Consider the following 72,089-nt stretch of genomic DNA (forward strand, 5'->3'; position numbering starts at 1 on the left):
CCTACTCATCGTCCGATTCCTCACCCCTTTCACTGTGTACATCCCCCTCCTCACAGATTATTAATTCGCCCCCACTGGAATCCACCATCTCAGGTCCCTGTGTACTTTCTGGAGGCAATTGCTGGTGAATGTCTCCACGGAGGAATTGATTATAATTCATTTTGATGAACATCATCTTCTCCACATTTTCTGGAAGTAACCTCGTACGCCGATTGCTGACAAGGTGAGCAGCTGCACTAAACACTCTTTCGGAGTACACACTGGAGGGGGGGCAACTTAGGTAAAATAAAGCCAGTTTCTGCAAGGGCCTTCAAATTGCCTCTTTTTTCCTGCCAGTATACGTATGGACTGTCTGACGTGCCTACTTGGATGCGGTCACTCATATAATCCTCCGCCATTCTTTCAATGGTGAGAGAATCATATGCAGTGACAGTAGACGACATGTCACTAATCATTGGCAGGTCTTTCAGTCCGGACCAGATTTCAGCACTCGCTCCAGACTGCCCTGCATCACAGCAAGCGGGTGGGCTCGGAATTTTTAGCCTTTTCCTCGCAGCCCCAGTTGTGGGAGAATGTGAAGGAGGAGCTGTTGACGGGTTACGTTCCGCTTGACTTGACAATTTTCTCACCAGCAGGTCTTTGAACCTCTGCAGACTTGTGTCTGCCGGAAAGAGAGATACAACGTAGGTTTTAATTCTAGGATCGAGCACGGTGGCCAAAATGTAGTGCTCTGATTTCAACAGATTGACCACCCGTGAATCCTGGTTAAGCGAATTAAGGGAACATCCACAAGTCCCACATGCCTAGCGGAATCGCTCTGTTTTAGCTCCTCCTTCAATGTCTCCAGCTTCTTCTGCAAAAGCCTGATTGTCACGATCCGGGTATCTGGACGCCATTTCTTACCCATCAGATGCCTCCTAAGGCTGGCTCAGCGCTCCAGGACCGGATCCCATCTGTTATCCTGATGTGTACATTCCTGTATCCTCTCCTGTCACTCTGGGACGCTGTCACAGTAAACGCCATATTACACCTGGCATGGCGTCTCCCGCGGCCTCCGCCGCCGTCCCTGAACTTCTGCATGCAGAGTGTCTGAGTGGCGATTACGTCAGCCGCGGCCTCCGCTGTGTCCGCGTGGCTGGATGTGCATCTGTCAGCCTGGCGCCTCCTGTCTCCGGTGGCCGGCGCCGGAGACAGTTTTCATTACCACATGGATTACAAACCAAACTTCCCTCCAAGTGTCTGCATGGGCGCAGCCATCTTGGATTCTGTCAGCTGATCATTTCCACCAATCTGTTCTCAGTATTGATAATCTGCATAATTGCCTAGCCAATCCCTTCCTTGCTGCAGGTATAAATACACTGTGCCTGAGCAAGGAAGGCGTCAGTGCTTTGGTTGTCAAACCTAGTTCCTGTTTGTCTCTCTCCTGTGATTGTCTTCCAGGTTCCAGCTCCTGTCTCAAGACTTCCACCATAGAGACCCGCACCAGCATTCCACCTGCGGTGTAGCCTGACTCTCCAATCCATTGTGGATTCATCTGTTTCCAGCTACAACATTACCTGCTTCCAGCTCAGCTTCCAGCAGAGTACAGCTTCCCTTAAAGGGCCGGTGTCCTTTCTACACTTTACCACTCTCCACCGGTATTATTATTTCTCCGCTCTCAAGTTCTACATTTCAGTTCATATTTCATCGCTCCCAAAGTTCATTTATTATTTAACTGGTTCCAGCCAGTATCCACTCCGTGCTAACAACAGTCTGGTTCCAGCCAGTATCCACAGCAGCTGTTTTATCTTCAGCAACCCAGCTTTTCCTGGAACACCAGCTGGCACAATCCTGGGTTATCTCCATTGCTACAGTCGGGCCTGGTAAGGACTTTCCATCTAGAAGATCATAAGAACTATCTCACACTACCAGTGCCCTGTGGCTCCTGCCATCCTGTAGTACCCAGGAACTGTATTTATTCTTTGCTGACTTTTACGTTTTCTTTTACTGCTGCTGTGTTGCGGAGTTGTCATAATAAACATCATTGACTTTTATCCAAGTTGTCGTGGTCACGCCTTCGGGCAGTTATTATTCATGTTACTTACATGTCCAGGGGTCTGATACAACCTCCCAGGTTCCGGTACATCTCAGCCCCTACAACTGAGGCTGCCTCCCGTCAGCTCAGGCCCTTAGTTGTGACAGTAAGCACTGACCTAATGAATCCAGCCGGAGACCAGGATCAAGCGGCCAGGCCGATGCAAGAACTGGCAGCCCGACTAGAACATCAGGAGGCTGCACAGGGCCACATCATCCGCTGTCTCCAGGATCTCTCTACTCGGCTGGATGGGATTCAGACAACTCTCCGTGGATCAGGCGCGTCTGGTGCGTCAACCACAGTGACTCCAGCTATAACCCCACCCACCTTACCCATTTCTGCTCCACGTCTTCATCTTCCAACGCCAGCAAAATTTGACGGATCTCCAAGATTCTGCAGGGGATTTCTCAACCAGTGTGAGATTCAGTTTGAGCTACAACCTGGCAATTTTCCCAGTGACCGTCCAAAAATTGCCTACATTATTTCTCTTCTCAGTGGCTCAGCCCTTGATTGGGCATCACCGTTATGGGAGAGGTCCGACACCCTGCTATCTTCCTACACTGCCTTCGTGTCAACATTCAGGCGCATCTTCGACGAGCCAGGCCGGGTAACCTCAGCTTCATCCGAGATTCTCCGTTTACGCCAGGGGTCACGTACTGTAGGACAATATCTGATACAGTTCCAGATCCTGGCATCCGAACTGGCATGGAACGACGAGGCCCTGTATGCTGCATTCTGGCATGGCTTATCTGAGCGTATTAAAGATGAGTTAGCTACCAGAGACTTACCTTCTAAGTTAGATGAGCTAATCTCACTCTGCACGAAAGTTGATTTACGTTTCAGAGAGAGAGCAACTGAGCGTGGAAGATCATCTGCTCCAAAATCTTCTGCTCCTCCTCCTCGTCAACTGTCACCATCTAAAGATGAGCCCATGCAACTTGGCCGTTCCCGTTTAACTCCTGCTGAGCGCCGAAGACGTCTCTCCGAGTTTCTCTGTCTCTATTGTGCAGCTCCGTCTCACACCATTAATGCCTGTCCCAAACGTCCGGGAAACTCCAAATCCTAGCTCGCCAAGGAGAGGGCCGGCTAGGAGTAATGATCTCCTCTCCATCTCCTCAAGATTGTAATCTCCCAGTCTCGCTTCAAGTTGCTCAACGTTATCGGAACGTCATTGCCCTCCTTGATTCCGGAGCAGCTGGGAACTTTATTACCGAAGCCTATGTTAAACGGTGGTCCCTACCCACCGAGAGACTTCCTTCGTCCATTTCTTTAACTGCCGTGGATGGCAGCAAAATTTTTGATGCAGTCATTTCTTTAAGGACTCTACCAGTTCGTCTGAGAGTGGGAGTTCTTCATTCCGAACTTATTTCTTTTTTAGTGATTCCAAGAGCCACACATCCTGTGGTCCTGGGCCTTCCATGGCTCCGTCTTCACAATCCTACAATTGATTGGACGACTACGCAAATCCTGGCATGGGGTTCCTCCTGTGCTGAGACATGTTTGTTTAAAGTATTGCCTGTCTGTTCTTCCTCCCCCAGGTCGTCTGATGTTCCACCTCCTCCATATCAAGATTTCACGGATGTGTTCAGTAAAGCTTCTGCTGATATCCTTCCTCCTCATAGAGAATGGGACTGTCCGATTGATCTCGTTCCAGGGAAGGTTCCACCTCGAGGCCGAACTTATCCGTTGTCTCTGCCTGAGACGCATTCTATGGAGGAATATATTAAAGAGAACCTAGCAAAGGGGTTCATTCGACCTTCTTCTTCTCCAGCCGGCGCAGGCTTCTTTTTTGTAAAAAAGAAAGATGGTGGTCTGCGGCCGTGCATCGACTACAGAGGTTTGAACGACATTACCATCAAGAACCGTTATCCTTTACCCCTGATTACTGAGCTCTTTGACAGAGTTAGCGGAGCTACCATCTTTACAAAGCTGGACTTGCGAGGTGCATACAATCTCATCCGGATCCGTGAGGGTGACGAGTGGAAGACCGCCTTTAACACCCGTGACGGACATTATGAGTACCTCGTCATGCCCTTCGGATTGAGCAATGCTCCAGCTGTCTTCCAGCATTTTGTCAATGATATCTTCAGAGACATTCTATACCGTCATGTCGTGGTCTATCTAGACGATATCCTAATTTTTGCCAACGATTTAGAGGAACATCGTTTTTGGGTTAAAGAGGTTCTGTCCCGTCTCCGTGTCAATCATCTCTATTGCAAATTAGAAAAATGCGTCTTTGAAGTCAAGTCCATTCCGTTTCTAGGGTACATTGTGTCCGGTTCCGGACTAGAGATGGATCCTGAGAAACTACAAGCAATCCAAAATTGGCCGGTACCCTTAACCCTCAAAGGGGTCCAGAGGTTCTTAGGGTTCGCCAACTATTACCGAAAGTTTATACGAGACTTTTCCACCATTGTGGCGCCTATTACTGCTTTCACTAAGAAGGGTGCTAACCCGTCCAAGTGGTCTGAAGAAGCCATGCAAGCATTTCATCTTTTAAAACAAAGGTTCATCTCTGCGCCTGTTCTGAAACAGCCTGACATCGACTCTCCTTTCATCTTAGAGGTGGATGCCTCCTCCGTTGGAGTAGGAGCGGTGTTATCTCAGAGGGCTAAAGATGGCCATTTACACCCTTGCAGTTTCTTCTCCCGGAAGTTCTCCCCAGCTGAGCGCAACTATGCCATTGGCGACCAGGAGTTGCTAGCCATCAAGCTCGCTCTAGAAGAGTGGAGGTATCTGTTGGAGGGAGCTTCTCATTCAATCACCATACTTACAGACCACAAGAACCTTTTATACCTGAAGGGCGCACAATGTCTCAACCCTCGTCAGGCCAGATGGGCACTTTTCTTTTCCAGGTTCGACTTTAAACTCCAGTTCTGTCCGGGCTCTCAGAATCGCAAGGCCGATGCCCTTTCCCGCTCATGGGAGCAAGAAAATGAGTCAGAGTCTTCAGACAAGCATCCTATTATAAATCCGTTGGCATTCTCCATGGTAGGGATGGACTCTACGCCCCCATCAGGGAAAAGTTTTGTGAAGCCGATGCTAAGGAAGAAGCTCATGCATTGGGCCCATGCTTCCCGTTTTGCCGGACATACAGGTATCCAAAAAACCCTGGAGTTTATCTCTAGGTCCTATTGGTGGCCAACTCTGAAAAAGGACGTCATGGAGTTTATTGCATCTTGCCCAAAGTGTGCCCAACATAAAGTATCCCGCCAGTCGCCTGCGGGGCAACTGGTTCCACTATCCGTTCCCCGTCGACCATGGACCCACTTGTCGATGGATTTTATTACAGATTTACCCATGTGCAACAAGTTCAATACCATCTGGGTGGTAGTTGACCGGTTCACCAAGATGGCACACTTCATTCCTCTCACCGGTCTTCCGTCAGCTTCCAAGTTGGCTCAAGTATTCATACAAGAGATCTTCCGACTCCACGGTCTTCCTGAAGAAATTATCTCAGATCGAGGAGTTCAATTCACAGCCAAATTCTGGCGAAGTTTATGTCAAGTCCTCCAAGTCAAGCTAAAGTTTTCCACGGCTTACCATCCTCAGACCAATGGTCAAACCGAGAGGGTGAATCAGGACTTGGAGGCCTTCCTCCGCTTCTATGTGTCCTCCTCTCAAGATGACTGGGTTCAATTACTTCCCTGGGCCGAGTTCTGTCATAACAACCAGTATCATTCTTCATCTGCTTCAACACCATTCTTCACTAACTTTGGATTCCACCCTAAAGTCCCTGAGTTCCAACCGCTTCCAGCAACTTCTGTTCCCGCAGTGGATATCACCTTGCATCAGTTTGCCAATATCTGGAAGAGCGTACGATCAGCTCTGCTCAAGGCATCGTTCAGGTACAAGAAGTTTGCGGATAAGAAGCGTCGAGCAGTTCCTGCTCTCAAGGTAGATGATCGGGTATGGTTATCCACGAAGAATTTGAGGTTAAGAGTTCCCAGTATGAAGTTTGCACCTCGCTATATCGGTCCTTTCAAGATTGAACAAGTCATCAATCCTGTTGCTTACAGACTCCAGTTGCCTCCCTTCTTAAAAATACCCAGGACATTCCATGTTTCCCTGTTGAAACCGCTGATCTTGAATCGGTTTCATTCCTCACTTCCTCCAACTCCGAAAGTCCAAACTCAACGAGGCGTTGAGTACGAAGTGGCCAAGATCCTGGACTCACGTCACCGTTACGGTCAACTACAATATCTTATTGACTGGAAGGGTTATGGTCCTGAGGAACAATCATGGACCAATGCTTCTGATGTCCATGCTCCTGCCTTGGTCCGGAGATTCCATTCCAAGTTTCCTCAAAAGCCAAAGAAGTGTCCTGGGGCCACTCCTAAAGGGGGGGGTGCTGTCACGATCCGGGTTTCTGGACGCCATTTCTTACCCATCAGATGCCTCCTAAGGCTGGCTCAGCGCTCCAGGACCGGATCCCATCTGTTATCCTGATGTGTACATTCCTGTATCCTCTCCTGTCACTCTGGGACGCTGTCACAGTAAACGCCATATTACACCTGGCATGGCGTCTCCCGCGGCCTCCGCCGCCGTCCCTGAACTTCTGCATGCAGAGTGTCTGAGTGGCGATTACGTCAGCCGCGGCCTCCGCTGTGTCCGCGTGGCTGGATGTGCATCTGTCAGCCTGGCGCCTCCTGTCTCCGGTGGCCGGCGCCGCCATTACTGTTTTCATTACCACATGGATTACAAACCAAACTTCCCTCCAAGTGTCTGCATGGGCGCAGCCATCTTGGATTCTGTCAGCTGATCATTTCCACCAATCTGTTCTCAGTATTGATAATCTGCATAATTGCCTAGCCAATCCCTTCCTTGCTGCAGGTATAAATACACTGTGCCTGAGCAAGGAAGGCGTCAGTGCTTTGGTTGTCAAACCTAGTTCCTGTTTGTCTCTCTCCTGTGATTGTCTTCCAGGTTCCAGCTCCTGTCTCAAGACTTCCACCATAGAGACCCGCACCAGCATTCCACCTGCGGTGTAGCCTGACTCTCCAATCCATTGTGGATTCATCTGTTTCCAGCTACAACATTACCTGCTTCCAGCTCAGCTTCCAGCAGAGTACAGCTTCCCTTAAAGGGCCGGTGTCCTTTCTACACTTTACCACTCTCCACCGGTATTATTATTTCTCCGCTCTCAAGTTCTACATTTCAGTTCATATTTCATCGCTCCCAAAGTTCATTTATTATTTAACTGGTTCCAGCCAGTATCCACTCCGTGCTAACAACAGTCTGGTTCCAGCCAGTATCCACAGCAGCTGTTTTATCTTCAGCAACCCAGCTTTTCCTGGAACACCAGCTGGCACAATCCTGGGTTATCTCCATTGCTACAGTCGGGCCTGGTAAGGACTTTCCATCTAGAAGATCATAAGAACTATCTCACACTACCAGTGCCCTGTGGCTCCTGCCATCCTGTAGTACCCAGGAACTGTATTTATTCTTTGCTGACTTTTACGTTTTCTTTTACTGCTGCTGTGTTGCGGAGTTGTCATAATAAACATCATTGACTTTTATCCAAGTTGTCGTGGTCACGCCTTCGGGCAGTTATTATTCATGTTACTTACATGTCCAGGGGTCTGATACAACCTCCCAGGTTCCGGTACATCTCAGCCCCTACAACTGAGGCTGCCTCCCGTCAGCTCAGGCCCTCAGTTGTGACACTGATGAGGGGAATGACCTGACTCAGGCTGGCAGTGTCTGAACTGACTTCACGTGTGGTAAGTTCAAAGGGTTGCAGAACCTTGCACAACGTTGAAATCATTTTCTACTGCGCTTGAGTCAGGTGCATTCCCCCTCCTTTGCCTATATTGTAGGTAGCTGTATAGGCTTGAATGGCCTTTTGCTGCTCCTCCATCCTCTGAAGCATATAGGAGGGTTGAATTCCACCTCGTTACTACCTCTTGCTTCAGATGATGGCAGGGCAGGTTCAGGAGTGTTTGCTGGTGCACCAGTCTTCGGCACGCGGTGGCTGAATGCCGAAAGTGGCCCGCAATTCTTCGGGCCACCGACAGCATCTCTTGCACGCCCCTGTCGTTTTTTAAATAATTCTGCACCACCAAATTCAATGTATGTGCAAAACATGGGACGTGCTGGAATTTGCCCAGATGTAATGCATGCACAATATTGCTGGCGTTGTCCGATGTCACAAATCCCCAGAAGAGTCCAATTGGGGTAAGCCATTCTGCGATGATGTTCCTCAATTTCCGTAAGAGGTTGTCAGCTGTGTGCCTCTTATGGAAAGCGGTGATACAAAGCGTAGCCTGCCTAGGAACGAGTTGGCCGCCGCCGCTGCTGTTCTTGCTGCGGGAGGCAATACATCTACCCAGTGGGCTGTCACAGTCATATAGTCCTGAGTTTGCCCTGCTCCACTTGTCCACATGTCCGTGGTTAAGTGGACATTGGGTACAACTGCATTTTTTAGGACACTGGTGACTCTTTTTCTGACGTCTGTGTACATTTTCGGTATCGCCTGCCTAGAGAAATGGAACCTAGATGGTATTTGGTACCGGGGACACAGTACCTCAATCAATTCTCTAGTTCCCTGTGAATTAACGGTGGATACCGGAAACACGTTTTTCACCACCCAGGCTGCCAAGGCCTGAGTTATCCGCTTTGCAGCAGGATGACTGCTGTGATATTTCATCTTCCTCGCAAAGTACTGTTGGACAGTCAATTGCTTACTGGAAGTAGTACAAGTGGTCTTTCGACTTCCCCTCTGGGATGACAATCGACTCCCAGCAGCAACAATAGCAGCGCCAGCAGCAGTAGGCATTACACTCAAGGATGCATCAGAGGAATCCCAGGCAGAAGAGGACTCGTCAGACTTGACAGTGACATGGCCTGCAGGACTATTGGCTTTCCTGTCTAAGGAGGAAATTGACACTGAGGGAGTTGGTGGTGTGGTTTGCAGGAGCTTGCTTACAAGAGGAAGGGATTTAGTTGGCAGTGGACTGCTTCTGCTGTCACCCAAAGTTTTTTAACTTGTCAATGACTTCTGATGAATGCGCTCCAGGTGACGTATAAGGGAGGATGTTCCTAGGTGGTTACCCCTACTTATTACAGCTTGACAAAGGCAACACACGGCTTGACACCGGTTGTCCGCATTTCTGTTGAAATAATTCCACACCAAAGAGGTGATTTTTTTGTAATTTGACCAGGCATGTCAATGGCCATATTCGTCCCACGGACAACAGGTGTCTCCCCGGGTGCCTGACTTAAACAAACCATCTCACCATCAGAATCCTCCTTGTCAATTTCCTCCCCAGCGCCAGCAACACCCATATCCTCATCCTGGTGTACTTCAACAGTGACATCTTCAATTTGACTATCAGGAACTGGACTGCGGGTGCTCCTTCCAGCACTTGCAGGGGGCGTGCAAATGGTGGAAGGCGCCACCTCTTCCCAAAAGTGTTGGGAAGGTCAGGCATCGCAACCGACACAATTGGACTCTCCTTGGGGATTTGTGATTTAGAAGAACACACAGTTCTTTGCTGTGCTTTTGCCACCTTGAGTCTTTTCATTTTTCTAGCAGGAGGATAAGTGCTTCCATGCTCATGTGAACCAGACCCACTAGTCAAGAGGAACATAGGAGAGGGCCTCAGCCGTTCCTTGCCACTCCATGTCGTAAATGGCATATTGGCAAGTTTAAGCTTCTCCTCAGACGCTTTTAATTTAGATTTTTGGGTCATTTTACTGAACTTTTGTTTTTTTTATTTTACATGCTCTCTACTATGACATTGGGCATCGGCCTTGGCAGACGACGTTGATGGCATTTCATCGTCTCAGCCATGACTAGTGGCAGCATCTTCAGCATGAGGTGGAAGTGGATCTTGTTCTTTCCCTATTTTACCCTCCACATTTTTGTTCTCCATTTTTTAATGTGTGGAATTATATGCCAGTAATATATCAATAGCAATGGCCTACTGTACTGTACTGCTATATATTATATACTGGTGGTCAGCAAAATTATGCACTGTCCTTCTACTACTGCGCACAACAACTAAAATGCACCACAGGTATGGATGGATAGTATACTTGACAACACAGAGGTAGGTAGAGCAGTGGACTACTGTACCGTACTGCTATATATTATAAACTGGTGGTCAGCAAAATTATGCACTGTCCTCCTACTACTGCGCACAACAACTAAAATGCACCACAGGTATGGATGGATAGTATACTTGACGACACAGAGGTAGGTAGAGCAGTGGACTACTGTACCATACTGCTATATATTATATACTGGTGATCAGCAAAATTATGCACTGTCCTCCTACTACTGCGCACAACAACTAAAATGCACCACAGGTATGGATGGATAGTATACTTGACGACACAGAGGTAGGTAGAGCAGTGGACTACTGTACCGTACTGCTATATATTATATACTGGTGGTCAGCAAAATTATGCACTGTCCTCCTACTACTGCACACAACAACTAAAATGCACCACAGGTATGGATGGCTAGTATACTTGACGACGCAGAGGTAGGTAGAGCAGTGGACTACTGTACCGTACTGCTATATATTATATACTGGTGGTCAGCAAAATTATGCACTGTCCTACTATATATATATATACTGCGCACAAAACTTAAATGCACCACAGGTATGGATGGATAGTATACTTGATGACACAGAGGTAGGTAGAGCAGTGGCCTACTGTACCGTACTGCTATATATTATATACTGGTGGTCAGCAAAATTATGCACTGTCCTACTACTATATATATACTGCGCACAAAAACTTAAATGCACCACAGGTATGGATGGATAGTATACTTGACGACACAGAGGTAGGTAGAGTAGTGGCCTACTGTACCGTACTGCTATATATTATATACTGGTGGTCAGCAAAATTATGCACTGTCCTACTACTATATATATACTGCGCACAAAAACTTAAATGCACCACAGGTATGGATGGATAGTATACTTGACGACACAGAGGTAGGTAGAGCAGTGGACTACTGTACCGTACTGATATAATACTGGTGGTCACTGGTCAGCAAAATTCTGCACTGTCCTCCTACTATATACTACAATGCAGCACATATATGGAGCGTTTTTCAGGCAGAGAACGTATAATACTGGTGGTCAATGGTCAGCAAAACTCTGCACTGTCCTCCTACTATATAATACTGGTGGTCCCCAGTCCCCACAATAAAGCAAACTGAGCACAGATATTTGCAGCACACTGAGCACAGATATGGAGCATTTATCAGGCAGAGAACATAGATATTTGCAGCACACTGAGCACAGATATTTGCAGCACACTGAGCACAGATATTTGCAGCACACTGAGCACAGATATTTGCAGCACACTGAGCACAGATATTTGCAGCACACTGAACACAGAAACTGAGAGAATGCCAGCCACGTTCTCTCACTATCATCTCCAATGCACGAGTGAAAAATGGCGGCGACGCGTGGCTCCTTGTATAGAATACGAATCTCGCGAGAATCCGACAGCGGGATGATGATGTTCTGGCGCGCTCGGGTTAACCGAGCAAGGCGGGAGGATCCGAGGCTGCTCGGACCCGTGCAAAAATGGGTGAAGTTCGGGGGGGTTCGGATCCCGAGGAACCGAACCCGCTCATCACTAGTTTCAGTGCAGGTCAAATACAATGTGGGTCGGATACAGTGTTGGTCAGATACAGAATGGGTTACAGTGCAGGTCAGATACAGTGCAGGTTAGATACACCAACAGTGCACTTGCTGTGACAGAGGGTTCTCAGTGCGGGGTTGTCAGCTGTGTTTTCAGTGTGGTGGTGCCAGCAGTGTCGGCACTGCAGGAATGCCTACAGTGTTGGCAATTGCGGAAGTGCTAGAGGTGTCCTCAGTGCAGGAGTGCCGGCAGTGTCCTCAGTACAGGGGTGCCGGCAGTGTCAGCAATGCGGGAGTGCTGGAGTTGTCCACAGTGCAGGAGTGCTGTCAGAGTCCTCAGTGCAGGTGTGCCAGCAGTGTTCACAATGCGGGAGTGCTGGAGGTGTCCTCAGTGCAGGAATTCAGGGGTGCAGTGTCTTTGGTGTGGAAGTGCCAGAAGTGTTCTCGGTGCAGCAGTGCCTGCAGTGTCGGCAGTGTGGGAGGTGTCCTCAGTGCAGGAGTGCTGGCAGTGTTCCCAGTGTAGGGTGCCGGCAGTGTCGGCAGCGTGGGAGTGCTGGCAGTGTCCTCAGTGCAGGGGTGCCGGCAGTGTTGGCAATGCGGGAGTGCCGGAGGAGTCCTCAGTGCAGGAGTGCTGGCAGAGTCCTCAGTGCAGGGGTGCCAGCAGAGTCAGCAATGTGGGAGTGCTGGAGGTGTCCTCAGTGCAGGAGTTCAGGGGTGTGGCAGTGTGGGAGTGCCGGAAGTGTCCTCAGTGCAGGGGTACCGACAGTGTCGGCAGTGTGGAAGTGCCAGAAGTGTCCTCAGTGCAGGGGTACCGGCAGTGTCAGCAATGCGGGAGTGCTGGAAGTGTCCTCAGTGCAGGAGTTCAGGGGTGCCGGCAGTTTCAGCAGTATGGGAGTGCTGGAAGTGTCCTCAGTGCGGGAGTGTCGGCAGTGCGGGCGGCGGTGTCTGCAGTGCAGGCGGTGGTGTCGGCAGTGCGGGCGGCTGCGCTATTAGCGCTGTGGGGGCATTCATCTTGGGGCTATTGTAGCCTATGGGGAAACGCTGATTGGCTGAGAGCCGTGACAGACAGCTCTCTCAGTGGCCTTCCATAGGTTACTATAGAGACCAGCGTCCGAGGCAAAACCTCAGGATCCAACAGTGGAATCCTGAGGTTTTGCCTCGATTCGGGATCCGGGGCAGGCAGGGACATCCGAGCTGTGGCCCCGGATCCCCTAGGTTCGGGGGGGTTTGGTTCTCTGAGAACCGAACCCGCTCATCTCTAGTGTAAAGTCACAGATGAAGCACAATGATGTGTGACGCAAGGCATGTTGCAGGTTACTCGTATTAGAAGTTCTGGAGGACATGTACTAAGCAGTGATAAAAGTGGAGAAGTGAGCCAGTGGAGAAATTTCCCATGGCTACACGTACAATTGCATAGTATGCACATTAGAAATGTTACGTCAATGCTGATTGGTTGCCATGGGCAACTTCTCCACTGGCTCACTTCTCTACTTTTATTACTGCTTAGTACATGTCCCCCTTAATCTTTTGCCTTTCCGCGCACAGAAGTGCACGGGGAGAGTTACTATGCAGTGAAAATAGTGGAGAAGTGAGCCAGTGGAGAAGATGCCCATGGCAACCAATCAGCATTGAAGTAACATTTATAATTTTACAGAGCAGCTGATTGGTTGCCATGGGTAAATTCCCTGGTTCACTTCTCCACTCTGCTTAATACATCTGCCCCTATATGTGATGTGGTAATCCCCCCAAAACAGCAGTTTTCTGAGGATTTAGCATATTTTATATATTTGATACATCTCGCCTATTATCACTAGCGGCGGGATGTATTAAGTAACATCGCCGGCCATCTCAGCCGTTCGTCGTGATGCTAATTGCATATGTACTTACATATGCGATTAGCTTTGCGAAGGACAGCTCTTCCGATAAGAGCTGTCCTTCACGATCTCCGGCGGCTCCCTGACTTCTGGGTTTCGGCCGCGGGAGTTAGTCTGCGCGTGCACAGAGCGATGGGGAGGCCATAGGGTGTGCTTGGAGGGATCCAATCGTATACCTCATACCAGCGCTGCAGTCCCCATCCGCTGTGGTGTCCTGGTGGCCGGGGGGTTGTACATTCGGAAAATGCGGTAAACGGGGGTTTACTGCATTTTTCATTTAGTACATGCTGCCCTAGTTGTGATACCTCGGGATGCTTAGCTTCTCATGTAAAGTCAAACACATATACAGCCAGGAGAATAATTAAATCAGGATGTACAGTATCTTTTATATGAATATCTGCACAATACCACTTCTCAAGATTATATGCTGAGTTACCGAGTTACATCTATTCATTCATCTGCAGTATCCGGACAATTGCACAGTACCAGCCGCATTGATATAACTTGGAACACTGTACCTGTGATAATAGACCTGGATGAAAATGTTAAATGCTACAAGCTCACTGATGCCTGACGGTGCAACATGTAACTGTTCCGTTTATCTACATAGAGATCAGTGGTTCTCTCCGACAATGCTGAACCAAGGACGGAGAAAAGATTGGCCCTCAGAAACAGCGATCACCTGCAGCATTCTTCAGGCACCATCAGAAAAGGATTCATTGTGTGGGTTTATTTTCTATTATTAACAGTTTCTTATATAGCGCAGGATATTCTGTTGCGCTTTACAACTACAGTATAACCGCAAACTGACACTATTTATGAAGCTGTGGCATTAGTTGCAGAAAGCTCTCTGCAAAGACAAAAGCTCCACAGACAACGCCACAATAAAAAAAAAAAATAAGTAGCGCTCAACAGATTGCTTTTACATAAAACTGGGAAAAAAATTAAAATTTCATAATGCAGATACTGTATATTGCCCAACATTCCAATTTCTGAATTCAGGATGGAGCGGGTCCAAACTAGTGCCTCTGAATTTCTAGGGAGGGCGCCGCACCAGGGCAAGATCCGCTGCTGCTGTGTGCCCCCCGCTGCACCCCTGCTGCCGCTGCCCCCCCGCTGCCGCTGTGAAGGGAAACTAGACGCGTACGCGTCTAGTTTCCCTTCGTGGAGAGGTCCTTTACTGTGCGGTGCGCGATGACGTCATCGCGCACCGCACATCATTTCAGTCTGTACAGGGGGCGTAAATAACCACGCCCCCTGTAAGAAGCCACGCCCCCTATTGCCGCCCGGGGCGCACAGAGCACCAGAACCGGCCCTGCTTACACACAGACCCCAAAACACCTTGGTGAAGGAACCAATGACAGGTGTGTGTGGAAGCCACTGCTGTGCAGTGGTGACAACCAGTGGCAGATTTTACCTATGGGCTGCAGAATTGCATCCCCCCAGTAAAATCCACCATCTCAGCTGAGTGTCAGTGAGCCAGATGCAGTGGTGGCTGCACTGGCTTCACTGTGACTGGTAGTGACTTCTTATTGGAAGTCACCCCTATCAGTCACAGATACAGGGCCGGATTAAGGGAGAGGAGATCGGGGCCTTCGTCCCAGGGCCTCCACATACAGCTGTGGCTAAATGGAGTAGTACTCCGGTGGCTGAGCTGTGAGGCCGCCGAGGAGGTCGTCAGTGTACAGCGAGTGAAATAACATGAGACAGTGGGAGAGAGCCTGCAGCGTGGTGTGCTGCAGCCGGCGCAGTCCATAGAAGCCGGTATTTCACGCATGTGCCGGCAAGACATAACTTGTGCGCATGCGCCAGTCCCGGTAACTGGCAGAGCCACTGCACTGGTGTTGAGACCTGGTTCTCCTCTTCTCCCTTCCGGGCAGCAGCAGCCCCCTACTCCGGGCAGGTAGGAGCCACCGCTGGGTACACCTACCAAGATTTCCAGCACTTGGGACATAGGATGGCTGGACAGTTACACATAATATGGACTGTCCCACCCAAACGGTAACACTTAGGGGGGAAATTCAATTGAGGTTAAGGTTTAACAAGGTGAAAAAAAAGTTTGCACTTTGGTTCCAGTTTTGGATTACTGCAGGTATGCTCACTCCCGATACTTGCACTAACACTATCACTTTGCAGATGGCATTACAAGTCGTGATGGTCACAATGTTCCGACCATCAATGGTTGCGATGTTCCGACAATCGATGGTTGCAATGTATTAAGACATGTTTCTTTTTTATTTTATATTTTTTTTATAAAATTTTATTGGATATACTTTAAATTAAATGTTCTTAAACTAATTCAATCATAAAAAAACATCAATTTTTGTAAGGTGTTTGGAAAAATTAATTAGTCAGTTAAGTGGTTAATTCTACCTCTGACATATGGGGGGTCATTCAGATGTGGTTGGAGTTGCTGCGGCAACTGCATGTTTGGAATAGTATTCAAAATGTCCTTTCCAAAATGCCTCATGTAAAACAATTTTTAAGAACTAGGTGTTTCATCGCGCCCTATGGGCGCTCTTCACACCGTCGCAAGGGGCTATGCCCCCTTAACCCTTGCTTGCCTTTCTGGGGTTCAATATTTATATTATATGGAGTATTACCTGCATTCCTTTGTTAGTGGTTAAATATTGCACAATGAAAGGGCGTGCGATGGTGAAGGAGGCGCAGCCCCTTGCAACGGCGTGAACAGCACCTGCAGGGCATGATGTACAGAATGCAGCGGGTGCGGGGGGGACTGCGGATGGGGGAGGGTGTCTGTAGATGCTGTGGGTGGAGGGGGCGGAAGCGGGGGGGGGCCTGGATGGGGAAGGGTCGGGAGGTGCTGCGGATGGGGGAGTGGCAGAGGAGTGGGGGCTGCAGATGGGGGAGGGGTCCGGAGGTACTGCATGTGGTGGAGGGGCAGGCGTGCCAAGCGTGGGAGGGGGGCAGGTGTGGGGATGTTGCGGATGGGTGAAGGGTTCCGGAGGTGCTGTGGGATGGGAAGGGGCGGGGGTGCCGGGGGTGGGGTAGGGGGTCCGGAGGCACCATGGGTGGGGGAGGAGCAGGTACAGGTGGTGCGGCGGATGGGGAAGGGGGTCTCGAGGCGCTGCAGGTGGTGGAAGGGCAGGTGTGGGGGTGCCGTGGGTTGGGGAGGGGTGGGTGAGGGGGGGGACCACAGATTGAGGAGGGTGTCTGCAGATGCTGTGGGTGGAGGGGGGGCAGGTGTGGTGGGAGACATATATGGGAGGTGGATGGTGGAGGGGGCCTGGAGGTGCTGTGGGTGGTGGAGGGTCGGGGAATTGGGAGCCGTGGGTGGTGTAGGGGGTCTGAAGGCACAGCGTGTGGGGGAGGGGAAGGTACGGAGGTGTGGTGCATTGGGGAGGGGTCTGGAGGCGCTGCGGGTACTGTACCTGCCAAAAAGGTAGTTGGAAGGTATGCAATAACAGGGCCAGGACAGGGGTGACAGGGTCAGAACAGGGGTGACAGGGCCAGGACAGGGGTGACAGGGTCAGAACAGGGGTGACGGGGCCAGGACAGGGGTGACAGGGCCAGGACAGGGGTGACGGGGCCAGGACAGGGGTGACGGGGCCAGTACAGGGGTGACGGGGCAAGGACAGGGGTGACGGGGCCAGGACAGTGGCGACGGGGCCAGGACAGAAATGACAGGGACAGGATAGGGGTGACATGGCCAGGGTAGGGGCGGCTGGACCAGGACAGGGGTGACAGGGCCAGTATAGGGTTGACAGGGCCAGGATAGGGGTAACAGGGCCAGCATAAGGGTGACAGGGCCAGGATAAGGGTGACAGGGCCAGGATAAGGGTACAGGGCCAGGATAAGGGTAAAAAGGGCCAGGATACGGGTGAAAGGGCCAGGATAAGGGTGACAGGGCAAGGCCAGGGGTGACAGGGACATGACAGAACACAGGGCACGGGAGAGATTGGTATTAGGGACAAAACAGTGGTGACAGACAGATGTGTCTTACCTGAGTCACTGCTGCTGGCTGCTGCTGTTCCACTCCAACCTGTTGGGATCTGCTGCTGGTGGAGACTTGGCATGGCTGACTCTCTCAGTCTGGAGTCCTGCTTCCTCTGCCCTTCTACATCCCTCCCCCCCTCTTCAGTCACACACCGCGGACCTCGCGCAGCTGCCGGGCACTGTGGTAAGGGGAGACTGGGAGTGACTGGTTAGCTCCCAGGAGATGCTGCGGCTGGAGGGAGGAGGGGGTCGGAGCCTGCAAACAGCACGGACTTCTGCAGCGCTATCCACCGGCTAAAGTGTGTGAATGAGCTGGGCGCACCTCACTGCGGGTGGCAGTGCTGCAGCTAGCGGTGGGGTTGCCGGGACTGGAGATAACAGAGGCAGTACGGAACCTGCACAGCAGCAGGTGCCCAAGCGTGGAGTGTGCCAGAAAGTGACGCTCCTCCGTGCCAGAGAGACCCTGCTGAGTATGCTGATGTGGGGTGGTCAAGCACACAGTGAGCCGGTGCCCGTCTGTCTGTACGGCATACCCCCTCACACACCCCCATACCTCCCCACTGTCCCGATTTTCGCGGGACAGTCCCATTTTTTGGGGTCTGTCCCGCTGTCCCACCAATGGGCCGCAGTGTCCCCCGATGGGGGGGGGGGGGCAGTTGGGAAGCTCCTGGACTCGCTGTTCTGCTTAGCAGAGCAGCGGTGAATAGATGCGCACAGCGTCTATTTAGTGGAGACAGGAGGAGAGGGGGCATCAGGGGGTACAGATTAAGGGGGGTTCCGGCAGCAGAGCCGGATTAAGGGGGGGGGGGGGGGGCAGGGGGTACGTACCGCGGGCCCCACAGTTTTAGGGGCCTCCCCGGCTGGAGTAGCTCTGTCCCAGCTCTGTATCTCCCCCGTCCTGCCAGCAACAGCAGCAGCATTGTGCTACAGTCAGCACACGCTGCTGCGTGTTGGCAGGTCTGTGGTGTTGCCTGTGTGGGTGTGTAGGGGAGAGCAACCATCCCCTCTGGATTTACCCCTAGCTGAGGGGCCAAAATCCCATAAAAAAAAAAAATCTCTGAAATTTGCATAAGGGGGCGTGGTCACGCGAGCCGCGATTAGGCCACGCCCCAAACCCACAGCAGGCACAGCAATGAGATAGGGCCCCCCTGTTTCAAGTGCCCTGGGGCCCCCGGACTCATAATCCGCCCCTGGGGGCATGCCAGCAGCTCACAGAGCGCTGGGCATGCCCCCTCACTGATGAAAATAGGGGGGCCCACCCATGAAGCCACACCCCCTTTTCATTGCCTGTGTGTCCCTCCTTCTGCCTGAAGAAAACTGGGAGGTATGCACCCCTGCCTGTGCCATGCCCATACCATCTGCTTCTGCTCCTAGTCTCCTATAGATTTGCCCAGATCTGTAACTCATTTGACTAACTCCGCCCAGTGTTGTGACTCCGCCCAGCGTTAGCAAATGAGTCACAAAGTCACAGATCTGGGCTATTATATAGGAGATACTAGAGAAGGCGGTCATTTTCAATACTTTGAACTGGGAGCAGGCACAAACAGCGCCTGGGGACTGCAGAGAGCGGCAGCGGCAGCCAGGGAATCCCCTGACAATGAACAGAACCCCTTGACAACAAGCAGGTACTGTGGTATTACAGTAGGGGGCATAATATGGTGACAGGGGCATGTGGGGGCATAATATGGTGTCACTCTCATTACAGTGGGTGCATAATATGATGTCAGGGGCATTACAGTGGAGCCATAATATGGTGATACGGGTACGTGGGGGCATATTATGGTGTCAACGGCATTACATTGTGTGCATAGTATGGTGGCAGGGGCAAAACATAGTGACAGGGCCATGTGGGGTATTACATTGGGGGCATAATATAATGTCAGGGGTATTTACAGTGGGGGCATAATATGGTGACAGGGGACTGTGGGGGAATAATATGGTGTCAGGGGTATCACATTGGGGGCATAATATGGTAACAGGGACACGTGGGGGTATAATATGGTGTCAGGGACATTACAATGTGAGCATAACATGGTGTATGTCCCTTACAAGGCCTTACAATGTCACATCCATTGCATTAAAGCCACACCCCTTTTTTTTGGGGGGGGGGGCAAATGTTATTTTTGTATATGTATATGTGGGGGTGGCGCATTTTTTTAATGTTCTCACTGGGAACCAAATTGTCTAGAAACAGCCCTGTAATTAAGCACCAATGATAGCACCTCCATCTGAATGACCCCCCATGTTAATAAGTGTCCCGCCACATAGTTATACTGTTACCTGCCTGAAATGTTATATTTCTCCAACCTGAACCATTTTCATTGCTTCAGTAGGAATCCTATAAACAGTATAACCACAGGCAAATACACTACATGCAGTGTCGGACCAGGGTATGAAGGGCCGACCAGGAAAATGTAGCTGTAGGGCTCAGGGCTGCCATTAGAAATTACAGGGCACGGAATTGGCAAAATAGTCAGTCCCATCCCCCCCCAATAAAAAGAATAATAATAATTAAATTATATATATATATATATATATACAAAGAAAAAAAATTCTGTGCCCCCATAGTTTTGTCTCCAGCACCATATTATGCACCACACTGTAGTGCCCCAGTACCCGATCATTGGGGTACTGCTTGTTGTCAGGGGTTCTGCTTGTCCTCCCCCACTGCAGCCGCTGCCGCCGCTGGAGCTGCTGCAGAATGTTCGGTAGCCTGTTTCAAGTAAAACTATAGAAAATGTCCCTTCCAAAATGGCCGTCGCCTCGAAGGAGACAGTTATTAAAGATACTAGAGCCTCCTCTAGTATCTTTAATAACTGTCTCCTCTACGGCAGCGGCGGGACTTTTCAATAGCCTGCAGGAGTCGGGCAGCAGTGGCGGCGGTGTCAGGAGGACAGACAGTAGCAGGAGGACGGAAGGCGGTGGGCGGGCAGCGGCACGAGCGGCCCAGGCCCTCCCTTCCCTGATGGCGGGCCTGGTAGGGTCCCACGCTTAGGAGACCTGGCCAACCATTACAGAGGACATAACCTGCAGAGAGGACATAACATTGTAGTATCCATTCATAATGTATACTTGATTGGCAGGAGTGTGGATCTTGGTGTAGTTTCCATAGAAACAAGCCAAGCAGCCATGTTCATCTATGTTCCTGCTTTGCCAGGTAACTGACCCTCTAATAGAGTAACAATGTATAATGAAAGTGCACAGTCTGAACCTGACAGAGGTGGGGCCCGTAGGCAGTGGGGCCCACCGGAGATTTCCCCTGTGCCCCTATGGGCCAGTCTGACCCTGACTACATCACCAGATCCTACTACAAAATTTGGGCAGTCGCTGCAAAATCTGTAAAGCCCAGACAAAGGCTCGGAGATGACTTAGATGACAGTGAGTGCCGTTAGTGACGGAGCTACCACCAGTGTCGGGCGTGTAGAGGCTACATGTCTTTCTTGCCTCAGTCATGGTAGTAGCTGAGCCACCGTAGACAAGAGTCATCTACAAGTGTAGAAGGCGCAAGTTATTTAGGCCATGATAAAAATAGAAGTTAAAAGCTTGAAATTATTTTAATAGTTTCAATTGAGCACTTTGCAGTTATTCCAATATCTGTAATTACAGTAATACAATTTATTTTGTAATTGTGTTGATCTTTCTCATGGGACTCTTTGAAACATCGTATAATACCCTGAAATAAAGGTCAGACACATTACAGAAGAACGATCTGATTACAACAGAAAGTAACACATGAAGATGAAAGGATAATTAACACTTCAAAATATACTGCACTACAGTGTTTTCATGTAGATAATGCTGGAGAACTGGGGAGGGAGAACTGGCAGCAGTAATGTATGAGAAGAGAACGCATCTGTAGACACTAGCCACTGACCAAACTGCTTCGTCCTGTGAGTTCATTACTAGAAACTTATGCAAGCATACCGTGGTAGCAGCTAATGGCATATTGCCATATAATAGCGCTGCCTAAGGTTCACTGTAAATGTTTGGTGTGTTGGAATGTTTGTGAATGGGCAGGTACTTTTGTCTGGTTTATTATTGCATTTGGTGATTAGATACTTTGCTTTCATTGGTGGCTGATTGGCGTTATTTTCTTTTGATGCAACCTCTTTATTAGGAAATGAATCTCTCCATATGTCTCCAATCTACTCTCCTTCACCTCAAGATCAGTCCTCAGATGTTATACTTTGCTTCTCATAATACAGTGAATAAACAAAAGATGTTCTAGATGTTTCATCGCTTGGAGAGTGATAAATTGGATGGATATATAAAGTACCAGCCAATCAGTTCCTAACTGCCATGTCACAGGCTGGGTTTGAAAAATGACAGGAGCTGGTTGGCTGGTACTTTTTCTCTCTCAATTTTATCACTCTCCAAGCGATCATGCATCCAGCCCGTTGTGCTCATTTGCCGGCCTGATCAGTCCAATGTACAGCCGACCTTTCTGACACCCGGTGCGGCAGCATGAATCCATACATGCGTCTTAGGCGCGTGCTGGCAAAAGGCAGTGTGGCCTCACTGCAGGGGCTCAGCTTCACAGGAGGGGTGTGGCTTAGCGCCCCGACCACCGTTTCCGTCACTCCGGAGGTCTGGGAGATGCTGGCTGCCAACAGAGACTGCTGTGGCTGCAGTTCCGCCTCCTACATTGTGACAGGAGCTGCATGCTGTGCGTAATGTTACATTTTGGTGTCACCCCTCGTCGGGTGACACCCAGGTGTGGCCCGCACACCCCACAAACCCCTAGTGACACCATTAGTTGTATGATCGGATCGGATGTGATATATTTTGTTGACATTCACGATGTCCATGTTGGTATGAGAACACCAACATGGTAGTTAAGTTGACACTGAACATGTTGACATGTTCATGATATCGACATTAGTCATATCTATATTTAGCATGTTGACACTGATGTTAAGCCAACATTGTTAAAATGCTGATACAAGTGCATTAAGTCTAAATCCTATCTCTGGGTGGGATGTACTAAGAGATATCGCCGCCGATCGTCACGATCCTAATCGCAAATGCTTGGAGCGCATGCCGGGGGAGGCCGTGGGGCAAGCTGGAAGGAACCCGATCGGATCCCTCACACCAGCACTGCTGAGAGAAGCCCAACGGCTTCCATGGGGTATCGCCAACAAAACCTGGCGATCCCCTCCGCGGTGCTGACCGGGCGGCTAGAGCTCAGTACATTCGGAAAATGCGCTAAACGGGGGTTTACTGCATTTTTCATTAAGTACATCCTGCCCTCTATCCCTAATCCTTGCCTAACCCTAACCCTAATGGAAATGTCAACATCAATGTCAATGTTCTGCTGTCGACATGTCAGTGTCAACATTTCGACAGTTGACACTCTGGCTACATAACGTACGATCAGCGATGAAAGCACAAATGTCAATGTAATCACGTCACAGACACGCAGCAGTAAACAACCTTTCAAAGCTTTCAAAAACCTGAATAAATGAAATAATATCTGAACAAAAGTATGCACGTAAAAGAGAGCATTGTTCCGTTAATTTCCATACTGTATATTCTTGTAGATTAGGTTTGAAAGCGCCCCTGCAGTTAGAGCTTATGCTTATTGCTGCGGCTAGATAAGGATTTCCACCTGAATTCTTAAGTTACTCGGTAGGATGTCCTAAATTCTTTAAAATATTATCTTCTACCCTGCTGGTTTGTGTAACGTGTTTCTCCCCATGGGAACGCTATAGTACTGTATTTGAGGAAATCAATAGCCATCCTATTCTCTCTAACTTCCAGCAGCCAAACACGATGATAATTAGCTCAGTGTGTTTGCTGGCGAGTTCCAAGCCCGTCTCAGATATTCTGTGAAGACAGTCCCACATCGGCGAAACTTTGACATCTGCGGATGTTGTTCAACCAATGTGCAGATGTAGGCTGAAGTTCCTTTAAATCTGCAAACAAGAGCCTTGTAGGAAATTTAAGGCACTTAGGTATAAATTGATTTTTTTTAATGGTTTTGTTGTTATTTTCAATATGTTTTATTTATAAAGAACAACAGAGAAACCTGTTGCACGGGAGGTGCAATAATGATCCAAAACTCTGGTCTCCATAGCATTGTGAGGTAATGGGCTACAAAGGTTTAAGCATGTGCACAATGTGAACATACGTCAGAGAAAGGACTCTCTTAGCTTACCTCACAACTATACCGATTTTCGCGGGACAGTCTTGTTTTTTTGGAAATGTCCCGCAGTGGGAGGGGGCAGTTGGGAGGCTCCTGTCACCGTTGCTCTACTTAGCAGAGTAGTGGTGGATAGAACCTGTGCACAGCGTCTATGCAATAAAGACAGAGGGAGAGCATCTGAGGCAAACACAAATTTATTTTCCTATGGAGGTCTGGATTTGGAGTCACACTGAAAATTAAAGTGGAAAAACACACTACAGGCTGATCCAACTTTGATGTAATGTCTTTAAAACAAGTCAAAATTAGGCTCAGTAGTGTGTGTGGCCTCAATGTGCCTGTATGACCTCCCTACAACGGCTGGGCATGCTCCTGATGAGATGGCGGATGGTCTCCTGAGGAATCTCCTCCCAGACCTGGACTAAAGCATCCACCAACTCCTGGACAGTCTGTGGTGCAACGTGGCATCGGTGGATGGAGCGAGACATGATGTCCCAGATGTGCTCAATTGGATTCAGGTCTGGGGAACGGGCGGGCAAGTCCATAGCATCAATGCCTTCATCTTGCAGGAACTGCTGACACACTCCAGACACATGAGGTCTAGCATTGTCTTGCATTAGAAGGAACCCAGGGCCAACCGCACCAGCATATGGTCTCACAAGGGGTCTGAGGATCTCATCTCGGTACCTAATGGCAGTCAGGCTACCTCTGGCGAGCACATGGAGGGCTGTGCGACCCCCCAAAGAAATGCCACCCCACACCATTACTGACCCACTGCCAAACCGGTCATGCTGGAGGATGTTGCAGGCAGCAGAACATTCTCCTTGGCGTCTCCAGACTCTGTCACATGTGCTCAGTGAGAACCTGCTTTCATCTGAGAAGAGCACAAGGCTCCAGTGGCGAATTTGCCAATCTTAGTGTTCTCTGGCAAATGCCAAATGTCCTGCACGGTGTTGGGCTGTAAGCACAACCCCAACCTGTGGACGTCGGGCCCTCATACCACCCACATGGAGTCTGTTTCTGATCATTTGAGTAGATACATGCACATTTGTGGCTTGCTGGAGGTAATTTTGCAGGGCTCTGGCAGTGCTCCTCCTGTTCCTCCTTGCACAAAGGCGGAGGTAGCGGTCCTGCTGCTGGGTTGTTGCCCTCCTACGGCCTTCTCCACATCTCCTGATGTACTGGCCTGTCTCCTAGTAGTGTCTCCATGCTCTGGACACTACGCTGACAGACACAGCAAACCTTCTTGCCACAGCTCGCATTGATGTGCCATCCTGGATGAGCTGCACTACCTGAGCCAGTTGTGTGGGTTGTAGACTCCGTCTCATGCTACCACTAGAGTGAAAGCACCGCCAGCTTTCAAAAGTGACCAAAACATCAGCCAGAAAGCATAAAAGCTGAGAAGTGGTCTGTGGTAACCACCTGCAGAACAACTCCTTTACTGGGGGTGTCTTGCTAATTGCCTATAATTCCCACCTGTTGTCTATTCCATTTGCACAACAGCATGTGAAATTGATTGTCAATCAGAGTTGCTTCCTAAGTGGACAGTTTGATTTCACAGAAGTGTGATTGACTTGGAGTTACATTGTGTTGTTTAAGTGTTCCCTTTATTTTTTTAAACAGTGTATATATATATATATATATATATATATATATATACAGTATTGTAGTACCCATTCTGCTGTTGGTGGAAGGCACACGGCAAATATACTGGCATTTGTGTGGCGGGACATTCTATGGAAAAAAAAATTATATATATATATTAGAGATGAGCGGGTTCGGTTTCTCTGAAACCGAACCCGCACGAACTTCATGTTTTTTTCACGGGTCCGAGCAGACTCGGATCCTCCCGCCTTGCTCGGTTAACCCGAGCGCGCCCGAACGTCATCATGACGCTGTCGGATTCTCGCGAGACTCGGATTCTATATAAGGAGCCGCGCGTCGCCGCCATTTTCACACGTGCATTGAGATTGATAGGGAGAGGACGTGGCTGGCGTCCTCTCCATTAGAAATTAGATTAGAAGAGAGAGAGAGATTGTGCAGAGTCAGACAGAGTTTACCACAGTGACCAGTGCAGTTGTTGTTAGTTAACTTTTATTTATTTTAATATATCCGTTCTCTGCTATATCCGTTCTCTGCCTGAAAAAAAACGATACACAGCAGCAGCCAGTCACACAGTGTGACTCAGTCTGTGTGCACTCAGCTCAGCCCAGTGTGCTGCACATCAATGTATAAAAGGCAAAGCTTATAATAATTGTGGGGGAGACTGGGGAGCACTGCAGGTTGTTATAGCAGGAGCCCCCAGGAGTACATAATATTATATTAATTTAAAATTAAACAGTGCACACTTTTGCTGCAGGAGTGCCACTGCCAGTGTGACTAGTGGTGACCAGTGCCTGACCACCAGTATAGTAGTATATTGTTGTATGTATTGTATACTATCTCTTTATCAACCAGTCTATATTAGCAGCAGACACAGTACAGTGCGGTAGTTCACGGCTGTGGCTACCTCTGTGTCGGCAGTCGGAACTCGGCAGGCAGTCCGTCCATCCATAATTGTATTACAATATATACCACCTAACCGTGGTATTTTTTTTTCTTTCTTTATACCGTCGTCATAGTGTCATACTAGTTGTTACGAGTATACTACTATCTCTTTATCAACCAGTGTACAGTGCGGTAGTTCACGGCTGTGGCTACCTCTGTGTCGGCAGTCGGCAGGCAGTCCGTCCATCCATAATTGTATTATTATTATAATATATACCACCTAACCGTGGTTTTTTTTTCATTCTTTATACCGTCGTCATAGTGTCATACTAGTTGTTACGAGTATACTACTATCTCTTTATCAACCAGTGTACAGTGCGGTAGTTCACGGCTGTGGCTACCTCTGTGTCGGCAGTCGGCAGGCAGTCCGTCCATCCATAATTGTATTATTATTATAATATATACCACCTAACCGTGGTTTTTTTTTCATTCTTTATACCGTCGTCATAGTGTCATACTAGTTGTTACGAGTATACTACTATCTCTTTATCAACCAGTGTACAGTGCGGTAGTTCACGGCTGTGGCTACCTCTGTGTCGGCAGTCGGCAGGCAGTCCGTCCATCCATAATTGTATTATTATTATAATATATACCACCTAACCGTGGTTTTTTTTTCATTCTTTATACCGTCGTCATAGTGTCATACTAGTTGTTACGAGTATACTACTATCTCTTTATCAACCAGTGTACAGTGCGGTAGTTCACGGCTGTGGCTACCTCTGTGTCGGCAGTCGGCAGGCAGTCCGTCCATCCATAATTGTATTATTATTATAATATATACCACCTAACCGTGGTTTTTTTTTCATTCTTTATACCGTCGTCATAGTGTCATACTAGTTGTTACGAGTATACTACTATCTCTTTATCGTGGTTTTTTTTTCATTCTTTATACCGTCGTCATAGTGTCATACTAGTTGTTACGAGTATACTACTATCTCTTTATCAACCAGTGTACAGTGCGGTAGTTCACGGCTGTGGCTACCTCTGTGTCGGCAGTCGGCAGGCAGTCCGTCCATCCATAATTGTATTATTATTATAATATATACCACCTAACCGTGGTTTTTTTTTCATTCTTTATACCGTCGTCATAGTGTCATACTAGTTGTTACGAGTATACTACTATCTCTTTATCAACCAGTGTACAGTGCGGTAGTTCACGGCTGTGGCTACCTCTGTGTCGGCAGTCGGCAGGCAGTCCGTCCATCCATAATTGTATTATTATTATAATATATACCACCTAACCGTGGTTTTTTTTTCATTCTTTATACCGTCGTCATAGTGTCATACTAGTTGTTACGAGTATACTACTATCTCTTTATCAACCAGTGTACAGTGCGGTAGTTCACGGCTGTGGCTACCTCTGTGTCGGCAGTCGGCAGGCAGTCCGTCCATCCATAATTGTATTATTATTATAATATATACCACCTAACCGTGGTTTTTTTTTCATTCTTTATACCGTCGTCATAGTGTCATACTAGTTGTTACGAGTATACTACTATCTCTTTATCAACCAGTGTACAGTGCGGTAGTTCACGGCTGTGGCTACCTCTGTGTCGGCAGTCGGCAGGCAGTCCGTCCATCCATAATTGTATTATTATTATAATATATACCACCTAACCGTGGTTTTTTTTTCATTCTTTATACCGTCGTCATAGTGTCATACTAGTTGTTACGAGTATACTACTATCTCTTTATCAACCAGTGTACAGTGCGGTAGTTCACGGCTGTGGCTACCTCTGTGTCGGCAGTCGGCAGGCAGTCCGTCCATCCATAATTGTATTATTATTATAATATATACCACCTAACCGTGGTTTTTTTTTCATTCTTTATACCGTCGTCATAGTGTCATACTAGTTGTTACGAGTATACTACTATCTCTTTATCAACCAGTGTACAGTGCGGTAGTTCACGGCTGTGGCTACCTCTGTGTCGGCAGTCGGCAGGTATCCAATACTAGTATCCAATCCATCCATCTCCATTGTTTACCTGAGGTGCCTTTTAGTTCTGCCTATAAAATATGGAGAACAAAAAAGTTGAGGTTCCAAAATTAGGGAAAGATCAAGATCCACTTCCACCTCGTGCTGAAGCTGCTGCCACTAGTCATGGCCGAGACGATGAAATGCCAGCAACGTCGTCTGCCAAGGCCGATGCCCAATGTCATAGTACAGAGCATGTCAAATCCAAAACACCAAATATCAGAAAAAAAAGGACTCCAAAACCTAAAATAAAATTGTCGGAGGAGAAGCGTAAACTTGCCAATATGCCATTTACCACACGGAGTGGCAAGGAACGGCTGAGGCCCTGGCCTATGTTCATGGCTAGTGGTTCAGCTTCACATGAGGATGGAAGCACTCAGCCTCTCGCTAGAAAACTGAAAAGACTCAAGCTGGCAAAAGCACCGCAAAGAACTGTGCGTTCTTCGAAATCCCAAATCCACAAGGAGAGTCCAATTGTGTCGGTTGCGATGCCTGACCTTCCCAACACTGGAGGTGAAGAGCATGCGCCTTCCACCATTTGCACGCCCCCTGCAAGTGCTGGAAGGAGCACCCGCAGTCCAGTTCCTGATAGTCAGATTGAAGATGTCAGTGTTGAAGTACACCAGGATGAGGAGGATATGGGTGTTGCTGGCGCTGGGGAGGAAATTGACCAGGAGGATTCTGATGGTGAGGTGGTTTGTTTAAGTCAGGCACCCGGGGAGACACCTGTTGTCCGTGGGAGGAATATGGCCGTTGACATGCCAGGTGAAAATACCAAAAAAAATCAGCTCTTCGGTGTGGAGGTATTTCACAAGAAATGCGGACAACAGGTGTCAAGCCGTGTGTTCCCTTTGTCAAGCTGTAATAAGTAGGGGTAAGGACGTTAACCACCTCGGAACATCCTCCCTTATACGTCACCTGCAGCGCATTCATAATAAGTCAGTGACAAGTTCAAAAACTTTGGGTGACAGCGGAAGCAGTCCACTGACCAGTAAATCCCTTCCTCTTGTAACCAAGCTCACGCAAACCACCCCACCAACTCCCTCAGTGTCAATTTCCTCCTTCCCCAGGAATGCCAATAGTCCTGCAGGCCATGTCACTGGCAAGTCTGACGAGTCCTCTCCTGCCTGGGATTCCTCCGATGCATCCTTGCGTGTAACGCCTACTGCTGCTGGCGCTGCTGTTGTTGCCGCTGGGAGTCGATGGTCATCCCAGAGGGGAAGTCGTAAGCCCACTTGTACTACTTCCAGTAAGCAATTGACTGTTCAACAGTCCTTTGCGAGGAAGATGAAATATCACAGCAGTCATCCTACTGCAAAGCGGATAACTGAGGCCTTGGCATCCTGGGTGGTGAGAAACGTGGTTCCGGTATCCATCATTACTGCAGAGCCAACTAGAGACTTGTTGGAGGTACTGTGTCCCCGGTACCAAATACCATCTAGGTTCCATTTCTCTAGGCAGGCGATACCGAAAATGTACACAGACCTCAGAAAAAGAGTCACCAGTGTCCTAAAAAATGCAGCTGTACCCAATGTCCACTTAACCACGGACATGTGGACAAGTGGAGCAGGGCAGGGTCAGGACTATATGACTGTGACAGCCCACTGGGTAGATGTATGGACTCCCGCCGCAAGAACAGCAGCGGCGGCACCAGTAGCAGCATCTCGCAAACGCCAACTCTTTCCTAGGCAGGCTACGCTTTGTATCACCGCTTTCCAGAATACGCACACAGCTGAAAACCTCTTACGGCAACTGAGGAAGATCATCGCGGAATGGCTTACCCCAATTGGACTCTCCTGTGGATTTGTGGCATCGGACAACGCCAGCAATATTGTGTGTGCATTAAATCTGGGCCAATTCCAGCACGTCCCATGTTTTGCACATACCTTGAATTTGGTGGTGCAGAATTTTTTAAAAAACGACAGGGGCGTGCAAGAGATGCTGTCGGTGGCCAGAAGAATTGCGGGACACTTTCGGCGTACAGGCACCACGTACAGAAAACTGGAGCACCACCAAAAACTACTGAACCTGCCCTGCCATCATCTGAAGCAAGAAGTGGTAACGAGGTAGAATTCAACCCTCTATATGCTTCAGAGGTTGGAGGAGCAGCAAAAGGCCATTCAAGCCTATACAATTGAGCATGATATAGTAGGTGGAATGCACCTGTCTCAAGTGCAGTGGAGAATGATTTCAACGTTGTGCAAGGTTCTGATGCCCTTTGAACTTGCCACACGTGAAGTCAGTTCAGACACTGCCAGCCTGAGTCAGGTCATTCCCCTCATCAGGCTTTTGCAGAAGAAGCTGGAGGCATTGAGGAAGGAGCTAAAAGGGAGCGATTCCGCTAGGCATGTGGGACTTGTGGATGCAGCCCTTAATTCGCTTAACAAGGATTCACGGGTGGTCAATCTGTTGAAATCAGAGCACTACATTTTGGCCACCGTGCTCGATCCTAGATTTAAAGCCTACCTTGGATCTCTCTTTCCGGCAGACACAGGTCTGCTGGGGTTGAAAGACCTGCTGGTGACAAAATTGTCAAGTCAAGCGGAACGCGACCTGTCAACATCTCCTCCTTCACATTCTCCCGCAACTGGGGGTGCGAGGAAAAGGCTCAGAATTCCGAGCCCACCCGCTGGCGGTGATGCAGGGCAGTCTGGAGCGACTGCTGATGCTGACATCTGGTCCGGACTGAAGGACCTGACAACGATTACGGACATGTCGTCTACTGTCACTGCATATGATTCTCTCAACATTGATAGAATGGTGGAGGATTATATGAGTGACCGCATCCAAGTAGGCACGTCACACAGTCCGTACTTATACTGGCAGGAAAAAGAGGCAATTTGGAGGCCCTTGCACAAACTGGCTTTATTCTACCTAAGTTGCCCTCCCACAAGTGTGTACTCCGAAAGAGTGTTTAGTGCCGCCGCTCACCTTGTCAGCAATCGGCGTACGAGGTTACATCCAGAAAATGTGGAGAAGATGATGTTCATTAAAATGAATTATAATCAATTCCTCCGCGGAGACATTGACCAGCAGCAATTGCCTCCACAAAGTACACAGGGAGCTGAGATGGTGGATTCCAGTGGGGACGAATTGATAATCTGTGAGGAGGGGGATGTACACGGTGATATATCGGAGGGTGAAGATGAGGTGGACATCTTGCCTCTGTAGAGCCAGTTTGTGCAAGGAGAGATTAATTGCTTCTTTTTTGGGGGGGGTCCAAACCAACCCGTCATATCAGTCACAGTCGTGTGGCAGACCCTGTCACTGAAATGATGGGTTGGTTAAAGTGTGCATGTCCTGTTTTGTTTATACAACATAAGGGTGGGTGGGAGGGCCCAAGGATAATTCCATCTTGCACCTCTTTTTTCTTTTCTTTTTCTTTGCATCATGTGCTGATTGGGGAGGGTTTTTTGGAAGGGACATCCTGCGTGACACTGCAGTGCCACTCCTAGATGGGCCCGGTGTTTGTGTCGGCCACTAGGGTCGCTAATCTTACTCACACAGCTACCTCATTGCGCCTCTTTTTTTCTTTGCGTCATGTGCTGTTTGGGGAGGGTTTTTTGGAAGGGACATCCTGCGTGACACTGCAGTGCCACTCCTAGATGTGCCCGGTGTTTGTGTCGGCCACTAGGGTCGCTAATCTTACTCACACAGTCAGCTACCTCATTGCGCCTCTTTTTTTCTTTGCGTCATGTGCTGTTTGGGGAGGGTTTTTTGGAAGGGCCATCCTGCGTGACACTGCAGTGCCACTCCTAGATGGGCCCGGTGTTTGTGTCGGCCACTAGGGTCGCTTATCTTTCTCACACAGTCAGCTACCTCATTGCGCCTCTTTTTTTCTTTGCGTCATGTGCTGTTTGGGGAGGGTTTTTTGGAAGGGACATCCTGCGTGACACTGCAGTGCCACTCCTAGATGGGCCCGGTGTTTGTGTCGGCCACTAGGGTCGCTAATCTTACTCACACAGCTACCTCATTGCGCCTCTTTTTTTCTTTGCGTCATGTGCTGTTTGGGGAGGGTTTTTTGGAAGGGACATCCTGCGTGACACTGCAGTGCCACTCCTAGATGGGCCCGGTGTTTGTGTCGGCCACTAGGGTCGCTTATCTTACTCACACAGCGACCTCGGTGCAAATTTTAGGACTAAAAATAATATTGTGAGGTGTGATGTGTTCAGAATAGGCTGAAAATGAGTGTAAATTATGTTTTTTGAGGTTAATAATACTTTGGGATCAAAATTACCCCCAAATTCTATGATTTAAGCTGTTTTTTAGGGTTTTTTGAAAAAAACACCCGAATCCAAAACACACCCGAATCCGACAAAAATAATTCGGTGAGGTTTTGCCAAAACGCGTTCGAACCCAAAACACGGCCGCGGAACCGAACCCAAAACCAAAACACAAAACCCGAAAAATTTCAGGCGCTCATCTCTAATATATATATATATATACAAACAGAGAACCCAGCACTCACCAAAGTAAACTCACTTATCCTCAACAATTCAATAAATAAATGATGGGGGTTTAGTTGGTGGATTGGCCAATGCACGGAAGCCTGTATACCGATTCAAGGTACCCCACCTTCATACAGGTCCTACACTATCACAGAGTCTTAAAACCTGACTACCACACTGCTGCATCATCTGCCTGCTAGATGTAATGTGTACCTGCCACAGACTATATGGCTTTTAAAGGCACACTAGTCACCTATTGCACTGGCTCAAAGATGATTGCTAAAAAACAGCTGAGACAGGTTCAGGATAATGAAGTCCACACAGGGGTGCATGAGAAAGCTAGTGGCCACGGTTAATAAGAGCTAACCATAGATTAACCCCTTCATATACACACAGAGTAAAAACCACAGCACTCACCGCACCAGAAGCGGGGCACAGCTATGCACTTACCACTCACAGGGTGTGGTGCATGTAACACTGCACTCTCCACCACAGAAGCGGGGTACACAGCTGTACTTACCACTCACAGGGCGGGGTGCATGTAGCCCATGACCACATCGCTCTAATAAATACAAACAGAGAACCCAGCACTCACCAAAGTAAACTCACTTATCCTCAACAATTCAATAAATAAATGATGGGGGTTTAGTTGGTGGATTGGCCAATGCACGGAAGCCTGTATACCGATTCAAGGTACCCCACCTTCATACAGGTCCTACACTATCACAGTGTAGGACCTGTATGAAGGTGGGGTACCTTGAATCGGTATACAGGCTTCCGTGCATTGGCCAATCCACCAACTAAACCCCCATCATTTATTTATTGAATTGTTGAGGATAAGTGAGTTTACTTTGGTGAGTGCTGGGTTCTCTGTTTGTATTTATTAGAGCGATGTGGTCATGGGCTACATGCACCCCGCCCTGTGAGTGGTAAGTACAGCTGTGTACCCCGCTTCTGTGGTGGAGAGTGCAGTGTTACATGCACCCCACCCTGTGAGTGGTAAGTGCATAGCTGTGCCCCGCTTCTGGTGCGGTGAGTGCTGTGGTTTTTACTCTGTGTGTATATGAAGGGGTTAATCTATGGTTAGCTCTTATTAACCGTGGCCACTAGCTTTCTCATGCACCCCTGTGTGGACTTCATTATCCTGAACCTGTCTCAGCTGTTTTTTAGCAATCATCTTTGAGCCAGTGCAATAGGTGACTAGTGTGCCTTTAAAAGCCATATAGTCTGTGGCAGGTACACATTACATCTAGCAGGCAGATGATGCAGCAGTGTGGTAGTCAGGTTTTAAGACTCTGTGATAGTGTAGGACCTGTATGAAGGTGGGGTACCTTGAATCGGTATACAGGCTTCCGTGCATTGGCCAATCCACCAACTAAACCCCCATCATTTATTTATTGTATTGTTGAGGATAAGTGAGTTTACTTTGGTGAGTGCTGGGTTCTCTGTTTGTATTTATTAGAGCGATGTGGTCATGGGCTACATGCACCCCGCCCTGTGAGTGGTAAGTACAGCTGTGTACCCCGCTTCTGTGGTGGAGAGTGCAGTGTTACATGCACCCCACCCTGTGAGTGGTAAGTGCATAGCTGTGCCCCGCTTCTGGTGCGGTGAGTGCTGTGGTTTTTACTCTGTGTGTATATGAAGGGGTTAATCTATGGTTAGCTCTTATTAACCGTGGCCACTAGCTTTCTCATGCACCCCTGTGTGGACTTCATTATCCTGAACCTGTCTCAGCTGTTTTTTAGCAATCATCTTTGAGCCAGTGCAATAGGTGACTAGTGTGCCTTTAAAAGCCATATAGTCTGTGGCAGGTACACATTACATCTAGCAGGCAGATGATGCAGCAGTGTGGTAGTCAGGTTTTAAGACTCTGTGATAGTGTAGGACCTGTATGAAGGTGGGGTACCTTGAATCGGTATACAGGCTTCCGTGCATTGGCCAATCCACCAACTAAACCCCCATCATTTATTTATTGAATTGTTGAGGATAAGTGAGTTTACTTTGGTGAGTGCTGGGTTCTCTGTTTGTATTTATTAGAGCGATGTGGTCATGGGCTACATGCACCCCGCCCTGTGAGTGGTAAGTACAGCTGTGTACCCCGCTTCTGTGGTGGAGAGTGCAGTGTTACATGCACCCCACCCTGTGAGTGGTAAGTGCATAGCTGTGCCCCGCTTCTGGTGCGGTGAGTGCTGTGGTTTTTACTCTGTGTGTATATGAAGGGGTTAATCTATGGTTAGCTCTTATTAACCGTGGCCACTAGCTTTCTCATGCACCCCTGTGTGGACTTCATTATCCTGAACCTGTCTCAGCTGTTTTTTAGCAATCATCTTTGAGCCAGTGCAATAGGTGACTAGTGTGCCTTTAAAAGCCATATAGTCTGTGGCAGGTACACATTACATCTAGCAGGCAGATGATGCAGCAGTGTGGTAGTCAGGTTTTAAGACTCTGTGATAGTGTAGGACCTGTATGAAGGTGGGGTACCTTGAATCGGTATACAGGCTTCCGTGCATTGGCCAATCCACCAACTAAACCCCCATCATTTATTTATTGAATTGTTGAGGATAAGTGAGTTTACTTTGGTGAGTGCTGGGTTCTCTGTTTGTATTTATTAGAGCGATGTGGTCATGGGCTACATGCACCCCGCCCTGTGAGTGGTAAGTACAGCTGTGTACCCCGCTTCTGTGGTGGAGAGTGCAGTGTTACATGCACCCCACCCTGTGAGTGGTAAGTGCATAGCTGTGCCCCGCTTCTGGTGCGGTGAGTGCTGTGGTTTTTACTCTGTGTGTATATGAAGGGGTTAATCTATGGTTAGCTCTTATTAACCGTGGCCACTAGCTTTCTCATGCACCCCTGTGTGGACTTCATTATCCTGAACCTGTCTCAGCTGTTTTTTAGCAATCATCTTTGAGCCAGTGCAATAGGTGACTAGTGTGCCTTTAAAAGCCATATAGTCTGTGGCAGGTACACATTACATCTAGCAGGCAGATGATGCAGCAGTGTGGTAGTCAGGTTTTAAGACTCTGTGATAGTGTAGGACCTGTATGAAGGTGGGGTACCTTGAATCGGTATACAGGCTTCCGTGCATTGGCCAATCCACCAACTAAACCCCCATCATTTATTTATTGAATTGTTGAGGATAAGTGAGTTTACTTTGGTGAGTGCTGGGTTCTCTGTTTGTATTTATTAGAGCGATGTGGTCATGGGCTACATGCACCCCGCCCTGTGAGTGGTAAGTACAGCTGTGTACCCCGCTTCTGTGGTGGAGAGTGCAGTGTTACATGCACCCCACCCTGTGAGTGGTAAGTGCATAGCTGTGCCCCGCTTCTGGTGCGGTGAGTGCTGTGGTTTTTACTCTGTGTGCATATATATATATATATGTGTGTAGTAAACACACATTAATTTCATACATACATGCACAAGTACACACACACAGATACATACTGTACATACACAAGCACTCATTCACAGACATACATACACAAGCACACACATACCGTACGTACGTACGTACGTACGTACGTACATACACAAAGGTACAGTACTACATTTAACATTTATACATACTGTACCAGCCCAGGGGCTTGCAGGAGACAGGCACCAGTAAGAAGAAGGAGGGAGCTGTTGTGGTTGAGTATGAGCAGCCAACAGCTCCCTCCGGACATTGTGTTTGTAGAGAGCTGTGGAGCTCTCTCATGCTGCAGCCCCATGGTCGCGATTGCGGCTTTTGCAGAGATGGAGACACAGCTGTCTCCGTCTCTAAAATATTAAATTCAGGTCATCAGGGGGGGTTTCCAGGTACTCGGAAACCCCCCTGTGTGCTCCACTGGACATGCTAACGGCTCACAGAGCGCTGGGCATGCCCTCTCAGTGACGAAAATGGAGGGACGTGGTTCATGATCACGGCACTCCCGTGAAGTCACGCCCCTTTTCTGTAGACAATGCCCCCTTTTCCAAATCGCGCAACTGTCCCACTTTACATAGCCAAAATGTTGGGAGGTATGCGCTTAGCCATATGTTCCTACAATACAATCAAGATTTTTAGGGGTAAAAATACAACTACAGTAATATTCCAGTTTGCATAATTGCAGCATATTTACAAGTATACTTGTATACATTTACTACCAATACACAATAAGAGCAGGGCCGTCTTAACAGCAGTGCAGGCCCCTGGGCAAAGCAATGCACTGAGGCCCGTACTCATCCCCCAGCGGTAGTTCCTGGAAATAGTTTCTTAGCTTTCAATGGGATAAAAAACTAGGGAGTCCTACCTTTCAGGAGTTACTGGGGAATTAGGGATCAGAGTTCAGGAGCCAGAGCAATCCACCGATGAAAATATAGAACTGCATACCAGGCGTGTGGAGCTGGAGCAGGGACCAGCTGCTGGAAGGCCGATATCTCTGTTTTTGAGCATAGTAGAGACAAGCTGCCAGTATCCATTGAAATGGGAGAGTCCCAGCTTTTGTAGTATACCCTCAGAAAAACTTTAAATCAGACAGAACCTGAGATATCTGGCTGGGAAGAGCAATGAACAGGCTTGGATGGGGACCACTGCTTTGAAGTCAGATATCTCCGGTTCCCCAGGGCCGATTTTCAAAAATCTGGTACCCCTGGAAAAAGGGGATCCTCAGCTATCAGCCTAGTGCCCTTATACTCCATATCAATCAGTGAAAAGAGAAAGAGTGGGGAAGGATAGAAATTGCCCATATCAGCAATCAGCTTCTACCTATTATATCATTCATCAAATACATCCTTTAAAAGCATAGGTAGAAGCTTGGTGGCCATGGGCAACTTCTCTGCAGGTCCACTTCTCCACTCAGGGCAGTAACTAGGTGTGTGCGGAGTGTACTCCGCACATAGGTGGTCATTCCGAGTTGATCGCAGCCAGCAACTTTTTGCTGCTGCTGCGATCAACTAGTCCACGCCTATGGGGGAGTGTATTTTAGCTTTACAGGGCTGCGATCGCTTGTGCAGCCCTGCTAAGCTAAAAAAAATTCAAGCAGAACAAGACTAGCCCTGGACATACTTACCCTGTGCGACAATCTCATCGATGCTGGAGCCGGCTTTGACGTCAGACTTCCGCCCTCCGTTCTCCTGGACACGCCTGCGTTTTCTACACCACTCCCCGAAAATGGCAGGCAACGGTCCGGTGACGCCCAGGAACGCCTTCTTTCTGTCAATCTTCTTGCGGTTGTCTCTGCGACCGCTTTATTCATTGTCCGTGACGTAACCCGGCGACGACGCACGTGCGCAGTGCGGCCACCCTGCGCATGCGCATTCCGGACCCGTTCGCACTGCAGCGACAAACTGCTGCATGTGACCGGGTCAGAATGATACCCATAGTGCTGCAGGGCAGGGAGCGCTGTTGGCGGCACTTGTTAGTTATCAATTATTTAATTACTTTCACTTGCAGGTTCCCCCCTTTTTGAAGCCCAGTTTTCTACCCTCACCCCTTGAGTCACTGATACCTATACAGCAAATCTCATAGTTTTTATGCGGGATCGAGTGGCTTGGTGGGTGGGGTGTTTGGCTGGGATGCAGCAGGTCTTGGGTTTGAGTCCTGGTTGTGGCAGTATATTAAAATGTGTTATTTAATGAGGGATTACTGTGGCTGAATGGCAGCGCATCCTTGAGTTGAGTGCATGAATGTGGTAAAAAAAATGCCCCTTCCCCGCACCTTATGTCCCTATTGGAAAAATGTGTGTGTGGGTGGGGTGAGGGTGCTAATTCTCTTTCTGGCACAGGACACCAGAAAGTCTAGTTACGGCTCTGCCCCCACTCCTTTTACTGCTTGTTACATGAAACCCTTAGACCTTATCATGTTTTTTAGGGAAGTTAATATTTTATTACAATCTTAATTATGAAGGTGAGCTCCTTAAGGGAGGACAAATAATGTTATATATGCTGACACAAAGCAGGAGGATGGGTCTTTTGAACTAATCACAAGCAGTGCCACAGCAGGGAATTCATGCACCTTGGTCTGACCTTCCCCCCCCCCCCTTCCCCTCTCCCCTGCACTTGTGACATCATGCCGTCACAATGAGGGGGAAAGAAACCGGGAAACTGAGCGTCAAGACCCTCCTTATAACATGTCCGTTAGGCTCTTAGGTAGCTCTCCTGACTGCAGTGTGCTGTTCTAAATCAAACACAGGTGCCATTGGGCAGCGCCATTGCAGTCCCCTCTGCAATGCTCCCTATGTAGCAGCACCTCTAGTTAATTTGTAAAAAAAATTCTACCCAGCGGCAGCCATGTCTGCATCTGTTGCCAGAGTCTTTTCTGGGACTTTAAGCTAATACAGCGGGAAGCGGTCACCATACCGCTAGTCGAGATCCCAATGCAGCTGCCAAACCTTTCCCTGGTGTACAGCTGTGCACTCGAATGTGCATTGATTGAGTTGACCAGATGTGACAATCATTCTTGGTGCGTCTTTAGACTTTAAATGCCACCTTTCAAGCTTGCACCAGCCTCATGCAAGGTGAGGATTCTCAGTCTGAGTAAGCCCCATGCAAGATGCAGGTTCTCCATCTCGGCTTGGCCTCCAAAGTAAACCAATAAGAGTCTGTGTATGCAACCCCTTTCAGCATCATGCCTATGACACTTCCAGTAAATAAAAATAACTTGTTCCAAAATAACTTCTTTAAAGACATAGGGACTTAGGGCCTAATTTAGACCTGATCGGTCCTCTGCAAATTTGTGGAGATTCGCGATCAGATAGTCGCCGCGCAGATAGAGTTAGTACCCGCCCCATGCAAGTCTGCGTACGCCTTGTGAAAATCTGTGCGAAAGCCGGTCAGTTGCATATCCAATCGCAACGCACTAACCATCAAATGTTTTTTCCAGTCTGTGCATAGCCCAGGACCTACAGTACTCATACAGTGCAAATAGAAACAGACTGATCGAAGCCGGAGCTGACGTTACGCACGCTCCATGAAAACATTGGCCACGCCTGCGTTTTTCCTGACACAAATGGCCAGTCACCACCCCCAAATGCTCGCTTCTTGCTAATCACCTTGCATATGCCTAGCGATCAAAAAAGACGCTAAATTCTTTTGCAGTTTGGCATCGCGTGTGCGCACTACGATCCATACGCATGCGCGGTGAATCAATAATTGTCCGCCTTGCAAATTCGCAAAGCGATCAGGTCTGGATCGTGCCCTATGTCTGGGCCTTGGATGCATGATTACTACCTTATGCTAAGTCAGGAATCTGGCTGAGTATACTAAAAATCAGTGCCCCCACATGTGGAAGCCCACTGTTCTTATGTCCATAGGCGTTATTATTCATATAGTGACTTGCATCATCCCCATGCTGAGTGCAAAAGATCTCTGTCCGCATACTGCAAATGAGCAATCCCATTTAAATGAATGGTCCATTGAAATGAATGGAAAAACTCTGTACAGGATTTTCAATTGTGATGGACCAGTAAAAACATTTTACAAAATCAGTGTTTGCTAGGTTCCCCCTCCAGGCAATAATTATGTGGTGTCAGGTGATTGTTTTGGAGGTGAGGTTTGGAAATATGTTGATTCCCACTACACACCCTCCTTGCCCACCACCTGCAGTTTCCACTTCTAGCTCAAGTACCTACACCTTCACTACACACTCTCTTAACTTGGTCCCTCTAACCTGTGCCCTCTGGAATGTCAGATCTGTCTGTATTAAACTGGTCCCCACCCATGACCTCTTCATCTCCAACTCACTGAATCTCCAAGCCATCACCGAAACCTCGATTTCCCACTCTTACATCACTTCTCCTGTGGCTTCCTCCTCTGTGGGCCTCCTATGCTCTCACACACCCTGGCTTGGAGATCCCCATGGTGATGGTGTTGGGGTCGTTGTATCCTACAATTAATCCTACTAACTCATACCTTCTGAACTGTCCCTTTTTATTCGAGGCTCATGCTATTCACCTCTTCCAATTTGTTCACCTTGAAGTAGCTGTCATTTATCCTTCCCCTGGCTCTCCTCCAAATTTTTTGACAACCTTGATTCCTGTCTCCCCCACTACCTCTCTTCAAACTTTTCCCTCCCTAATCTTAGATGACTTCAATACACCTATTCATATCTCCCCAGAATCCTCGGCCTCCAAACTCCCTACCCTCACATCATAACTGGGTCTCTCCTAATGGACCTCCTCTGCTTCCCATGCAAGTGGATACTCACTTGATCTTGTCTTCACTCACCATTGCTATATGTCTGATTACACTAATGTCCCATTCCCCTTCTATGACCATTACCTTCTCTCTTTTAACTTATCCTTCACCCCGTCTTCACCTCTGCTTCAAAAGGCTACCATCAGTAAGTTTGACCTTGAGGCTATTGACACCATGGGCCAGATGCAATGACGCCCGAGTTTGATGGCCTTGCGGGATGTCAGCTGAACTCTAACTTTTTTTAAAAGGACAATCACTTACAAGCCAAAACCATGCCTTGTAAGTGATTGCCCCTTTAAAAAAAATATCTGAGTTGGCCGGCACTCCGCACAGCTGTTTAATTTGGGCGTCATTACATTTGGCCCCAAATTTGTATCCTCCCTGCTCAACTGACTTCTCTCTCTCTCATTATCTCTTACCTGCACTGAACAAGTCATTTCCCTCTACCCTGTCTCCCTTACTTCTGCTCTTAACCTTAACGTTGACACTTCAAAGCCACCAGATACCTTAAAAAGTTGCCATGAACCACCGAGCGGTAGTCAAGAAAATCTTGCTCCTATGCAGACTTAATCCATTTCAGATTTATGCTCTTGACCTACAGTGCAACTCTCTCCCTCTCTAAACAGTCATATTTCAAAAACATTATCTCTTCCAAGTCATCAAACCCCTGTTATCTCTTCACCACTTTCAATTACCTCCTCCGCCCACCCCTTTCTCGCTTCCCCTCCTCTCTGCCCCTGCCTTTGCCACCCACTTCATATCTAAAATTAACTCCATGTGTTATGACATCACATCCCACTAGACCATCATCTACCCATTAGCCTACCCCTACCTATCTTTCTCACCAACTCTGACTTCATTCTCCCCTGTATCTGGAGATGAAATTATAGCCCTCATCCAGTCCATACCCTTTTCACCTCCCCCCTTGACCATAACACCTACTATGCCACTATACCTCTCTCCTATTGCCTGTTCCCATCTTGCCCGTTTCTTCAATCTCTCCCTCTCATCAGACACTGTCCCCTCTGCATTCAAGCATGCTCTTGTCATCCCCATTATTAAAAACACCCTTGATCCTAACACTCTCTCCAAACTACTGCCCCATCTGTCTTCTCCCATTTGCCTCCAAACTCCTGGAGTGTATTGTTTATAACTGCCTTGCCGCCTTTCTTTCCTTCCACTCTCTGCTTGACCCATTTCAGTCTGGTGTTCATGCTCTCCATTCCACTGAAACTTCCCTCACAAAAGTCAGCAATGACCTCAAAATCCAAGGGCCACTACTCTCTGTTCATTCTTCTCTACCTCTCTGCTTCTTTTGACCTCATCTTCTCTTGCAAATTCTACACTCCCTCCGTCTGCATGATACTGCCCTCTCCTAGCTGTCCTCCTACCTCGTTGATCTCTATTTCTCCATCTCCACTCACGGCTTCACTCCCCCCAACAACCACTAATGGTAGGTGTCCCCCAAGTTTCTGTAGTGGGACCTCTCCTATTCTCCCTCTATATATCCAATCTAGGTGAGCTCATCAGCTTGTTTGGCCTCAAATAACATCTCTATGCTGGTGACACTCAGCTCTGTCTTTCCTCCTCCACTTTCCCCCTCTCTTCTCACTCCTATCTTTGCTATTTCTTCCTGGATGTCCTAGCGCTTTCTTTAACTTTACATGTCTAAGACTGAGATGACCATCTTCACACCCTCCCACATAACCCTCCCTTGAGTTTTTATTGACTCCTCCCTCTCCTTCAAATCACACATTCAGTACCTCTCTCAGTCCTGCCATTTCCATCTCAGAAATATTTCTAGGATCAGATACTTTCTCATCTTGGAGGCAACTAAGACCCTCAGCATCTCACTGGTCATCTCCAGATTGGACTACTGTAACCTTCTCCTATCTGACTTTCCAGACTCCCAACTCTCTCCACTCCAATCTGTCCTTAATGCTGCTTCCTGAATCATCTTCCTATCCAAACATACTACATCTGCCTTCCCCATCCTACAAGCCCTGCAATGGCTTCCCTTCCCTTCAGACTTCAATGCAAGCTTCTCACACTCTTTCAAAGCCCTCACCCAACCCTCTCTCGTTTACATCTCTGACCTAAACTTCCTTCTTCACACTTCACTCCACAAATGCATGACGCCCCTCCTGCCAACTGATTACATCTTCCCACTTCCAAGGTTTCACCCATGCTGCTCCCTACCTCTGGAATTCTCTCTATCAGATTCTTTACCTCTCTTCAAAACGTTAAACGAGTTCTCAAGACCCACCTCTTCATCAGCACTCATCCTAACCCATTGCTCCTTGCTCCTTCCTCACTGTCTATGCCATCTGTTTCACCACTGTCTGTCTGCCCTTCCCCTTTAGAATGTAATCTCTGAGTAACCGAGTAGTCTTCCCTTTTGTGCTTCTCGTACCCTTATTTTTATTATCATTTACTCCTTACTCCCTACAATGACCCTAACCCTTGGTTGCTGCTGCCCTGATGCTTATGTCCTTATTCTACATTGTTTTGTACTGTAAGTCACAATTTTCTTGTTTAACTAAATTTTTATGTACTTTATAAGCACTGCTGAACCCTTGTGCTGCCATATAAACAAAGGATAATCATAATTTATAGCTTAATTTGGCTTTAAAAGATTAGAGAAAAATAAAAAAATTTGCAATTTTTTTAAAAATATTGGGTTTTCAAGCACTATTTCTGTAAACCGACCTTTAGTAAATTCCCTTGTGATACTCAAACAACTTACTGACTTCCAAACCAACATTGCTATCTTGCTATCTAACTGGATCATATAACCCCACTAAGCACTTCTTCCCAATGCTATCTAGCTGGATTATTATGCAAGTCCTGTCACTTAACGCCACTACATTTTTTTAGATGTGGTAAAGCCTTTTAACCTTTGTCACATTTGTTACACCGCTTTGTAAAATTTGAAATGATAAACGTATTTTATTTTAACACATCAAGGCATTTTTTAAAACTATATGACAAAATTTTTAGCTTGCCTTGTTTTTTGACCTTATTTTATATTAATCCTGATGTACGCAGATTCAATTGATGATCTTAGTAAATCAGCAATAATAAATTGTTAATTGTTTAGAATACTATTTGAATCTCTAGGAGATAGGTAACAATTTTAAAACGTTGATCTTATATTATGCAGACTGTAAAATATATATTTTTTAAATGTTGGCAATAATATACTGATAATTTACTACAGATGGAGCCCTGCTCACCTACCCCTTTAATAGGGTTAATTGAGCCAGTGCAATCGGACTTAATCCCCTGCTGTATTGTTCTCTCTGTATTGTATTGCAGCTGAGAACAATGGATGAATGTCTTATGCTAATAAGCCTTGGTGCACCATGGCGCAGCAGAGAAACCCAGATGAGCGAGGCTCCATCTGTATCACTTTGCCCAGAGAAGTCACAAGGGGGGTAAGGGGGTTCCGAATATTCGAGGGCAGCTCCTAGAGTGATGTAACAGGGGGAATTCTTGTGAGACCGTGACCCCTGCCCGAGAAGCCATGACTGCTTTTCAGGTACGCTGTTGGCACGAGCAGGGTGGCACTTAGCCACGCTCTGTGTCGACAACCCTGGTGCCATCACTGACAGTTAATGTGGTTGACTATATAATTTGCACATGACGCCACGATAATTATTCTGCAACTGAAGAAAGGGAATGAGCCCCTATGAAACCTTGATCACTTTGAAGTAGTGATGTGCACCGGACATTTTTCGGGTTTTGTGTTTTGGTTTTGGATTCAGTTCCGCGGCCGTGTTTTGGATTCGGACGCGTTTTGGCAAAACCTCACCGAAAATTTCTTGTCGGATTCGGGTGTGTTTTGGATTCGGGTGTTTTTTTAAAAAAACCCTAAAAAACAGCTTAAATCATAGATTTTGGGGGTCATTTTGTTCCCATAGTATTATTAACCTCAATTACCATAATTTCCACTCATTTCCAGTCTATTCTGAACACCTCACACCTCACAATATTATTTTTAGTCCTACAATTTGCACCGAGGTCGCTGGATGGCTAAGCTAAGCGACACAAGTGGCCGACACAAACACCTGGCCCATCTAGGAGTGGCACTGCAGTGTCAGGCAGGATGGCACTTCAAAAAAATTGTCCCCAAACAGCACATGATGCAAAGAAAAAAAGAGGCGCACCAAGGTCGCTGTGTGACTAAGCTAAGCGACACAAGTGGCCAACACAAACACCTGGCCCATCTAGGAGTGGCACTGCAGTGTCAGGCAGGATGGCACTTAAAAAAAATTGTCCCCAAACAGTACATGATGCAAAGAAAAAAAGAGGCGCACCAAGGTCGCTGGATGGCTAAGCTAAGCGACACAAGTGGCCGACACAAACACCTGGCCCATCTAGGAGTGGCACTGCAGTGTCAGGCAGGATGGCACTTCAAAAAAATTGTCCCCAAACAGCACATGATGCAAAGAAAAAAAGAGGCGCACCAAGGTCGCTGTGTGACTAAGCTAAGCGACACAAGTGGCCGAAACAAACACCTGGCCCATCTAGGAGTGGCACTGCAGTGTCAGGCAGGATGGCACTTCCAAAAAATTGTCCCCAAACAGCACATGAAGCAAAGAAAAAAAGAGGCGCACCAAGGTCGCTGGATGGCTAAGCTAAGCGACACAAGTGGCCGACACAAACACCTGGCCCATCTAGGAGTGGCACTGCAGTGTCAAGACAGGATGGCACTTCAAGAAAATTGGCCCCAAACAGCACATGATGCAAAGAAAAAAAGAGGTGCACCAAGGTCGCTGTGTGACTAAGCTAAGCGACACAAGTGGCCGACACAAACACCTGGCCCATCTAGAAGTGGCACTGCAGTGTCAGGCAGGATGGCACTTCAAAAAAATTGTCCCCAAACAGCACATGATGCAAAGAAAAAAAGAGGCGCACCAAGGTCGCTGTGTGACTAAGCTAAGCGACACAAGTGGCCGACACAAACACCTGGCCCATCTAGGAGTGGCACTGCAGTGTCAAGACAGGATGGCACTTCAAAAAAATTGTCCCCAAACAGCACATGATGCAATGTAAAAAAGAGGCGCACCAAGGTCGCTGTGTGACTAAGCTAAGCGACACAAGTGGCCGACACAAACACCTGGCCCATCTAGGAGTGGCACTGCAGTGTCAGGCAGGATGGCACTTCTAAAAAATTGTCCCCAAACAGCACATGATGCAAAGAAAAAAAGAGGCGCACCAAGGTCGCTGTGTGACTAAGCTAAGCGACACAAGTGGCCGACACAAACACCTGGCCCATCTAGGAGTGGCACTGCAGTGTCAACTCAAGACAGGATGGCACTTCAAAAAAATTGTCCCCAAACAGCACATGATGCAATGAAAAAAAGAGGCGCACCAAGGTCGCTGTGTGACTAAGCTAAGCGACACAAGTGGCCGACACAAACACCTGGCCCATCTAGGAGTGGCACTGCAGTGTCAGGCAGGATGGCACTTCAAAAAAATTGTCTCCAAACAGCACATGATGCAAAGAAAAAAGAGGCGCACCACAGGTATAGAATGTAGATGGATAGTATACTTAATGACGACACAGAGGTAGGCACAGCAGTGGCCTTCCGTATCGTACTGCTATATATAGTATACTGGTGGTCACTGTGTCAGCAAACTGCACAACTAAAATGCACCACAGGTATAGAATGTAGATGGATAGTATACTTAATGACGACACAGAGGTAGGCACAGCAGTGGCCTTCCGTATCGTACTGCTATATATAGTATACTGGTGGTCACTGTGTCAGCAAACTGCAAAACTAAAATGCACCACAGGTATAGAATGTAGATGGATAGTATACTTAATGACGACACAGAGGTAGGCACAGCAGTGGCCTTCCGTATCGTACTGCTATATATAGTATTCTGGTGGTCAATGTGTCAGCATACTGCAAAACTAAAATGCACCACAGGTATAGAATGTAGATGGATAGTATACTTAATGACGACACAGAGGTAGGCACAGCAGTGGCCTTCCGTATCGTACTGCTATATATAGTATACTGGTGGTCACTGTGTCAGCAAACTGCAAAACTAAAATGCACCACAGGTATAGAATGTAGATGGATAGTATACTTAATGACGACACAGAGGTAGGCACAGCAGTGGCCTTCCGTATCGTACTGCTATATATAGTATATTGGTGGTCACTGTGTCAGCAAACTGCAAAACTAAAATGCACCACAGGTATAGAATGTAGATGGATAGTATACTTAATGACGACACAGAGGTAGGCACAGCAGTGGCCTTCCGTATCGTACTGCTATATATAGTATACTGGTGGTCACTGTGTCAGCAAACTGCAAAACTAAAATGCACCACAGGTATAGAATGTAGATGGATAGTATACTTAATGACGACACAGAGGTAGGCACAGCAGTGGCCTTCCGTATCGTACTGCTATATATAGTATACTGGTGGTCACTGTGTCAGCAAACTGCAAAACTAAAATGCACCACAGGTATAGAATGTAGATGGATAGTATACTTAATGACGACACAGAGGTAGGCACAGCAGTGGCCTTTCCGTATCGTACTGCTATATATAGTATACTGGTGGTCACTGGTCAGCAAAACTCTGCACTGTACTCCTCCTATATAATATTAATTATACTGGTGGTCCCCAGTCCCCACAATAAAGCAGCACACTGAGCACAGATATGGAGTGTTTTTCAGGCAGACAACGTATACTGGTGGTCACTGTCAGCAAAACTCTGCACTGTACTCCTGCTATATAATACAGCTGCTCCCCAGTCCCCACAATTAAGCAGTGTGAGCACAGATATATTATGCAGCACACAGAGCACAGATATGGAGCGTTTTTTTCAGGCAGAGAACGGATAAAACTGGTGATCACTGATCAGCAAAACTCTGCACTGTACTCCTCCTAACAGCTGCTCCCCAGTCCTCCCCACAATTAAGCAATAAAGCAATCAAGTTCAACAATAAACGGAGAGGACGCCAGCCACGTCCTCTCCCTATCATCTCCAATGCACGAGTGAAAATGGCGGTGACGCGCGGCTGCTTATATAGAATCCGAATTTTGCGAGAATCCGACAGCGGGATGATGACGTTCGGGCGCGCTCGGGTTAGCCGAGCAAGGTGGGAAGGTTTGAACCTGCCTCGGACCCGTGTAAAATGGGTGAAGTTCGGGGGGTTTCAGTGTCCGAGAAACCGAACCCGCTCATCACTACTTTGAAGCACCACTTACTGAGGTATAATAAAGTAAGAATTTAATTTCACGACTCGTGAAGCGTTGACAGTATTTCAGGGATTTTAATAACTACCGTAAGATTGATTTTACGAGAATGGGCAGGAGGAAGTCGGTCTGAAGGTCAACACTGTCTAGGTCGACAATGTTTAGATCGACCCATAGTATATTGCATTATTTATTCACTAGTTACCAGCCCGTCAAAATGATGGAACAACATAACAGTAATGTCAGAGCTGGCGGCTGTGCGCTACCTAATGGAGCAACACTTGAATTACTCCATCAGGCGCCATCTATTGGCCGCCGGTACGCACAACACTTGAATTCCTCCTATAGTGGTGAGGAGCAGCATTACCCTTTTATTATATAGGATTGAGGAATACAGCAGTATTCTAATAACATACAAACAGAACTTCCATGGTTTCACACTGCACATAGGGCCCGATTCTGATCTGTACGATAATGCTGCTGCAAATGCCAATCGCTTAAGCAGTTAAAGTGCTAAAAAAATGCAAATGTTATTTTAAGCAGTCTCTGCGTGTATGACCATGAGACAGACTGTGTAATTACTTATCTAAGTATAGGGGTGGTCTTCAGTATGCCGGCTGTCGGGATCCCGGTGCACAGTTTAGCGGCGCCGGGATTCCGACAGCCGGCATACCGACACTTATTCTCCCTCGTGGGGGTCCATGACCCCCCTGGAGGGAGAATAAAATAGTGTGGCGCGCTTAGCGCGCCACCGTGCCCGTAGCGTGGCGAGCGCAGCAAGCCCGCAAGGGGCTCATTTGCACTCGCCACACTGTCGGTAAACCGGCGGTCGGGTTCCCGGCGCCGGTATGCTGGGCGCCGGGAGCCCGACCGCCGGCATATCGTAGTGAACCCAAGTATAGTGCAGATCCGCCGGACATTACAACATCGGCAAAACATCGGCAAACATCGGTGGCTCGCCTGGGTCATGCAGGGAGAACTTATTATATGCACACAGCACAGCTCTATTTGGGCTTATTATTACCACCCAGTCTTCACCCATATTTGGGTCATGTCAGCGCAGCAAATGTAATGTGGTGAAAGACTGTGGGTTCTATGTACTAAGCCTTGGAGAGAGATAAAGTGGACGGAGATAAAGTACCAGCCAATCAGCTCCTAACTGCTGTTACAGGCTGTGTTTGAAAATTGACAGTTAGGAGCTGATTGGCTGGTACTTTATCTCTCTCCGAGGCTTAGTGCATAGATCCCTGTATTTGAATGGCTGCTTTATGTAATTAATGCAGGTATTATTGATTACAGAAAATGAATTGCTTATTTTGAACAGTTTACATTGCGCATGCTCTGGCATGGGGGTATAATCAGTGGCGGTTCTTGCCACGGGCAAGCGGTACTTTTGCCCGGGGCGCCGCCTTCCGGAGGGCGCCGGCGCCTTCCGGAGGGCGCCGGCGCCATCCGGAGGGCGCCGCACCAGGGCAAGATCCGCCACTGTGCCCCCCGTAGTGCCCTGCTGTGCCCCCCCGCTTTGAAGGGAACCAGACGCGTAGCGTCTAGTTTCCCTTCATGGAGAGGACCTTAGTTGTGCGGTGCGCGATGACGTCATCGCGCACCGCACAGCAAAGGTCCTCTCCATGAAGGGAAACTAGACGCTACGGTCTAGTTTCCCTTCGTCTAGAGTACCTTTGCTGTGCGATGCGCGATGACGTCATCGCGCACCGCACAGCATAGTGGCACAGACACTAGGGGTCATAATTGACCTCTAGTGTCTATGCTGTTCTATGGGAGAGATGTAATAACGTCTCTCCCATAGATCGAAGAGAGGAGGAGAGGAGAAGAGCGGCGCCGCCGGCGGAGGGGGTCTGGATCAGGAACGGGGATGGTAAGTATACTTTTTATTTAATTTTTTTTATTTTTTTCAGCGCGCTGACCACGCCCCCAATCGAAGCCACGCCCCCCATATTTTGCCTGGGGCACCACATATCATAGAACCGGCCCTGGGTATAATCGGACACTGCACACGTGCCCTTTCCCCTTATATGATGCTCTCTGGCCACGCCCCTATTCACGTCTTTATGCAGCGAGGGGGCAGGGCCTTGTCATCAGCTGCAACTCCCCTCCATGGAAATGTTAAAGTTGTGTAATGGACTGGTCCCTTTATGTAAACATTACCGCTGAAAGGGGGGAGCAGGTACTCTTTACCTGGGTCCGATCCTGTTGGGGGGGGACCCAGGACCCACTGCCCCTCCCCCAATACCTTAGAGTAGCATTTTAACCAGCTAAATAACAATTTCAATAACTTAAAATGTTACCAATATAAGAAATTCTACAACGTTAGGGAGGACGACCAGCCTGTGTAATTCCTATAGTGTACATAGACAGTGTAACGTTTCCTGTACCAATCATCTCCATTAAATATTCGCAGCTACCAACACCAAGTACTTCAGGACTATCATTTGCTAGCAAGAAAATTGTATTCCTCCTACATGGTAATAAAAAGTCTGCCTGTGCTATCTGCACTGGGTGTGGTTCGTTTTATCGACAGTATCTAGGTCGACAATGTTTAGGTCGACCATTATAGGTCGACAGTCACTAGGTCGACATGGATGGAAGGTCGACATGTGCTAGGTCGACAGGTCTAAAGGTCGACATGAGGAATTTTTTTTTCTTTTTGTGTCGTTTTCTTCGTAGAGTGACCGGGATCCCAAATTAGTGCACCGCGTCCCCTCGCATGGCTCGCTTCGCTCGCCATGCTTTGGGCATGGTGCCTTCGCTCCGCTACCGCTTCGCTCGGCACACTTTATCGTTCCAATCGTAGTCCACGTGGATCGTTAAGTATGAAATAATCCAAAAAAAAAGTGAAAAACTCATATCGACCTTTAGACCTGTCGACCTAGCACATGTCGACCTAGAAACCCTGTCGACCTTCCATCCATGTCGACCTAGTGACTGTCGACCTATAGTGGTCGACCTAAACATTGTCGACCTAGACACTGTCGATCTTCAGACCGGATCCCATCTGCACTGATGCCATGGATATTACATTGGAGAGATGGTAGATGCCTCTTATTAAGAACAGGGCTACATTAAGGAGTACAGTCAGTGGTGCCGAGAGAGGGGGGGAGAGGGAGGGTACAAATTTCCTGGGCCCAGGTCTGATAGAGGGGCCCAGGTCCATGCCCCCTTTGATTAGGACATGCCCCCTGAAAAGTACCTGGGCCCAGCCAGGCTCCCTACTGCCCATGCTAGGAGGCACGCCATGCTCCTGTGACTGGGTGCTTCTGATGTGCTAGACACGCCTCCAAAGAGGAGTGGCCATGCCCTCAGCGTGCTGTGGTCACACCCCCTCCAGTGGGGGTAGGGGGGCCCAGGAAGTTGTTGTACCGGGGCCCAGGATTTTTCTTGGCAACCCTGAGTACAGTATGTGGATACTAGATTTGTATTGCATTAATATATACAGTATGTAAGCTTATACTATACTGTATTTCAACATAGGCTGCTCATTTAAAGTGAGATATATTTAATCATTGTAACCTAGGTATACTGTTACAGTTAATATATTTTTCATACAGTGTTTATAATATTTGTAATATTTATTTATAATAATAATAATAATAATAATAATAATAATAATCAGCAAATAAATGAACATCATTTAAAAAAAGAGCATTTTCCCCTTGCAAACCGGGTGACTCTGAGTGCTCTGAAAGAGGCTCGTCCTGGGCCTGGCAGTCTAATGCTCATTGCCAAGAGACCACATACAGATGTGTCCCTTTGGCTGGGAGGCGTTTGCATCACAGGCAAAGATTTCCGTGAACGAATACACAGAACTGGTGTGCGTACGCAGGCAGCAGGAGTAAGACACTCCAGCTGCGCCACATATAGAGGAGGGCTCTACCGCAGCCTATGGGCACAGGTAGCAGACACGTATGCTCCCACTACCTGTAGTTTAGTGTGGTTTCCTCTGCGCTGTTCCTTTTTTCTTGTAAAATTTTGCAGGTGCATGCTTACCTACGTACGTACGTACATACGTACGTACGTACGTACGTACGTACGTACGCAAGCACCCGCACATTTTTACAAGAAAGAAGGACGATGTGAAAAATGGCGATGGGCCTTCTGCGTGATCACATCACTGGGCAGGAGTTTGCATGCTGGGCTGCCTTGCCCTGTGATGGGCGCCCCCCCCCCCCCCCCAGCATGCGAGCAAAAGGATTGTAAATTCTGCTGTTTGGAAAATTTTTGCAAGAAAAAAAGGACTGCAATAGCGCTAAGCCACAACATGCAGACATGTGTAAAGAAGACACATGATTGACAGGCAGAGGCGTTTCCAAGGCGGAGATGGAGCGTTGTGGGGGCGGCGGCGGGTAAACAGAGACATGGCGGTGCGAATGAGGGCGTGGCGTGGGCGTTATCGGTGTGGCTGCATCACACACAGTCACTGCGATAAGGTCCCCTGTTTCCAATAGGCATGCCCGGACCATGCGGGGGGTGGGCCGCGGTGGCTGCATGACGTTACACGCAACCGCTGCAACCCAGACAGCGACGGGTAGCTCCCTGCTAGCATGCCGGAGCTGCGCAGTTAGGAAGCTACTTGTCAAGTACAAAAGCATTGCCGCTGTGCGATGCTTTTGTACTTGTGTGTGGGGGGGGTAGGGCCAGACATGTGCCCCCGCATGTGTAAAATTTTGCACAGCTATGATCAGGTCTGAATTAGGCCCTATGTTTGTGAACAATGACATTTACAGACAGGGCCGGATGAAGAGCCACATGGGCCTAGGGCTGAAATTTTTACGGGCCTGTACTGATAAGGGAGGAGCTGTGACTAGTGCTGTGTGGGTGTGGTCAGTGGCATGTGGGTGTGGTCAGTGATATGTGGGTATGTATACCCCCTACATTATCAGACCAAGTGTGTTACAAAATAAAATAAAAAAATAGAAAATTGCTGAATTTTGAGTGAAAACTAGAAATACAAGTTTAATTCTTATGATTTATGGGTGACCGTGGGGCCAGCTAGGTGGCTTGTTATCATCACACTGTCAGGATTATGGGCCTATTTTTTTTGTAGGGGCCTGGAGCTGTAGCTCCCTCCGCCCCATTGTTAATCTGGCCCCTTTGATCCATTAGCTATATATTGTACGCTCACTCAAACGGATGATATATCGCCCAGTGTGTGCCCAGCTATCATGAAGAGGAAAGAGGCACTGCATCACCTACACATTACTAAAGAAACATAAGCCATTTGAGGTGGCAATGGAGGAAGGCGGTAGCTACAGCAATAACCTCCAACAAATTGGCAATCCAACTAGAGCTACAGTTGACAGTCACAGGTGGTGAGTGGCTGAATTGGCCAGTAGAAGACGTCTGTTGCTGATGACCAGAAAACCTTCATATAGTATAATGTGTTAGAGCAGTGGTTCTCAAATTCGGTCCTCAGGACCTCACACGGTTCACGTTTTCCATGTCACCCGGCAGGTTCACTGTGTATCACCAACTGTCACATTTGAAAAATTAACAGATAATCTGCAAAACATGAACCGTGTGGGGTCCTGAGGACCGACTTTGAGAACCTGTGTGTTAGAGCATACCCTCCAACATGAACCATTCCATTAGGTACAAAATGCTCTGTTCCTGGACTTCCTTGCCAGTTGCAGTTACAGAGGTGGGGCTGCAGCACAGTCCAAAATTCAAATAGGGGAGCCACACCAACTGCCACCCCAAACACTGCCAAACATCACCAGGCAGGACTCAGTGGCAGTTGGTGTGGCTCCCCTATTTGAATTTTGGACTGTGCTGCAGCCCCACCTCTGTAACTCCACTGGCAAGGAAGTTCAGGAACAGAGCATTTTGTACCTAATGGAACGGGTCATGTTGGAGGGTATGTTAGAGCAGGAAGGCAAAGTACAGTAATGCCACCTCAAAATATTCCAATATTTGTCATTGGTGCCATTAGCTTTATAGTTTCATAGATACCTAAGGCCAGATGTACTAACCCTTGAAAAGTGATACATTTCACGGTGATAGAGTACCAGCCAATCAGCTTACTAACTGACATGTCACAGGCTGGGTTTGAAAAATGACAGTTAGGAGCTGGTTGGTTAGTACTTTGGGGTCTATTCATGAAGCAGTTAAACGAGTGGAGAAGTGAGCCTGTGAAGAAGTTGCCAAAGGACTCTGAACTGTCCTTTGTTACCCACATTCAATCTGTCTCAAGATCATGTTACATACATCTAAGAAATATATCCAAAATACGACCATATCTTACACAGCAAAAACTCTAATCCATGCTCTCATTATCTCCCGCATTGATTATTGTAATAGTCCCCTGACCGGTCTTCCCAAACATAGGCTCTCACCACTACAATCCATTTTCTCTGACGTCCTAGTGGATGCTGGGAACTCCGTAAGGACCATGGGGAATAGACGGGCTCCGCAGGAGACTGGGCACTCTAAAAAAGAATTAGATCTACTGGTGTGCACTGGCTCCTCCCTCTATGCCCCTCCTCCAGACCTCAGTTAGAATCTGTGCCCGGCTCGAGCTGGTTGCACACTAGGGGCTCTCCTGAGCTCTTAGTAAAGAAAGTATTTATTAGGTTTTTTATTTTCAGTGAGATCTGCTGGCAACAGACTCACTGCTACGAGGGACTTAGGGGAGAGAAGCAAACCTACCTGCTTGCAGCTAGCTTGTGCTTCTAGGCTACTGGACACCATTAGCTCCAGAGGGATCGAACACAGGCCCAGCCTCGGTCGTCCGGTCCCGGAGCCGCGCCGCCGTCCCCCTTGCAGAGCCAGAAGAGAAAATCGGCGGCTGAAGACTCCGGTCTTCATTAAGGTAGCGCACAGCACTGCAGCTGTGCGCCATTGCTCCCCATGCACACCACATACTCCGGTCACTGATGGGTGCAGGGCGCTGGGGGGGGGGGGCGCCCTGGGCTGCAATTAGATTACCTTAAAAATGGCAAAAAAAACACATAATATAGTCTAACAAACTATATATGTGTAAAAATCCCCTGCCATAATATTAATAAAAGAGCGGGAGAAGTCCGCTGTGGAAGGGGCGGGGCTATCTCCCTCAGCACACTGGCGCCATTTTCTCTTCACAGTTCCGCCGGAAGACAGCTCCCCAGGCTCTCCCCTGCAGTTTCCAGGCTCAATAGGGTAAAAAAGAGAGGGGGGGCACTAAATTTAGGCGCAATACTGTGTATTATAGCTGCTATAGGGAAAATCACTTTGTGTAGTGTAAATCTATGTGTTATATAGCGCTGTGGTGTGTGCTGGCATGCTCTCTCTCTGTCTCCCCAAAGGACTTTGTGACAGATGTCGACACGGAGTCTGACTCCAGTGTCAACGACGACGAGACTAATGTACATTCCACTAAGGCTATCCGTTGCATGATTACGGCAATGAAAAATGTGTTGCACATTTCTGACATTAACCCAGGTACCACTAAAAAGGGTATTATGTTTGGGGAGAAAAAGCAACCGGTGGTTTTTCCCCCTTCAGATGAGTTAAATGAAGTGTGTGAAGAAGCGTGGGCATCCCCTGATAAAAAATTGGTGATTTCTAAAAAGTTACTAATGGCGTACCCTTTCCCGCCAGAGGACAGGGTACGTTGGGAGACATCCCCGAGGATGGATAAAGCGCTCACACGCTTGTCAAAAAAGGTGGCACTACCGTCTCAGGATACGGCCGCCTTAAAGGAGCCTGCGGATAGAAAGCAGGAGGCTATCCTGAAGTCTGTATATACACACTTAGGTACTATACTGAGACCTGCTATTGCTTCAGCATGGATGTGCAGTGCTGCAGCAGCGTGGTCTGATTCCCTGTCTGATAATATTGATTCCCTTGACAGGGACACTATATTGCTAACCATAGAGCATATTAAAGACGTAGTCTTATACATGAGAGATGCACAGAGGGATATTTGCCGGCTGGCATCTAGAATAAATGCAATGTCCATTTCTGCCAGAAGAGTATTATGGACTCGGCAGTGGACAGGTGATGCGGATTCTAAAAGGCACATGGAGGTTTTGCCTTACATGGGTGAGGAATTGTTTGGGGATGGTCTCTCGGACCTCGTTTCCACAGCGACAGCTGGGAAGTCGACATTTTTACTAGAGATGAGCGCCTGAAATTTTTCGGGTTTTGTGTTTTGGTTTTGGGTTCGGTTCCGCGGCCGTGTTTTGGGTTCGACCGCGTTTTGGCAAAACCTCACCGAATTTTTTTTGTCGGATTCGGGTGTGTTTTGGATTCGGGTGTTTTTTTCAAAAAACACTAAAAAACAGCTTAAATCATTGAATTTGCGGTCATTTTGATCCCATAGTATTATTAACCTCAATAACCATAATTTATACTCATTTTCAGTCTATTCTGAACACCTCACACCTCACAATATTATTTTTAGTCCTAAAATTTGCACCGAGGTCGCTGTGTGACTAAGATAAGCGACCCAAGTGGCCGACACAAACACCTGGCCCATCTAGGAGTGGCACTGCAGTGTCACGCAGGATGGCCCTTCAAAAAAATACTCCCCAAACAGCACATGACGCAAAGAAAAAAAGAGGCGCAATGAGGTAGCTGACTGTGTGAGTAAGACTAGCGACCCTAGTGGCCGACACAAACACCGGGCCCATCTAGGAGTGGCACTGCAGTGTCACGCAGGATGTCCCTTCCAAAAAACCCTCCCCAAACAGCACATGATGCAAAGAAAAAAAGAGGCGCAATGAGGTAGCTGACTGTGTGAGTAAGACTAGCGACCCTAGTGGCCGACACAAACACCGGGCCCATCTAGGAGTGGCACTGCAGTGTCACGCAGGATGGCCCTTCCAAAAAACCCTCCCCAAACAGCACATGACGCAAAGAAAAAGAAAAGAAAAAATAGGTGCAAGATGGAATTGTCCTTGGGCCCTCCCACCCTTATGTTGTATAAACAAAACAGGACATGCACACTTTAACCAACCCATCATTTCAGTGACAGGGTCTGCCACACGACTGTGACTGATATGACGGGTTGGTTTGGACCCCCCCCAAAAAAGAATCAATTAATCTCTCCTTGCACAAACTGGCTCTACAGAGGCAAGATGTCCACCTCATCATCACCCTCCGATATATCACCGTGTACATCCCCCTCCTCACAGATTATCAATTCGTCCCCACTGGAATCCACCATCTCAGCTCCCTGTGTACTTTGTGGAGGCAATTGCTGCTGGTCAATGTCTCCGCGGAGGAATTGATTAGAGATGAGCGCCTGAAATTTTTCGGGTTTTGTGTTTTGGTTTTGGGTTCGGTTCCGCGGCCGTGTTTTGGGTTCGAACGCGTTTTGGCAAAACCTCACCGAATTATTTTTGTCGGATTCGGGTGTGTTTTGGATTCGGGTGTTTTTTTCCAAAAACACTAAAAAACAGCTTAAATCATAGAATTTGGGGGTCATTTTGATCCCAAAGTATTATTAACCTCAAAAACCATAATTTACACTCATTTTCAGTCTATTCTGAATACCTCACACCTCACAATATTATTTTTAGTCCTAAAATTTGCACCGAGGTCGCTGTGTGAGTAAGATAAGCGACCCTAGTGGCCGACACAAACACCGGGCCCATCTAGGAGTGGCACTGCAGTGTCACGCAGGATGTCCCTTCCAAAAAACCCTCCCCAAACAGCACATGACGCAAAGAAAAAAAGAGGCGCAATGAGGTAGCTGTGTGAGTAAGATTAGCGACCCTAGTGGCCGACACAAACACCGGGCCCATCTAGGAGTGGCACTGCAGTGTCACGCAGGATGGCCCTTCCAAAAAACCCTCCCCAAACAGCACATGACGCAAAGAAAAAAAGAGGCGCAATGAGGTAGCTGACTGTGTGAGTAAGATTAGCGACCCTAGTGGCCGACACAAACACCGGGCCCATCTAGGAGTGGCACTGCAGTATGTATGTATAAAGAAAGAAAAAAAAACCACGGTTAGGTGGTATATACAATTATGGACGGGCTGCCGAGTGCCGACACAGAGGTAGCCACAGCCGTGAACTACCGCACTGTACTGTGTCTGCTGCTAATATATAGACTGGTTGATAAAGAGATAGTATACTCGTAACTAGTATGTATGTATAAAGAAAGAAAAAAAAACCACGGTTAGGTCACTGGTATATACAATTATGGACGGGCTGCCGAGTGCCGACACAGAGGTAGCCACAGCCGTGAACTACCGCACTGTACACTGGTTGATAAAGAGATAGTAGTATACTCGTAACAACTAGTATGACGACGGTATAAAGAATGAAAAAAAAACCACGGTTAGGTGGTATATAATACAATTATGGTTGGACGGACTGCCTGCCGAGTGCCGACACAGAGGTAGCCACAGCCGTGAACTACCGCACTGTACACTGGTTGATAAAGAGATAGTAGTATACTCGTAACAACTAGTATGACGACGGTATAAAGAATGAAAAAAAAACCACGGTTAGGTGGTATATAATACAATTATGGTTGGACGGACTGCCTGCCGAGTGCCGACACAGAGGTAGCCACAGCCGTGAACTACCGCACTGTACACTGGTTGATAAAGAGATAGTAGTATACTCGTAACAACTAGTATGACGACGGTATAAAGAACGAAAAAAAAACCACGGTTAGGTGGTATATATTATAATACAATTAAGGATGGACGGACTGCCTGCCGAGTTCCGACACAGAGGTAGCCACAGCTGTGAACTACCGCACTGTACACTGGTTGATAAAGAGATAGTAGTATACTCGTAACAACTAGTATGACGACGGTATAAAGAACGAAAAAAAAACCACGGTTAGGTGGTATATATTATAATACAATTATGGATGGACGGACTGCCTGCCGAGTTCCGACACAGAGGTAGCCACAGCCGTGAACTACCGCACTGTACACTGGTTGATAAAGAGATAGTAGTATACTCGTTACAACTAGTATGACTGACTATGACGGTATAAAGAATGAAAAAAAAACCACGGTTAGGTGGTATATATTATAATAATACAATTATGGATGGACGGACTGCCTGCCGAGTTCCGACACAGAGGTAGCCACAGCCGTGAACTACCGCACTGTACACTGGTTGATAAAGAGATAGTAGTATACTCGTAACAACTAGTATGACTGACTATGACGGTATAAAGAATGAAAAAAAAACCACGGTTAGGTGGTATATATTATAATACAATTATGGATGGACGGACTGCCTGCCGACTGCCGACACAGAGGTAGCCACAGCCGTGAACTACCGCACTGTACACTGGTTGATAAAGAGATAGTAGTATACTCGTAACAACTAGTATGACACTATGACGGTATAAAGAATGAAAAAAAAACCACGGTTAGGTGGTATATATTATAATACAATTATGGATGGACGGACTGCCTGCCGACTGCCGACACAGAAGTAGCCACAGCCGTGAACTACCGCACTGTACACTGGTTGATAAAGAGATAGTAGTATACTCGTAACAACTAGTATGACTGACTATGACGGTATAAAGAATGAAAAAAAAACCACGGTTAGGTGGTATATATTATAATAATACAATTATGGATGGACGGACTGCCTGCCGAGTTCCGACACAGAGGTAGCCACAGCCGTGAACTACCGCACTGTACACTGGTTGATAAAGAGATAGTAGTATACTCGTAACAACTAGTATGACTATGACGACGGTATAAAGAAAGAAAAAAAAATACCACGGTTAGGTGGTATATAATTATACAATTATGGATGGACGGACTGCCTGCTGAGTGCCGACTGCCGACACAGAGGTAGCCACAGCCGTGAACTACCGCACTGTACTGTGTCTGCTGCTAATATAGACTGGTTGATAAAGAGATAGTATACAACAATATACTACTATACTGGTGGTCAGGCACTGGTCACCACTAGTCACACTGGCAGTGGCACTCCTGCAGCAAAAGTGTGCACTGTTTAATTTTAAATTAATATAATATTATGTACTCCTGGCTCCTGCTATAACAACCTGCAGTGCTCCCCAGTCTCCCCCACAATTATTATAAGCTTTTATACATTGATGTGCAGCACACTGGGCTGAGCTGAGTGCACACAGACTGAGTCACACTGTGTGACTGCTGTGTATCGTTTTTTTCAGGCAGAGAACGGATATAGCAGAGAACGGATATATTAAATAAAAGTTAACTTAACAACAACTGCACTGGTCACTGTGGTAAACTCTGTCTGCACAATCTCTCTCTCTCTCTCTCTCTTCTAATCTATTCTAATGGAGAGGACGCCAGCCACGTCCTCTCCCTATCAATCTCAATGCACGTGTGAAAATGGCGGCGACGCGCGGCTCCTTATATAGAATCCGAGTCTCGCGAGAATCCGACAGCGTCATGATGACGTTCGGGCGCGCTCGGGTTAACCGAGCAAGGCGGGAAGATCCGAGTCGCTCGGACCCGTGAAAAAAAAAGTGAAGTTCGTGCGGGTTCGGATTCAAAGAAACCGAACCCGCTCATCTCTAGAATTGATTATAATTCATTTTAATGAACATCATCTTCTCCACATTTTCTGGATGTAACCTCGTACGCCGATTGCTGACAAGGTGAGCGGCGGCACTAAACACTCTTTCGGAGTACACACTTGTGGGAGGGCAACTTAGGTAGAATAAAGCCAGTTTGTGCAAGGGCCTCCAAATTGCCTCTTTTTCCTGCCAGTATAAGTACGGACTGTGTGACGTGCCTACTTGGATGCGGTCACTCATATAATCCTCCACCATTCTATCAATGTTGAGAGAATCATATGCAGTGACAGTAGACGACATGTCCGTAATCGTTGTCAGGTCCTTCAGTCCGGACCAGATGTCAGCATCAGCAGTCGCTCCAGACTGCCCTGCATCACCGCCAGCGGGTGGGCTCGGAATTCTGAGCCTTTTCCTCGCACCCCCAGTTGCGGGAGAATGTGAAGGAGGAGATGTTGACAGGTCGCGTTCCGCTTGACTTGACAATTTTGTCACCAGCAGGTCTTTCAACCCCAGCAGACTTGTGTCTGCCGGAAAGAGAGATCCAAGGTAGGCTTTAAATCTAGGATCGAGCACGGTGGCCAAAATGTAGTGCTCTGATTTCAACAGATTGACCACCCGTGAATCCTTGTTAAGCGAATTAAGGGCTCCATCCACAAGTCCCACATGCCTAGCGGAATCGCTCCGTGTTAGCTCCTCCTGCAATGTCTCCAGCTTCTTCTGCAAAAGCCTGATGAGGGGAATGACCTGACTCAGGCTGGCAGTGTCTGAACTGACTTCACGTGTGGCAAGTTCAAAGGGCATCAGAACCTTGCACAATGTTGAAATCATTCTCCACTGCGCTTGAGACAGGTGCATTCCACCTACTATATCGTGCTCAATTGTATAGGCTTGAATGGCCTTTTGCTGCTCCTCCAACCTCTGAAGCATATAGAGGGTTGAATTCCACCTCGTTACCACTTCTTGCTTCAGATGATGGCAGGGCAGGTTCAGTAGTTTTTGGTGGTGCTCCAGTCTTCTGTACGTGGTGCCTGTACGCCGAAAGTGTCCCGCAATTCTTCTGGCCACCGACAGCATCTCTTGCACGCCCCTGTCGTTTTTTAAAAAATTCTGCACCACCAAATTCAAGGTATGTGCAAAACATGGGACGTGCTGGAATTTGCCCATATTTAATGCACACACAATATTGCTGGCGTTGTCCGATGCCACAAAACCACAGGAGAGTCCAATTGGGGTAAGCCATTCCGCGATGATCTTCCTCAGTTGCCGTAAGAGGTTTTCAGCTGTGTGCGTATTCTGGAAAGCGGTGATACAAAGCGTAGCCTGCCTAGGAAAGAGTTGGCGTTTGCGAGATGCTGCTACTGGTGCCGCCGCTGCTGTTCTTGCGGCGGGAGTCCATACATCTACCCAGTGGGCTGTCACAGTCATATAGTCCTGACCCTGCCCTGCTCCACTTGTCCACATGTCCGTGGTTAAGTGGACATTGGGTACAACTGCATTTTTTAGGACACTGGTGAGTCTTTTTCTGACGTCCGTGTACATTCTCGGTATCGCCTGCCTAGAGAAGTGGAACCTAGATGGTATTTGGTAACGGGGGCACACTGCCTCAATAAATTGTCTAGTTCCCTGTGAACTAACGGCGGATACCGGACGCACGTCTAACACCAACATAGTTGTCAAGGCCTCAGTTATCCGCTTTGCAGCAGGATGACTGCTGTGATATTTCATCTTCCTCGCAAAGGACTGTTGAACAGTCAATTGCTTACTGGAAGTAGTACAAGTGGGCTTACGACTTCCCCTCTGGGATGACCATCGACTCCCAGCAGCAACAACAGCAGCGCCAGCAGCAGTAGGCGTTACACGCAAGGATGCATCGGAGGAATCCCAGGCAGGAGAGGACTCGTCAGAATTGCCAGTGACATTGCCTGCAGGACTATTGGCATTCCTGGGGAAGGAGGAAATTGACACTGAGGGAGTTGGTGGGGTGGTTTGCGTGAGCTTGGTTACAAGAGGAAGGGATTTACTGGTCAGTGGACTGCTTCCGCTGTCACCCAAAGTTTTTGAACTTGTCACTGACTTATTATGAATGCGCTGCAGGTGACGTATAAGGGAGGATGTTCCGAGGTGGTTAACGTCCTTACCCCTACTTATTACAGCTTGACAAAGGGAACACACGGCTTGACACCTGTTGTCCGCATTTCTGGTGAAATACTTCCACACCGAAGAGCTGATTTTTTTGGTATTTTCACCAGGCATGTCAACGGCCATATTCCTACCACGGACAGCAGGTGTCTCCCCGGGTGCCTGACTTAAACAAACCACCTCACCATCAGAATCCTCCTGGTCAATTTCCTCCCCAGCGCCAGCAACACCCATATCCTCCTCATCCTGGTGTACTGCAACACTGACATCTTCAATCTGACTATCAGGAACTGGACTGCGGGTGCTCCTTCCATCACTTGCAGGGGGCGTGCAAATGGTGGAAGGCGCATGCTCTTCACGTCCAGTGTTGGGAAGGTCAGGCATCGCAACCGACACAATTGGAGTCGGACTCTCCTTGTGGATTTGGGATTTCGAAGAACGCACAGTTCTTTGCGGTGCTACTGCTTTTGCCAGCTTTAGTCTTTTCATTTTTCTAGCGAGAGGCTGAGTGCTTCCATCCTCATGTGAAGCTGAACCACTAGCCATGAACATAGGCGAGGGCCTCAGCCGTTCCTTGCCACTCCGTGTGGTAAATGGCATATTGGCAAGTTTACGCTTCTCCTCCGACAATTTTATTTTAGGTTTTGGAGTCCTTTTTTTACTGATATTTGGTGTTTTGGATTTGACATGCTCTGTACTATGACATTGGGCATCGGCCTTGGCAGACGACGTTGCTGGCATTTCATCGTCTCGGCCATGACTAGTGGCAGCAGCTTCAGCACGAGGTGGAAGTGGATCTTGATCTTTCCCTAATTTTGGAACCTCAACATTTTTGTTCTCCATATTTTAATAGGCACAACTAAAAGGCACCTCAGGTAAACAATGGAGATGGATGGATTGGATACTAGTATACAATTATGGACGGGCTGCCGAGTACCGACACAGAGGTAGCCACAGCCGTGAACTACCGCACTGTACTGTGTCTGCTGCTAATATATAGACTGGTTGATAAAGAGATAGTATACTCGTAACTAGTATGTATGTATAAAGAAAGAAAAAAAAACCACGGTTAGGTGGTATATACAATTATGGACGGGCTGCCGAGTGCCGACACAGAGGTAGCCACAGCCGTGAACTACCGCACTGTACTGTGTCTGCTGCTAATATATAGACTGGTTGATAAAGAGATAGTATACTCGTAACTAGTATGTATGTATAAAGAAAGAAAAAAAAAACACGGTTAGGTGGTATATACAATTATGGACGGGCTGCCGAGTGCCGACACAGAGGTAGCCACAGCCGTGAACTACCGCACTGTACTGTGTCTGCTGCTAATATAGACTGGTTGATAAAGAGATAGTATACTCGTAACTAGTATGTATGTATAAAGAAAGAAAAAAAAACCACGGTTAGGTGGTATATACAATTATGGACGGGCTGCCGAGTGCCGACACAGAGGTAGCCACAGCCGTGAACTACCGCACTGTACTGTGTCTGCTGCTAATATATAGACTGGTTGATAAAGAGATAGTATACTCGTAACTAGTATGTATGTATAAAGAAAGAAAAAAAAACCACGGTTAGGTGGTATATACAATTATGGACGGGCTGCCGAGTGCCGACACAGAGGTAGCCACAGCCGTGAACTACCGCACTGTACTGTGTCTGCTGCTAATATATAGACTGGTTGATAAAGAGATAGTATACTCGTAACTAGTATGTATGTATAAAGAAAGAAAGAAAAACCACGGTTAGGTGGTATATACAATTATGGACGGGCTGCCGAGTGCCGACACAGAGGTAGCCACAGCCGTGAACTACCGCACTGTACTGTGTCTGCTGCTAATATATAGACTGGTTGATAAAGAGATAGTATACTCGTAACTAGTATGTATGTATAAAGAAAGAAAAAAAAACCACGGTTAGGTGGTATATACAATTATGGACGGGCTGCCGAGTGCCGACACAGAGGTAGCCACAGCCGTGAACTACCGCACTGTACTGTGTCTGCTGCTAATATATAGACTGGTTGATAAAGAGATAGTATACTCGTAACTAGTATGTATGTATAAAGAAAGAAAAAAAAACCACGGTTAGGTGGTATATACAATTATGGACGGGCTGCCGAGTGCCGACACAGAGGTAGCCACAGCCGTGAACTACCGCACTGTACTGTGTCTGCTGCTAATATAGACTGGTTGATAAAGAGATAGTATACTCGTAACTAGTATGACTATAAAGAAAGAAAAAAAAACCACGGTTAGGTGGTATATACAATTATGGACGGGCTGCCGAGTGCCGACACAGAGGTAGCCACAGCCGTGAACTACCGCACTGTACTGTGTCTGCTGCTAATATATAGACTGGTTGATAAAGAGATAGTATACTCGTAACTAGTATGTATGTATAAAGAAAGAAAAAAAAACCACGGTTAGGTGGTATATACAATTATGGACGGGCTGCCGAGTGCCGACACAGAGGTAGCCACAGCCGTGAACTACCGCACTGTACTGTGTCTGCTGCTAATATATAGACTGGTTGATAAAGAGATAGTATACTCGTAACTAGTATGTATGTATAAAGAAAGAAAAAAAAACCACGGTTAGGTGGTATATACAATTATGGACGGGCTGCCGAGTGCCGACACAGAGGTAGCCACAGCCGTGAACTACCGCACTGTACTGTGTCTGCTGCTAATATATAGACTGGTTGATAAAGAGATAGTATACTCGTAACTAGTATGTATGTATAAAGAAAGAAAAAAAAACCACGGTTAGGTGGTATATACAATTATGGACGGGCTGCCGAGTGCCGACACAGAGGTAGCCACAGCCGTGAACTACCGCACTGTACTGTGTCTGCTGCTAATATAGACTGGTTGATAAAGAGATAGTATACTCGTAACTAGTATGACTATAAAGAAAGAAAAAAAAACCACGGTTAGGTGGTATATACAATTATGGACGGGCTGCCGAGTGCCGACACAGAGGTAGCCACAGCCGTGAACTACCGCACTGTACTGTGTCTGCTGCTAATATATAGACTGGTTGATAAAGAGATAGTATACTCGTAACTAGTATGTATGTATAAAGAAAGAAAAAAAAACCACGGTTAGGTGGTATATACAATTATGGACGGGCTGCCGAGTGCCGACACAGAGGTAGCCACAGCCGTGAACTACCGCACTGTACTGTGTCTGCTGCTAATATATAGACTGGTTGATAAAGAGATAGTATACTCGTAACTAGTATGTATGTATAAAGAAAGAAAAAAAAACCACGGTTAGGTGGTATATACAATTATGGACGGGCTGCCGAGTGCCGACACAGAGGTAGCCACAGCCGTGAACTACCGCACTGTACTGTGTCTGCTGCTAATATATAGACTGGTTGATAAAGAGATAGTATACTCGTAACTAGTATGTATGTATAAAGAAAGAAAAAAAAACCACGGTTAGGTGGTATATACAATTATGGACGGGCTGCCGAGTGCCGACACAGAGGTAGCCACAGCCGTGAACTACCGCACTGTACTGTGTCTGCTGCTAATATAGACTGGTTGATAAAGAGATAGTATACTCGTAACTAGTATGACTATAAAGAAAGAAAAAAAAACCACGGTTAGGTGGTATATACAATTATGGACGGGCTGCCGAGTGCCGACACAGAGGTAGCCACAGCCGTGAACTACCGCACTGTACTGTGTCTGCTGCTAATATATAGACTGGTTGATAAAGAGATAGTATACTCGTAACTAGTATGTATGTATAAAGAAAGAAAAAAAAACCACGGTTAGGTGGTATATACAATTATGGACGGGCTGCCGAGTGCCGACACAGAGGTAGCCACAGCCGTGAACTACCGCACTGTACTGTGTCTGCTGCTAATATATAGACTGGTTGATAAAGAGATAGTATACTCGTAACTAGTATGTATGTATAAAGAAAGAAAAAAAAACCACGGTTAGGTGGTATATACAATTATGGACGGGCTGCCGAGTGCCGACACAGAGGTAGCCACAGCCGTGAACTACCGCACTGTACTGTGTCTGCTGCTAATATAGACTGGTTGATAAAGAGATAGTATACTCGTAACTAGTATGTATGTATAAAGAAAGAAAAAAAAACCACGGTTAGGTGGTATATACAATTATGGACGGGCTGCCGAGTGCCGACACAGAGGTAGCCACAGCCGTGAACTACCGCACTGTACTGTGTCTGCTGCTAATATAGACTGGTTGATAAAGAGATAGTATACTCGTAACTAGTATGACTATAAAGAAAGAAAAAAAAACCACGGTTAGGTGGTATATACAATTATGGACGGGCTGCCGAGTGCCGACACAGAGGTAGCCACAGCCGTGAACTACCGCACTGTACTGTGTCTGCTGCTAATATAGACTGGTTGATAAAGAGATAGTATACTACTAATATTATATATACTGGTGGTCAGGTCACTGGTCACTAGTCACACTGGCAGTGGCACTCCTGCAGCAAAAGTGTGCACTGTTTAATTTTAATATAATATTATGTACTCCTGGCTCCTGCTATAACCTATAACTGGCACTGCAGTGCTCCCCAGTCTCCCCCACAATTATAAGCTGTGTGAGCTGAGCACAGTCAGATATATATATACATTGATGCAGCACACTGGGCTGAGCAGTGCACACAGATATGGTATGTGACTGAGTCACTGTGTGTATCGTTTTTTTCAGGCAGAGAACGGATATATTAAATAAAACAAACAACTGCACTGTCTGGTGGTCACTGTGGTCGTCAGTCACTAAACTCTGCACTCTCTTCTACAGTATCACAGCCTCAGGTCAATCTCTCTCTCTCTCTCTCAACCCTAATCTAAATGGAGAGGACGCCAGCCACGTCCTCTCCCTATCAATCTCAATGCACGTGTGAAAATGGCGGCGACGCGCGGCTCCTTATATAGAATCCGAGTCTCGCGAGAATCCGACAGCGTCATGATGACGTTCGGGCGCGCTCGGGTTAACCGAGCAAGGCGGGAGGATCCGAGTCTGCTCGGATCCGTGAAAAAAACCATGAAGTTCTGGCGGGTTCGGATTCAGAGAAACCGAACCCGCTCATCTCTAATTTTTACCCCAGGTTCCCTCACAGCCAAAGAAAGCACCGTATTATCAGGTACAGTCCTTTCGGCCCCAGAAAGGCAAGCGGGTTAAAGGCACGTCCTTTCTGCCCAGAGGCAGGGGTAGAGGGAAAAAGCTGCACCATACAGCCAGTTCCCAAGAACAGAAATCCTCCCCTGCATCCACTAAATCCACCGCATGACGCTGGGGCTCCACTGGTGGAGCCAGGTGCGGTGGGGGCCCGTCTCCGGAACTTCAGCGACCGGTGGGTTCGCTCACAGGTGGATCCCTGGGTTCTCCAAGTGGTATCTTTTGGATACAAGCTGGAATTCGAGACGTCTCCCCCTCGCCGTTACCTCAAATCAGCCTTGTCAGCTACTCCCCAGGACAGGTAGGTGGTGCTGGCGGCAATTCACAAGCTGTTCCTCCAGCAGGTGATAATAAAAGTTCCCCTCCTATCAACAGGGACGGGGTTACTATTCCACAATGTTTGTGGTACCGAAACCAGACGGTTCGGTGAGACCCATTCTAAATTTAAAATCCTTGAACACTTATATAAGAAGGTTCAAGTTCAAGATGGAATCGCTCAGGGCGGTTATTGCAAGCCTGGAAGAAGGGGATTACATGGTATCACTGGACATCAAGGATGCGTACCTGCATGTCCCCATTTACCCACCTCACCAGGTGTACCTCCGATTTGTGGTACAAGACTGCCATTACCAATTCCAGACGTTGCCGTTTGGTCTGTCCACGGCACCGAGGGTATTTACCAAGGTAATGGCCGAAATGATGATACTCCTTCGAAAGGAGGGAGTTCTAATTATCCCATACTTGGACGATCTCCTTATAAAGGCGAGGTCCAGGGAGCAGTTGTTGGTCGGAGTAGCACTATCTCAGGAAGTGCTACAACAGCACGGCTGGATTCTGAATATTCCAAAGTCGCAGCTGGTTCCTACGACGCGTCTGCTGTTCCTGGGTATGATTATGGACACAGAACAGAAGAAGGTGTTTCTCCCGGAGGAGAAGGCTATGGAGTTGTCATCTCAGAGACCTCCTGAAACCAAAACAGGTGTCGGTGCATCACTGCACGCGAGTCCTGGGAAAGATGGTGGCTTCTTACGAGGCAATTCCATTCGGCAGGTTCCATGCAAGGATCTTTCAGTGGGATCTGTTGGACAAGTGGTCCGGATCGCATCTTCAGATGCATCGGCTGATCACCCTGTCCCCGAGGGCCAGGGTGTTCCTGCTGTGGTGGCTGCAAAGTGCTCATCTTCAAGAGGGCCGCAGATTCGGCATACAGGACTGGGTCCTGGTGACCACGGATGCAAGCCTCCGAGGTTGGGGGGCAGTCACGCAGGAAAGAAACTTCCAAGGACAATGGTCGAGTCAGGAGGCTTCCCTACACATAAATATTCTGGAACTAAGGGCCATCTACAATGCCCTAAGTCAGGCAAGACCCCTGCTTCAAAACCAGCCGGTGCTGATTCAGTTAGACAACATCACGGCGGTCGCCCATGTAAACCGTCAGGGCGGCACAAGAAGCAGGATGGCGATGGCAGAAGCCACAAGGATTCTCCGATGGGCGGAAAATCACGTGATAGCACTGTCAGCAGTGTTCATTCCGGGAGTGGACAACTGGGAAGCAGACTTCCTCAGCAGGCACGACCTCCACCCGGGAGAGTGGGGACTTCATCCAGAAGTCTTCCAACTGATTGTAAACCATTGGGAACGGCCACAGGTGGACATGATGGCGTCCCGCCTAAACAAAAAGCTAAAAAGATATTGCGCCAGGTCAAGGGACCCTCAGTCGATAGCTGTGGACGCTCTAGTGACACCGTGGGTGTACCAGTCGGTTTATGTGTTCCCTCCTCTTCCTCTCATACCAAAGGTGCTGAGGATAATAAGAAAAAGAGGAGTAAGAACTATACTCATCGTTCCGGATTGGCCAAGAAGGACTTGGTACCCGGAACTACAAGAAATGATCTCAGAGGACCCTTGGCCTCTGCCTCTCAGACAGGACCTGCTACAGCAGGGGCCCTATCTGTTCCAAGACTTACCGCGGCTGCGTTTGACGGCATGGCGGTTGAACGCCGGATCCTGATGGAAAAGGGCATTCCGGTTGAAGTCATTCCTACGCTGATAAAGGCTAGGAAAGAGGTGACAGCAAAGCATTATCACCGCATATGGCGAAAATATGTTGCTTGGTGTGAGGCTATGAAGGCCCCCACAGAAGAATTTCAGCTGGGTCGATTTCTGCACTTCCTACAGTCAGGAGTGACTATGGGCCTAAAATTGGGATCCATTAAAGTCCAGATTTCGGCCCTGTCTATTTTCTTTCAAAAAGAACTGGCTTCACTGCCTGACGTTCAGACGTTTGTTAAGGGAGTGCTGCATATTCAGCCCCCTTTTGTGCCCCCAGTGGCACCTTGGGATCTCAACGTGGTGTTGGATTTCCTAAAATCGCATTGGTTTGAGCCACTTCAGACCGTGGAATTAAAATATCTCACGTGGAAAGTGGTCATGCTTTTGGCCTTGGCTTCGGCTAGGCGGGTGTCAGAATTGGCGGCTTTGTCCTGTAAAAGCCCCTATCTGATCTTCCATATGGACAGAGCAGAATTGAGGATAAAAAAAAAGAAATCACTTATGTGAGAGAGCGCAAAAAATTTTAAACATTTTTATTTTATATTAAAAACTATAAAACTATTATAGCATCATCATATGCATATAATGCTATATGCCTTTGAAATATATAATTATTGAATCTACACAATAAAGCTACCATGAATCAGGAACACATATCAGTCCATAAGAGATTATTTAACACCAGCTGCCACTGGTTTGCAGAATTATCCTCACCGTTCCTTTTAACCACTTCGTGGCTAGAATACAGTCCAATGTCCCGCATCAACAGATTCTAGACTCTTTCTCCACAGAAATGTTATAGGGATACTGATAAAACTTCATGAATAGTGTCTGATGTTCATGAAATATTGTAGCAGAAAGTTCCAATATTATATTCAAACTGTAATACTTTTGTTATTTTCGTAGATGGACAATCTAAGTCTGTCCATCTACGAAAATAACAAAAGTATTACAGTTTGAATATAATATTGGAACTTTCTGCTACAATATTTCATGAACATCAGACACTATTCATGAAGTTTTATCAGTATCCCTATAACATTTCTGTGGAGAAAGAGTCTAGAATCTGTTGATGCGGGACATTGGACTGTATTCTAGCCACGAAGTGGTTAAAAGGAACGGTGAGGATAATTCTGCAAACCAGTGGCAGCTGGTGTTAAATAATCTCTTATGGACTGATATGTGTTCCTGATTCATGGTAGCTTTATTGTGTAGATTCAATAATTATATGTTTCAAAGGCATATAGCATTATATGCATATGATGATGCTATAATAGTTTTATAGTTTTTAATATAAAATAAAAATGTTTAAAATTTTTTGCGCTCTCTCACATAAGTGATTTCTTTTTTGTTTCGAAATTGGTATACACTTCAGGTTACTGAGTGGGAGCTGCATTTAGATTTTAAGTGGTGGTGAATAGCTAAATTTATTGGATATTGCATATAAATATATAGCTGCGCCTGAATTTATGTTCACACACGGACGCAGGCGGGTCCACAAATAAAGTTGGTCCGGTGCGTTTGGGTGTCTATATAATTGTATTGTGTACCAGAATTGAGGATGCGTCCCCAATTCCTCCCTAAGGTGGTATCAGCGTTTCACTTTAACCAACCTATTGTGGTGCCGGCGGCTACTCAGGACTTGGAGGCTTCCAAGTTGCTGGACGTAGTCCGGGCCCTGAAAATCTATGTTTCCAGGACGGCTAGAGTCAGAAAGACTGACTCGCTGTTTATCCTGCATGCACCCAACAAGTTGGGTGCTCCTGCTTCTAAGCAGACTATTGCTCGCTGGATCTGCTCCACGATTCAACTTGCACATTCTGCGGCTGGACTGCCGCATCCTAAATCAGTCAAAGCCCATTCCACGAGGAAGGTGGGCTCTTCTTGGGCGGCTGCCCGAGGGGTCTCGGCTTTACAACTTTGCCGAGCTGCTACCTGGTCGGGATCAAACACGTTTGCAAAATTCTACAAGTTTGATACCCTGGCTGAGGAGGACCTTGAGTTTGCTCATTCGGTGCTGCAGAGTCATCCGCACTCTCCCGCCTGTTTGGGAGCTTTGGTATAATCCCCATGGTCCTTACGGAGTTCCCAGCATCCACTAGGACGTCAGAGAAAATAAGATTTTACTCACCGGTAAATCTATTTCTCGTAGTCCGTAGTGGATGCTGGGCGCCCATTCCAAGTGCGGCTTGTCTGCAATACTTGTATATAGTTATT

Source organism: Pseudophryne corroboree, chromosome 4 (assembly GCF_028390025.1).
Source record: "Pseudophryne corroboree isolate aPseCor3 chromosome 4, aPseCor3.hap2, whole genome shotgun sequence".
NCBI lineage: Eukaryota > Metazoa > Chordata > Amphibia > Anura > Myobatrachidae > Pseudophryne > Pseudophryne corroboree.